General features: G+C 38.9%; 4 protein-coding genes across 6 annotated transcripts; 3 read left to right on the plus strand and 1 right to left on the minus strand.

The window, feature by feature from the left end:
• Nucleotides 1-5,553: 5,553 nt before the first annotated feature.
• Nucleotides 5,554-7,326, minus strand: LOC104602914 (uncharacterized). Its single transcript, XM_010266781.3, has 3 exons — nt 6,299-7,326; nt 6,058-6,135; nt 5,554-5,851 (listed from the first exon to the last, which is right to left on the minus strand). Exons 1-3 carry the CDS (start codon nt 7,055-7,057, stop codon nt 5,846-5,848), a joined length of 843 nt encoding a protein of 280 aa, XP_010265083.1. The 5' UTR covers nt 7,058-7,326; the 3' UTR covers nt 5,554-5,845.
• A 10,553-nt stretch (nt 7,327-17,879) lies between these two features.
• On the plus strand, nt 17,880-27,087 carry LOC104602913 (glutathione reductase, chloroplastic-like). Of its 2 annotated transcripts, none has more exons than XR_736127.3 (11): nt 17,880-18,820; nt 20,102-20,327; nt 20,438-20,716; nt 21,574-21,750; nt 21,846-21,899; nt 21,988-22,136; nt 23,823-23,886; nt 23,969-24,139; nt 24,226-24,373; nt 24,588-24,646; nt 26,771-27,087. XR_736127.3 is itself a non-coding variant. In XM_010266780.3 (11 exons), the coding sequence occupies exons 1-10, from the start codon at nt 18,447-18,449 to the stop codon at nt 24,627-24,629; spliced, it is 1,674 nt and encodes a 557-aa protein (XP_010265082.1). In that variant the 5' UTR covers nt 17,881-18,446; the 3' UTR covers nt 24,630-24,646; nt 26,771-27,087. The 2 variants fall into 2 exon arrangements, 1 of the variants encoding a protein (XP_010265082.1); XM_010266780.3 differs by having other exon boundaries at nt 17,881-18,820; nt 24,226-24,363.
• Nucleotides 27,088-30,284: 3,197 nt separating this feature from the next.
• Nucleotides 30,285-30,839, plus strand: LOC104603103 (uncharacterized). The gene has a single exon (XM_010267051.1). It carries the CDS (start codon nt 30,285-30,287, stop codon nt 30,837-30,839), a length of 555 nt encoding a protein of 184 aa, XP_010265353.1.
• Nucleotides 30,840-50,759: 19,920 nt separating this feature from the next.
• Nucleotides 50,760-58,145, plus strand: LOC104602912 (uncharacterized). 2 transcript variants are annotated; one of them, XM_010266778.3, is made up of 5 exons: nt 50,760-51,798; nt 51,927-51,994; nt 52,085-54,016; nt 56,853-56,976; nt 57,161-58,145. In XM_010266778.3, exons 1-5 carry the CDS (start codon nt 51,642-51,644, stop codon nt 57,898-57,900), a joined length of 3,021 nt encoding a protein of 1,006 aa, XP_010265080.1. In that variant the 5' UTR covers nt 50,760-51,641; the 3' UTR covers nt 57,901-58,145. The 2 variants fall into 2 exon arrangements, with proteins under 2 accessions (XP_010265080.1, XP_010265081.1); XM_010266779.2 differs by having other exon boundaries at nt 50,896-51,831.
• The last annotated feature ends 13,944 nt before the right edge of the window (nt 58,146-72,089 follow it).

A 72,089-nucleotide genomic window follows, 5' to 3' on the forward strand; every position in this document is an offset into this window, starting at 1 on the left:
ACGATAAGCCACAAGGAGCTCAACCTGCGGGGGCAGCTTTACTGACTGCAGTTTGCCAGCTTGCATGGGAACCTTGAAAGGCTCAACCCGCAAAGGCAACTGCAGTCTGTTGGCCGCCAGCATGGAGGGCTTGACTTGTAGGGGTGACCTCACGAACAGGGCTGACAAGGTTCGTCCAGACTGGTTACGTGTGTCGCTAGGTCGGCGGAGGTAGGTCGCCATCTTGGCGCGGAGGCAGATCGCTAGGTTGGTGGAAGTAGGTCGCTAGGTCGGTGGAAGCAAGTTGCTAGTTCGGAAGCAGGTCTCCAAGTCACCAGGTTGTCGGAATTTTGGCAGTCTACTTTTGCTCTCAGCACCTCGGCCTACAGACACCTTGTCACCTCAACAGGGCTAACCTGCGAGGGCAACTCCACAACCTGCTGGCCATCAACTCCCACGTAAAGCATGGAGGGCTCAATTTGCGACACGACCTCATAGTTTGTTGGCTATCAACTCCCACGGGAACCACGGAGGGCTTGACCTGTGGGGTGGCCTAATATTCTGTTGGCGGTCAACTCTCATAGAGAGCACGTAGAGCTCGACATATGGGGGTGGCCTTACAATTTAGGGAGATTCTGTCCGGGCAAGACTATGAGAACTCGTTTGGGCTAATCATTTTGCTTCTGCCCCCTAAGGGGTTCTTTCGATCAAGCGTTGTTGTTGTTGCTTGAAGATGTTATTACTTGAGGCTTAGAGAATCAGGTGAGAACATAACCTTTTGTAGCATTTCTCACAGACGACGTCAATTGATGATGTGCATTTTGGCAGCTCCTGACTGGTAGGTGACTCGGATGCCTAGTTGAATAATCCCTACCTGGAATGTGGCTTGGACGCCTAGCTGAATGGTTCCTTCCTAGAAGATGGCTTGGACGCCTAGCTGAATGGTGACGAGCTAGAAAGGTGGCTCTGATGCGACCTGCAAGGAAACAGTGTCAGAATGCTCGGGTTGCTTTACCCGGGGTGGGTACTCCAATGCTTAAGTTAGCGAATCAGAGATTTTAAGATAGCTAAATGTGAGAGAGATGGAGAGTTGCAAGAACTAAATTGCACATCTACCTGGGTTTCAGGGATTGATGCCCTTATATAGTTGGGCTGCTGTGGGTCTCGCGAAACGCTCCCAGAATCCTCGGCCCGCGACATAGGCCTATGGTTTCCCTTCGAGGATAACGTGCCAATAAATAAGGATTACCGTTTCCCTCCAATTCGGGGGGGATGAGGATAAGGACTATGGTTACACATCGTGATCCCGAAAGGTTCGGAGACAACTAGCAAGCTTCTAGAGAGGTAGGTCGCCAGGTCGGTGACAGAGGCAGATCGCCAGGTCACCAGGTCAACGGTAGAGGCAAATCGCCAGGTCGCTAGGTCGGCGACAAAGGTAGATTGCTAGGTCGGCGGCAAAGGTAGGTCGGCGACAAAGGTAGATTGCTAGGTGGGACCCCATTTTGGTTATGGCTAGTTGTCACCTAGGTGATGTTGGGATGTAGTCCAGCTATTCTGATATGCCATGTTTCATGATATCAATAGAGGGCCAAATCTGTCCTCATCGGAGAGGTGGTAAAGGGGATGGGGATAAATTATCTCTATTGTGCAGCTCCATGAAGCAAAATTAAAAAAGAAAAAGAAAAAAAAACAGCAATATATACTTTGATAGATTTTCAAACCATTTTTGATACAGCTCATTTTGGAAAGAGAATAAATACAAATACATAAAAATAATACAAAATATAAGGTTTTATATTCTACATATTTGCATTTATACTCCTTCCAAACTAAGCCTACCGAAATGTATAAACAAGATTAGAACAACGAAATTAGGAAATGTATAAACAAGATTAATACAACGAAATTAAAACCTTTTAATGTATTGATATGGCCTCACTTTTGATTAGATGAGGTAACTTAGTGATCCAGAGCAGCATGCCTGTCTCGTAGCAAAAATAAGCTCAGATCTTACACATAATTCAATGTATTGATCCTCTAGAATAAAAATAAATAAATGTTCGGATGGGTATTAATGCCTTTACTGTTTCATACAATCCATCCTCTTTTATATATTTTTTTCAGTTTGATAAATTTATTAATAGACATATTAGTATGAATATAATATTTAATTAAACCTATTACTCTTACTTTGGAAATCCAATATTTAAACCTATTAAAAGGCCCTGACTCTCAGTACTTTGCATTTTGTAAAGCTGAAAATCGACACATATGTAGCATCAATACTTTAATCATGGTTTTCAAAACCAGATCAGATCAGAAAATTTGGGAATCAGTCAAATAACCATTCACCCTAAAACCATTGACTTAATCAATGATTCGCTGTCCAGGATGGTCGAATTATCGACCTGAACAACAGTTTTTAGCTATTTTATTTTTTTAATCAAAACGGGCCATCAATTTAAACCAAATGATTGGACAGTTCGACCCATGAACTGGTCCTCAGAATGGTTCCCGGTCCGGTTTTAAAAACCTTGCTTTGAACCATGATCTCACATTTACACTAACAAGTTGTCAACCGCTTTATCTTAAAAAAGAAAAAAGTTATCAACAGCTTTACCTGTACTCGTTTTCCTCGCATACTTTCATCATGGCCGGCCAGAGGAGAGAACAGTCCGTTTGACAGCGTAGATCAATGCGCTGAACGGCATCTCTATTAATATGATAGGGCGCGTCTTATATATGATCTCCCTCTTTGTCAACGAGCTGACCTTTTGAGTAATGTCAAGTTGTCAACTGGCTGACTTCAAAAGGCCGCCTTCGCTTAGTCGTGTCGACTGTCGAAATTTTCTGATTCAAATTCCGAATCCACATCAGTAAATATGAAGATGTGGAGTTTTTTAAGGTCAAAATTTTTGGGTTAAGGTCCATTCCTTGTTTTTTGTTTTTTTATTGACATTGAAAAACCATATAGACCGGGGGAGATCGAGATCAAAACTATATAAGTCCTAAATCTAACCCAACCCACTATTTCATACTGTCTTGTTTTTGAAACACGTTGCATCCAATACCAATAGGGCAATAGGCAACAGGCGTTCTTTCACAATTCACAGGGGTGTTGTGAGTTTGTGACATGTTTTAAAACCATTTGTGGGTAATCTTGACATACAAAATATTTAAAATTTCGTCAATCAATCCAGACCCTGATAAATTGAATGATTGGATGATTATTATATGTACTGTAATAAATGACTGAACTATTTTGTTTAAAATTTTGCCAATAATACATCTCCACACCACAACTTAAAGAGTGCGATGTGGTTAACCACATCATAGTGGGGTTCAATCAATTCACACACACCACACGGCCAAACTTTCTTCTCTCTTTTTTATTATATTATGTTTCTCCGGTCTAGAAAAAAAAGGTGGTCATATTAAGGTTTGATGGGCCACAACCAACCCATGGATGAGATGACGGATCCATTCCTTCTGCTTCTGGTGATGGGATGTAGTTTGTTTAATTAGTTGCTTAAAACTGACGAGATTAACACGTAGGAATGAAATCCATCCAACGAGATGGTGGGTGTCCAAAAAAAAATGCGAATCAACCAGAAAGCGAAGGAGCCATACTGTGCATTCTCTACACAATCCTCTCTATTATCCGTACAATAGGCATTTTTGGTCAACATACACAATGTGCGCAGAATCACTAACTTAGGGTTTTCAGCAGGATTCAAGACCACAAGAAATGGGATACAGCCTGATAAGCATAAAGCCCAGAAGGATGGGTTTGAAACCATTAGAGCAATCTGTCTGGATGAATGGGTAAGAACCATGCACAGATTAAAGAGTTTGAGAGGAACAAGACTAGAGGTTAAAGAGTTATTATGACTCCAAACCAGTTTAATTCAAAATATAGGATGAAGGATCTCTATGCACATAAATCATTTAACACTAAATTTAATTAGCAGCAGCATGTATTCATCCATCCAAAGTCCAGGCTACCTGTTTGATTCAGACATTTACAGTAATATCCTGGAAATTGTACAATGACCTCAACCATCTGATGCAAATGGGGCTCTTTTTAACTTATGAAGAAAACTATCAGCAATGGATGGTCATCCCATTGGCACACATCCAAGTGGTCTCATGAATGCACATTTTGGATTGGCATGGTCCCTGGGAAAATACCTACCTACTACAAAGCCAATCAGGAGGGCACTTTGGTAGATACATGAAAAGTAGATGCACACCATTACCTTCTTGCCAAACCTTTGTAGCGTGTAGGTGTAACAATCCTCCAATTGGTGCAGAGTTGGAAACTCAGACAATGAATAGACCGTCTTTGAGAGGAAAGTTTTTAATAGAAACTAACACAGGACATCTCTATTTCTACTCTGCTCCTCTCAATCCTTCATGTTGAGAACCTTAACATTTTCAGGTTATAGTGGAGATCCAGTTATGGTGGCATTCATTTTAAGCTAAATCCAACTTGTCTCCAAGGATGAAGGATCCTACCATTGAAGTTTCTCTTCATTTTCTTTCCTTAACTGCTAAAGTCAATAAACTGGAACTACTTGTTTTAGGCCTAAAAAGATTTTAACTTGACGCTGAGATAAGCATGCAGAAAGTCTTCCACTCCATCAAGTTAAAGCTCGAACGGATCATAGAAATCAAATGCAAGAAATAGACATGAGAAGGAAGAGTCTTAATTCATGCAGATATCTAAACTCTCAAGCATGTGTTCATCTTAAGATGACTGCATGAAAAAAGATTCTCAGTAATCCACACAAGATATAAGTAGGTACCCATATTCTGTTTCTATTGAACTTGAGCTTTTTTTTTTTTTATCTGACGAGCAGAACTTTTGTATGTCTTGGTTGATACTAACTGAAAGTTGGGCCAAATTAGGATTTTTTCTTGGACTAACATCATGGAAGACCGAGAGCAGAGGCATATGAGTATATGAGAAACAGCACCGGTTAAACACCCATGAAAATGTCATCCATCAAACCAGAAAGAAGCCTGACCCACATTGAACCCAACAGCTATGGAGACAATCATCAACTGCTCAATTACAAAGTACAAACTGCGGTAGATAAGTGGGCTAGCTTTTGCTAGTTCAACAGCTGTATATTTAAGTCGAATGCAATCATGGGCTCAAGTTGCACCAATTAGAAAAAATTAGGAATTCAAAATGGAGCTGAGTACTTCTTTTCTACAAAGATAGTGTCAAAATATAACAAATTCGCCAAGAAACAGTCATCAGATCAAATTCTATCTCATAATTTGAATTTTTCTTCAAAAGATCTCAACAAGTTTTAACAATTATGAAATGAATATTTTTATGCTTATCACAGTATGGTCACGGGTCTATAGATGCAAGATCAATGATTTCCAACAAGCTAGTCCACTAACTCTAATCTCATCTCAGTTCAATGTGAAATGAACCAAAAGGCTGAAAAATTAAAAAGAAAATTATGCTCTAATATTATGCCCCTGAATGTAAATTCAATAATTTGATGCTTGCAAACGGAATAATAGGATGGCCATATAACTGATAAAAACGTATTCACTGCCATGATCATTTGTTAGCCATTATTATTCAGAAAATAAAACTCAAAGATCAATAGTCGCCTTTATGTTAAATAACCTCATATTAGAAGCAGGAATGAATGAGCACAGTAAATGAAATTAGCATCTAAAAACAAGTTAACTTGCACAACGGGTTACCAGGAAATTCAACATCTTTCTGTCGAATTCCTAATGTACAAATGGATGGTTTGCAGTACCATAACTGAGGTCACAATGCGGCAAAGGTCAGCAAACGAAAACCTTGAAACATCTAATTGCTGTCGTTGTATCTCTATCTCTGCAAAAACCATTGTTGACGGTATTAAGTTAGCAGGTAGACGAAATGCAGAGCTAGTATACTCATAAAAAATAAAGAGGAAAGTAAAGAAACCAAGGAACAAATTCCAAATGACCCAAAAAGAAAAAGAAAATGTGAGGAAATAAAGGAAAGGAAGCAGAAGCAGAAGAAGAAGAAGAAGAAGAAGAGAAATGCATACTATTTACCTTTCTGGTTTCAGGAAAATCATGAACCTTGTATGTATCTGGCGTTATTTCTGTCAACCACAGGCCAGGGAACATTATCTGCAAAATTCACCAATAACACGCTCGGATTCATTTATAAAAACTGAGATACAAAGATCTGAAAATTTTATTGTACTTGTAGTAATATTAGGACGAAGAAACAGAAATTTTTCCGGCAAAAACAAGATTAACTAAAGAAGGAATAAAAAAATAAATTTCTTACATCAAGTTGCTTCTGTACGATCCTAGGCCTTTTCTTTGGCCTTCGAGGCGGTCGTGTGCCCGTTACCCCGACAAAATCCTCCTCTATCTCCTCGCGAGAAAGAGAGATCGAGAACTTTGCACGGCCCTTCTTCTCCACACACTGAGGTGAAACTAAACCTCTCGACCTGAGCGATTTCATCGTTGAATTCTCAGCCCGCATAGGAGAAGAATTCTGCTGCTTCTCTTCATTTTTCAAATCCCCTCCAGCTTCATTAGGAGCCTTACAAGAAGCTCTTCGCGTTCTGAGATTCCACGGCCTCGCCGCCGCCGCCGCCGCCGATGATGGTTCATCTTCTTCTCCGTCCTGCTTAATCGCCAAATTCATCTTGTCTGCAGCCTCACGGAGATGAAACTCGAGTTTTAACCTGATTGCTTCAATTCTGTCTTCTCCATCCTTCTCAATCTTAGATATCCTCTCGGAAACTCCAAAAGGAGGCAACTGCCATTTCATACAGCTTTCAGAGCCATTCGAATATCTCCGCTTCAATGACTGGTACTCTTTTTTTCCACCGATGAAATCTTCCTCTTCGGCTTCCGGAGCCGGGGATCCGCGCTCAAGCGAGGGGATTTCTGCATTTGAACGTACTTTGATGCATCTAAGACGCCTTTGCCTCCCCCATTTCAAGCAAGGCAACAAGAAATTATGCAAGGGCCTCGAGCTTTCACGAGCCATGAACTCCTGCCGCATCTGTCCTTCTGCAACTCTCGGAATCACCATTAATCAGGTGGAACGACTTGCGCGGGAGAGCTCAGATCGAAGCTCTGCCTTCCTCTTCTCCAATTCTGGTGAAGCAATTTTAGATTTTCCACAGACAGCACGCGGAAGAATTGAAGAATAAATACCTCTTCTTGAGTTCGAGAGGGGTTTCAGAGACGAGAGAGAAGGAATATTTCTTTTGTTTATGAAGTCGCCGGGAAATACATACATGAGAGAGAGAGAGAGAGAAATGAGAGCAGAGAGCGGTTTTAACGTTCGGGTATACTTCAGGTTCGTGTTTTGGTTTTAGTCCCTCTTTAATACTCTAGGAGGCTAGGCCCTAAAATAATCACAAGTGCGCGGTACGCACACGTAAAGCTCTTCTGTCTTCAATTCTTGTGGGTTGTAACCTGTAGGGTTGCAAATTAGGCCGGATTAGATCATTAGATCGGGTTAGGTTCGGATTGGTTCAATTTGGATTTAGTCGTGTTTCAAAAGAAAAATGAAACTAAAATTATACATACATACACGTGTATATAAATATGCGAATGTATGCATACAAACATACATACAAGTACATGAGTATATACATATTTATATAATGATATATGCCATTATGAAGACATGTTGGATTCATTTTGGATCGGGTTACTGGATTGGGCCGGTTTGACTAAAACCTCAACTCTAACCCACCCCCAAGTCAGACTCGTATATTTTGATCATATCCCTAACCCAACTGTCAACCGGGTTCGGGTTGAACTAACCCGGCACTAGTTAAACCTTGTGGTGGTTGGACCATTTTTCCATAAAATCCAAATATCGCATGGTAACCGCCACAAAAGTACCAGGGGAACCGGGAAAAGAAATCAGGGTCCACCATGGGATGGCAAGAGGGGTGATCATGGGTGGGCCGGAGCAGGTTTTGGACCTGAAACATAAGCCCAGGCCTAAGCCTACACGGGCTTGAACCAGGCTGGGCTTATTACTTTTATAAATAAAATGTTAAATATATATAATATTTTAAATTAGGATAAATTACAAAGAACCTTCCTTACTATGGGGTCTGTGATAAAGGACCCCCTGTACTTTGTTTTGTGACAAAAACCCCCTATATTATGACTGTGAAACAAATACTCCTTTTCGTTAGTTTTGAAACCCGTGGTTGCAATATTTTTTAGGGTAAATTTTTTAAACTCATTTTATGGTTTAATTAATTGACTAACTCTATTCTTATTATTTAAAAATTGACTAAATGTACCCTTAACTGTTAAATATGAACGAAAAAGGTTAAACGCTCGTTATACCCCATGCAAAATTGCATTGTTATCCCTGTTTTTAACTTAATCCCTCTCGGCCTGTAGTAGCGACATTTCAGGGGAGCCGCAAAGGTGGCTTCTCTTCCATCGTCTAAAGATCAACACGTGTGAATCCTCGGATCGGGAGCCTGAGCCATGGTTAGGATTTCTGTCGGGAGAATCTCTCATCAGAGATCTTCGAGAACATTTCTTCGAAAAATCTTGAACCAGCGATGAAGATCTACGGGGACGGTCTTCAATCGCCGTTTGTTGCCGTAAAACGCTCAACCAGCGAAATTGCGCCTCTTAGCAAAGAATAGATCCGAAAACCGCTAGTGGACTTGATTTCAAAGCAGGGGAGCGGTTTGACGGAGAAGGTGATGGTGGTTCTGAGCAGCTTAGCTGCAATTCCAAAGGGCAGAATTACCATAGTCGAAGAAGGAGGGATTGTAGTTTTGGTTGAGGCGATCGAAGAGGGGTTGGTGAAAGGGAAAGAGTTCGCAGTACTGACGCTTCTGCAACTATGCGCGAACAGTGTACGGAACAGAGGATTATTGGTGAGAGAAGGTGGGATCCTGCCGTTTGTTGCGCTCTCTCAGACGGGCACAACTGCCGTTCGGTAGAAATCCGTAGTGGTTCTAGCACCGTTCGTCGTCGACCGGAGTCGACTTCCATCGGACCTCCGCCGTTCGGTATTTGCAGCGACCGCCGTCGGTGACGATAGCGATGGCAGCCTGTCTGACAGGGAGTTAAGTTAAAAACAGGGATAAAAATATAATTTCGCATAGGGGTATAATGGGCATTTTATTCCGTTCATATTTAACGTTAAAGGTACATTTAATCAATTGTCAGAAACAATAAAAAAACAGTAAAGGTATCAATTTTCAAACATTAAGAATAGAGTTATCATAACGATAGTTTAAGAAATTTATCCTATTTTTTAACCCCCATACTATCCTTATAATAACTACTGTTCATCTTCCCTAAACTCACGATACATGAACCTGTTGCAGCGGCGACGGACTTTCGAAGTCCTCCCTCAGTCTCTCTCTCTCCCCCTATCTCTCTTCTTCCCCTTCCCCTTTCCCTTTCTCTCATCCCCTTTCTTCTTCCCGATTTCCTCCGACATGGTGGAGCCCTTGCGCAGAAGAGAGAACGCTGATCTAAACACCCTCAAATCCGCATCTTATCACAAATATAGCCTCACCCGTGCCCCCAAGTTCGTCGAGATGATAGCGGCGGTGCCGGAATCAGAACGCGAGTCTCTGCTCTCTCGCCTCCGAGCCAAGCCCATCCGCAGCTTCTAGTATTGTCCATATCTGAGATGAATTACAGTAACCAACTATCAATTCTAAGAATCCTACGGCTAAACTAATCTCAGTGATTTTTACACCGTTTCACAAACGGTGGGGATTCAGGATGGATTGATTTGTCCTGCATAATAGAGACTGTCGGAGACTTTGAAGATTGAAGATTGGATCCACCCACCACACACACTATATTAACCCCAATGGGAGACGGTTCATCATCATAAGAATAAAAAGAAAATGAAGAAAAATAGGGAAAATCGATTTTGACGGAAAATGTTGAAACCAAATGTAGAACGATGATGAACGAACTTTTTCCCCCGTCTTCTATTGCTTTTTGTTTATCAGGATTTACGCATAAAAAAATAATGGAATTTAAAGTATATACCAGCCGTCGGGAGATGACTGGACTGCCTGGTCGAAATAAGATTGAGCTCTATCTTGGTCTCTATGCGTCTCCCATATGAGTTTTTTCGTACAGAGACAACACTTCTCCGTCTCCGAGACTCGCCAATATAGCTCTTCCGTTGTACTCTTCCACTTTAGACACATCTTTCTCCACCTGTCCATATCAGATTCCAAAAATAAAAACAACATTATGAGGTGGAGTAAAAACATCATCGGTAAATCAAACTGCCAAGTAAGTACCTCTTGCAAGAATTGGCCGTAATTCCTCAAGAGAAGTGGATTTGCTTGGTTCGATTTCAGCATCTGTTGATGGAACTACGAAGTTTTGCCAGCTCAAAACTTATGGTGATACCAAAAGCAGTGCAGACGGGCTTGGCTCGGAGGCGAGGGAGCATAGACTCATGTTCCGATTCTGGCACCGCTGCTATCATCTCGACGAGTTTGGGGCCACGAGCGAGGCCATATTTGTGACAAGCTGCGGATTTGAGGCCATTCAGATCAACGTTCTCTCTTCTGCGCGGGCACTCCACCATGCCGTTCACGATCTCCATCATGCCGAGGAAATCAGAAAGAAGAAAGGAGAGGAGAGAAAGGGGAAGGGGAAGAAGAGAGATCAGGGGAGAGACAGAGGGAGGACTTCGGAAGTCCGCGCCGCTGCAACTGGTTCGTTCGTGTATCGTGAGGTTAGAGAAGATTAACAGTGTTTTTCTCCTAAATCCTAATAGTTATTATAAGGGTAGTATGGAGATTAAAAAATATTAATTTATCCTTTAAATTATATGTCATATAACATGTGTATAAAATATGTTTTGTACATTAAATTATATATATTATATATAACGTGTCTTATTATAATATTTATATATAAAAAATATAATATAAAATAAAAAATTTCTGGACAGGCTGAAAATGATCCCACCTATTAAAAACTACCTAATAGAAAGTAAGGGTGTCAATGGACCAGTTTTGGATTGGAATCCGTCCAGTCCAAAAGTAACTTGAATGGATTGGATAGACCAATAAGACATAATGGATTGGACCAATCCGGTCTAAAATATTTATTAGATTGGATTTGACCAATTGGGTTTGGGTTGAAACCAATCTAAATCAAAATGAATTTGAACAAATTGGATGGTCCACAAATATTATATGACATATAATATTTTAAATTATGTCATATAACATGTGTATAAAATATGTTTTGTACATTAAATTATATACATTATATATAATGTGTCTTATAGGTCTCATATTATAATGTTTATATATAAAATATAAATACATAATATAATATAAGTAAGATATATACATATGTATATATTATATGTATATACATATATGTGTGTCGGGCTGAGTCCAATGTGTTAGGCCCAGTTTGAGCCTAAACACAAAGCTTAGGCCTAAGTCCGGAATTTTTGGGTAGGCTGACAATGATCCCACCTATTAAGAACTACCTAATAGAAAGTAAGGGTGTCAATGAACCGGTTTTGGATTGGACCCCCTCCAGTCCAAAATCAATTTGGATGGATTGAACAGACCAACAAGACATATTGGATTGGACTAATTCGGTCTAAAATATTTATTAGATTGGATTGGACCTGGTTTAAAATATTTATTAGATTGGATCGGACAAATCGGGTTTGGGTTGAAACCAATCTAAATCAAAACGAATTTCAACAAATTGGACGGTTCAAAAATATTATATAACATATAATATTTCAAGTTATGTCATATAACATGTGTATAAAATATGTTTTGTACATTAAATTATATATATATATTATATATAATGTATCTTATAGATCTCATATTATAATATTTATATATAAAATATAAAATACAAAATATAATATAAAATAAGATATATACGTATGTATAAATTATATGTATATACTAGACCTGTTCATGGGCCGGGCGACGGGCCGCCCGGCCCGGCCCCCAGACAGGCTTGAACAAGTATATGGGCCCGCGGGCTTAACCTCGAGCCAAAAAGCCCGGCTCGCAATAAATTCGAACCGGGCTCGGGATTTGCCAAAATAGCCCGGCCCGAGCCCAACCTATACTTAAACCTAAATAAAACCCCTAGTCGAGACATCTATGCCTCTTCCCATTCTTTTTTAGCCGACCCTTCATCTCCAATCTCTAGTTCTCCACATCCTCCACACTCCACAGTTCTCATCCTCACACTCTCAAGCAGCCACAACCAGCGAGGTGGCGAACATTCACCGGCGCAACAGCTCCGGCGGTGGCGGTGAGCTCTCTCTCTCTCTCTCTCTCTCTCTGACGCGAACTGATCAAGTGATCATTGTCAAAATCGCAGGTCAAGCTCGTAGCTCATAGACCACAGTCACCAATTCATCGTGAACTCTCCGACGAATACAATCACCGGCGGCAACGGTGAGTCCCAATAAGGTAAAAGGGAGTCCGTACTAAGGAAAGAAGAAGAAGAAGGGTCGGGCCCGAACTCGGGCTCGGGCTCGGGCTTCGGGCTTTTTGTCAGGGCCGGGCTCGGGCCCAAGTTCTAGGCCTGTTGGTCGGGCCGGGCTCGGGCTCGGGCCTATCATTTTTCCGTTAATGAAGACTAAAAGCCTGGCCCGACCCATGAACAGGTCTAGTATATACATGTATGTGTTCCAGGCTGAGTCCAATGTGTTAGTCCCATCTTGGGCCTAAACACAAAGCTTAGGCCTAAGCCCTGAATTTTTGGATAGGCTGAAAATGATACCACCTATTAAGAACTACCTAATAGAAAGTAAGGGTGTCAATGGACCGGTTTTGGATTGGACCCCGTCCAATCCAAAATCAATTTGGATGGATTGGACAAACCAACAAGACATATTGGATTGGACCAATCCGGTCTAAAATATTTATTAGACTGGATTGGACCAATTGGGGTTGAAACCAATCTAAATCAAAATGAATTTGAACAAATTAGACGGTCCAAAAATATTATATAACATATAACATTTTAAATTATGTCATATAACATGTGTATAAAATATGTTTGTATATTAAATTATATATATTATATATAATGTGTCTTATAGGTCTCATATTATAATATTTATATGTAAAAATATAAAATATAATATAAAATAAGATATATACATATGTATAAATTATACGTATAAACATATATGTGTGTTGGACCTAGTCCAATGTATTAGACCCAGCTTGGGCCTAAACACAAAGCTTTTAGGCCTAAGCCCCGAATTTCTAAACAGGCTGAAAATGATCCCACCTATTAAGAACTACTTAATAGAAAGTATCAAGGGATCGGTTTTGGATTGGACCCCATCCAGTCCAAAATAAATTTGGATGGATTGGACAGACCAACAAGACATATTGGATTGGACCAATTCAGTCTAAAATATTTATTAGATTGGATCGGGTTTAAACCAAACCCAATCTAAAAATCAAAACAAATTTGAATAAATTGGACGGTCCAGAAATTGAATTGGACCGCTCCAGCATGGTCAAAATGGTCATTGGGTTGAATTGGACATCGTCCGTTTATAATGGACTCACTCACATTGGACTGGATTGAATTGGACCAAATCCAGTACAATTGACACCCCTATTAGAAAGCAATGATAACAGAATTATCAAATTTACTAGGGTTGCAAGAGGCAAGTTTAGTGATGTCACAAATTTTCAGGGACGTTTTGCATCCTAAATGAGAGCAAAGGTTGCATCCATAAAAAGGTAGATTCCAATCTAGGAAATCATGTTTGCATCCATTCCTTACCCATTCCCGAATCCGATTATGTATCCTGATTCTAAACAGGTCTAACTTTTCCTCTCAATTTCCTAAATCTGTCATATCCCACCCGTTAAACCCCTTAACCAAAGGTTTTCTACTAAAAAATGTTTTGTAATGCTCATAGTGTGACTTTAACCTGAATCAATTATCGATAGTGTCAAATCTCTTAACACTATTTTAAGCCACTAAACCATCTCACCTTTTGTGTTATTTAATGAAATAAAATAGATTTTATTAACTTTTATGTTCATCAAAACATATATATGATTAACAATTCCAAATAAAAATTAAAAGAAATAATATTTAAAGTTAGCATTTTATAACTAAATAAAATAAATAATTTATCAAATCCAAATTTACATCAAATAATGATTTTAATCCCAAGAAATTTATACAAATAAAATGTCAATAATAGAATAATTATCTTAGTACTTAAAATTTATAAATTTGTGCATTATACAATATAATAGGTTCATATTTATGCATCTTGGGTATAGGGTATTTGTGTAGTGGTAAGGCTGTTGGTCAAGTCTTCGAAGGTCTGGAGAAGGCAACGGGAAAGAGAGAGGTTGTGGGTAAGAGAGAAGAAGAGAGGGGAGAAGGGAGGATTCTCTTTTTGAGAAACCCTAGGTCAAGATTATCTAATATGTCGTCCCCTAGGGAAGAGTTGTTCTCTCCTTTTATAGAGAGAAAGCCAAGGCCATAACAAGGACTTTAAAAGAGACATTTTCTGTTAGGAAAGTGGATATTTTCTTTATGTTGACTATTAAGGGAGCGTCGTTGGGGTTTCCCCACGTGTCAAACGAGATCTTTTGAAGACAATGTTTCCTTTCCTTTAATGATTCTCTACTTATGCTACTTTTTTTTTGTGATCCTTTTAAATTGATGTGGCGTGGGTGATGTCATTATTTACATTGCTCGCCTTTATTAGGACCATGGGACGTCCCATCACACGTGCAATTTAAAGAAGCATGTGTTTCCGATATTTATTCCCGATCTACAGTAATTTCATACCCGTCCGAAGTTCATCACGGTTCTATGCATGTCTAAAGCTCATTGCAAGTTCATGTGTGTCTAAGATTGGTTCATCGCATATCCACGTAGGCCAAAACTCATCACAACCTGTTTCGGATATGAGTTCATCGCAGATGTGCGATGAATTATGAACTCATTGCAGACGTCCGATGAATTGTGAACTCATCGCAAGTGTTCATATAGTGTTGGTTTGAAACCACCATGTATCTATATCGGGTATTAAATACCTTAAAGTCGAAACTCAAACTCGTCCCAAACCCTATAAGATTTTAATCTAAAATCCCAAACCCTATAGGGTTTTAATAAATGAGTCCTACTAGAGTGGGATACCCAAAAATTCCCACGAAATTGCCATAATGCACTTTACATATTTGTATTTACACTCTTGCCAAAAGCGTCTAATAATGAAGAAATGACAAAGTGATTGACGACCAAACCATAAGCAGATGAACTTAAAATACATCAGTTAGTTTTATTTTCGGATTTTTTTGAGGTAAACAGGCCTGTCAACATAGTGTTGAAGGCCAAATTCATTCGATGAAATTGAATGAGAGAGTAACAGAGTTCTTTTAGCTAAAACATGTGCTGCATGATTAGCAGAACGAGCAATCCATCTAACCGAGCAGTGAGAAAGGCTTGAAATGATCAATCTGCGATCAGCAATGATGTGTCTGTTTCTCCAAGGAGTGGGATGATCAGCAATGATGTGTCTGCAATGATAGATATCCCTCCAGTAAAATAGCCGAGAGGCCCGATTCTTGAGCAAAAGAGAGGGCCGAGAAAGCTGCTTGAGCTTCAATTTCTAGAGGATCAACATTTAGATTAACAGCTTTGCAAACCAGAAAGAGCCAGAGGAATTAATCTCTGAGAATACTACAGCCAGTGCCTCCTGATAAATATTAACTAATAAATAAACAGAAGCACAAAATCTGTTTGCTAGTTCTTCTTCCCAGTCTTGCTTTTAGGTGTTTCATTTCTTAATCTCCTTTGAACCATGTTGTAATGGCAATAGAATCTACTTTCGATGAGATTTCACGTCTTCTTCAACCCTCTCCGCCCAATCTTGCGGATTGAACAGGGCGAAAGAAATTTGGAATAATAATAGCGTACTTTGATGCTTCTGAATTTGAGTGAAACTACATGTTTTCTTTATCAGAAAAGAAAATTTAAAACCAAGAAAATAGAATATTATGTAATCAATTGTCAATAAACTGCAAGGAGAACACAATACATGAACTAAAAGCAATCGTGGAAATACAAATGATTTGTAACTTCAAATAACTATAAAAATAAGCCCAATTACCCTGTAATCTGGGTCTAGTGTCATTTTAGTCTCAAATTTTAAATTGTGATAATTTAGTTCCTACCGTTAATTAGTCATTAAGTGACATGTAAAAAGACACAAATGTTTTTCAGATGTCTTCTAATTTTCTTTATCAACCATCAAATAAGTGGCGAACAGCACAGCCGTGCATGCCATTCTCTTTCATATTTGCACGACTTTTTTTCTATTTACGCAATTATCCTATTTATGACAGAATGTGCTCCGGTAATGCGGGGAACTCATTCCATTGTTATATCCGATTTCATCGTGATAAATCTAATTTTCTGAGCTCTTGCAATTTAGACCGAGAAAAACCAACGAAATGACTGTGTCAAGACCGAGTTGATTCCCAATCTTCTGCAGGAGATGGTTCACTATAAGCTAGTTCTTGCAATTTAATTAGTACAATTTCCAATAGATTCTGGTATCATCCTTGATAATTGATTACTATAGAGCGACAGAGAAACAAGATCAGTCGTTTCCTACATTCGACGGGATAGACCAGTGAACCCATTACTGTAGAGATAAATCGTGTTCAAACGTGAAAGCTGGAACAAAGATTCTGCTATCTTCCCACTCAAGGAATTATCAAACAGAGATAAAAATCCGAGCTTCCTCAAGTTTGCTAATTTCCCAAGCACATCACCGGTGAAACCATTCGCCGTTAGATCCAAATATTCAAATAGACCACAATTGAACAACTCTGCCGAGATCAAACCCGAGAAATTGTTGGCATTAAGGTCAAGCATCTTGAGGGATCTCAGCTGGCCAATCTCCGGTCTCAATAAAACAGAGATTTGCAGACCCGACAGGTTCAGGGAGATCACATTCTCCATCAAAGCTCAACCCAGCAGCAGTACGGAGCAAAGCAAAGTACAAGCACAAGCACAAGCACACAGGAAGTGTCTAAAAACACTACCCATTACAAAACATAGACTTAATTTGTTCTATTGCCAAGCATTAGATTATAAGAAGGATGTACTATGAAGCTAACAACAAGAAATGCCCCAATTAGAGAAAAAGTGAGAGAGATAGAGAGCAATCAAAATCAATAAAAAAATAAGAATAAGAGCAAAAAGAATGGAACTTGCATAATAAAGAGGTGTTAATTTGATAATGTAATTTTTATAGAGGATTATAGACACCTGGTAATGTTTAGAAGATGAGGAATGTTGTTGACTCATGAAAGGCACCTGGTAATCAAAATGTTCTTTTGCAACATTCGATCCGAATTTTGAGAACTTCTCGATCGTCGGTGGCATCTGATACGTCTATCATCTACAAATTTAGGGTTTTAGACAGGATAAAAGGAGATATATTAGAGAACATATCCTACACCAAGTGGTCGGGTAATTTTCTTTTTATTGATTTTCCAGTGCTTCCTCCTCGGTTGCTCTTGTTTCGCTTGTTAAGCAATCAACTCCCCACAATTTACTTTCCATTTGTGAGTAGGCATAGAACACAAAACTCTAATTTGATGCAGGTGCTGACTGGACTGAACACAAAGAGAAAAGCTAGGTCCAAATGGAGAAGTTTGTAGGCAAATATAATGAAGAAGGGAATGGTTTAATTCAATGTTTTCTCAATTTGGAGGTGATTAGTGCCAATAAAAACATGATGTGACAGCAATATTTTCAAATAAAAAAAAAAGGATAACATCGATATCAAACATATACTATATCATCCACCTCTCCTTCAGCATCGCCTCGCCTGGGACTGAAATTAACGAAGGACAAGGAGAGGTTCCCACCGAAAGAAGTTTACTGATGTTGGCTGGTGCGAGGTTGTTGTGAATGGGTTGGGCTGGATTCAACGGTGGAATTTCAGGGCTGCATAGAGGCACAGAGAGGTGACCAATGCGAACCAGACCTTTCCTAAATTGGTAACACCCATCCCCTTTTGGAGTAGTTTTGCTGTCTCCGAAGGTGGGGAAGGGTGTGCGACTTGCCCATAATTCATGCTGATGAATGAGAGCCACTTCACCAGGGAGAGCTATTGAAAACATTCCGACATTGGAAAAGATTTTAACGATAAATCAACAATAGTAATGAAAGTATTATTGTCATTTTATCAAAAACAGAACAGTAGTCACGTGGTGTGATATGTGAGCGGATGGAATCCAAACGATAGGGAGTAATTGGTCAATTGTCAGAAATAAATAGGGGGTATTTTAAAACAATCGACTATCGACTCATCCATCAATATCCAAGTTCCAGAAGACAGAAGAGGGACGGATTTTTGTTCAAGTGCATTCCATTGAGACAGAAGACAGAAGACGATGGCCTCGTCGATTGGGGCACCGAAGGTCACCTTTTCTTCTTCAACCCTTCAACACCTCTGCAAAAAATTCCCTCCTCCTATCTCACCGAGATATCTGTCACCGAATTCCTCGCCGTGCTTTCACTTCAGGGGCATAAAGTCTCCCTCTGGTGGCTGTCGTTTCTTCATCCCGTATCGGTGCTTCACAGTCCGAGCGGAGTCCGAAAACGGTGCGGAGCCTCGACACTACGATTTTGACCTTTTCACGGTAGGTGCTGGGAGCGGTGGTGTGCGGGCTTCGCGTTTCGCTGCAAGTTATGGTTCCTCCGTTGCTATCTGTGAGCTTCCCTTTGCTACAATCTCTAGCGATAACGCTGGTGGTGTCGGTGGAACGTAAGTTGCAAGACTTTATTCGCTTCTCTTCTCTATTTGGTGATTTTGAGTTGCAGCTGGGTAGTCTGTCTTCTGTTTATTGCTTTTGATCTCTGTGGGTTCTAGCTGCATGAGGGGGAGAATTGAAAAACTGAGAAAAATTCTCTTATCTATTTATTTTATTTTGGGTGTATGGTAGCGTCTGCAACATGATAATAGGTGAACATGAGTTTTTAATTTTCCCCCTCTCTAGGCTTTGAAAAGTTGTGTTTTAATCTTAAAAGGTAAGATGGCTAGAATTGTATTTTTATCTCTTTGGCTGTGTTTGATTGCAATGCAAATGAATTTGTACTGATGCAGAACCATGGCAGTGCAAATGATTTGAGTGTAAATTCTGACCTATTTTTGTTTGAAATTTTAACTTATTTTGTTTGATTGCAGTACGAATGAAGTAAATTAAGACATGAAGCAGAATAAAGTAAAATCCAAAATAAAATTAAATATGAATTTGCATTTTTTTACTTTTGCATTCCCATGCATTTGTACTAATGCAAGTAAATTTGCCTGCAACCAAACATTGGTTTCAATGATTGAACGCTGATCAGGATTTGGTTGCAGTACATGACTTCTATACTGAATATTCATAATTAAGTTGGTAAACCACATGACGTGTTTTTCTTGTTCTCCAACCATCTTATATCAAGAGGATAGGATTGTTTGATCAAAAGCTGGAACTCCATTCATAGGATGGATGCATATTTTATCTTATATAGTAGAAAACAAGTTCAGCCAACAACCTTTTATTATATTTTACTTTAATTTCTATAGTGGTGCTTGATGAAAATCATCTTGATTACGATCAACAGTTTAAATACAGGTTGTTGAAAACAAATATGCAAAGCTAGCTTACCTATTTGTAAGAAGCTGGTTATATGGAAAAAGAACTATTCTTTTAAACTTGGACAAGTTGTGGCCTGTTTTGATCAATGGCATCCATGGTCTTTCCACTAAAGGTTGGGATGCACGTTTGAATGCTAAATCCCTCTCCTTGGGAAAGCTATATTCTCTCTCAGTTTTTTCCTGCAAAACATAAGTTATGATGTTCATTTTGGTGATAAAACTAAATTCTAGTATGATTTGTGGTGGGGACAGCCTTTGATATGTTCCATTTTCTTTATTCCATATCATCCTTTAAAATAAATTTGTGTTCCACTGTGTCCCTTTGCCTATCAAGGGATAGATTGGAAAATTGACTTTAGTAGAGGTAAAGGTAATGAATATTATTTGCTTCTAATTTTGCAGATGTGTACTTCGAGGATGTGTTCCAAAGAAATTACTTGTTTATGCGTCCAAGTACTCTCATGATTTTGAAGAGAGCTGTAACTTTGGGTGGAAATATGAGATTGACCCTGTACATGATTGGAGAACCTTGATTGCTAACAAGAATGCTGAGTTGCAGCGCCTTACTGGAATCTACAAGAATGTTCTGAAAAATGCAGGCGTGACATTAATTGAAGGTCGTGGAAAGGTTGGATGACGTTCTCAGGAAAGGTTAAATTTTAAAGATAGTTTGCTACTGAAACATGTGTTTCCAGTAATAGTGTTGCAAGATCTGGATCTTAATGATGTCATCCACAGGTTGTAGACCCGCACACTGTAGACGTAGATGGGAAACTCTATTCTGCGAGACACATACTGATAGCTGTTGGTGGACGACCCTTCATTCCTGATATTCCTGGAAGTGAGTATGCCATAGATTCTGACATGGCCCTTGATTTACCATCAAAGCCTGAGAAGATTGCAATAGTTGGGGGTGGATATATTGCTTTGGAGTTTGCTGGCATTTTCAATGGCTTGAAAAGTGAAGTGCACGTTTTTATCCGACAGAAGAAAGTTTTAAGAGGCTTTGATGAAGAGGTAATGAAGCCACAGAAAAACGATTTCTTATTTGATTAATGCTTACGAGGGTATCATATATCTACATGGTTCTGCATGAGTTCCTGTGTAATTTTATTAGATTAAGGTTTATCTAGTAAATAGGAAGACAACTACTGTTGGTTTTTCAATCCAATGTTTTATATTTTGAAAATCTAGGTCATTTTGGACCGTTGGTCCCTGAGGTAATTTTCTGAAAACTTGGAATGTTATGCAAAAGTTTACAACAAAATATTTTGTAGTATTTTTATTTATATCTGATAATATTCTGAAAATTTCAGCCAAAATAAATCTGCTCTAATAGTACCTTTTGATTTCTGTATAATGGTGCTGTATGGTGTCTGATGTCTGATACTTCAACTTGTTTTTTGATAAGTTCTGATACTTCAACTTTTGGTATAAATTTCACATCTGACAGTGTCCGGCTGTGTTATTGCTGTATCTGAGTAACATAGATCTGCTCAAATATTGATGACCCTGTTTGAGACCAAAATTTCATGAAATTTCACCAACATTCGAAATCATGCTTCAACCTGTTATTGGTAAATGGAGTCATCAACCATGACAGAAACCATGCAAATTATGAACCTGAAAGTAAGCTATATTTAACAATTTAAGATGTGTTCCAATATAATGCCATATAAGGAAAACATTTGATTAGATGCTATGGAATGCTATTATGAACCTGAAACATGTTAAAACTTCAAATTTTAAAGATGTGCTATATAACTGCAGCATTTCATGTAAAAGGGATATACCTTTCGAGCATTCCCTGAATTCAAGTTGGACATAAATATAAAATCTTTGTGCCTCATGTTCTCAAATCTCAATTTGCACAGATCAGAGATTTTGTTGCTGAACAGATGTCTGTAAGAGGAATTGAATTCCATACTGAGGAATCCCCCCAGGCAATCCTTAAATCACCAGATGGTTCACTTTCTTTGAAGACTAACAAAGGAACTATTGATGGCTTCTCACATATCATGTTTGCAACAGGACGAAGGCCAAACACAAAGGTTTGGCATATACCTTTTTCCAAAATTTTAATTTTGTGCTCAAGTGATGAGCAAACCTGTTTAAGATTGTGACTTGACGTCTTATTGCCTTCCAGAACTTGGGACTGGAGACAGTTGGGGTGAAAATGGCTGACAATGGAGCTATAGAGGTAATTTCTGATTCAGTGTTTATTTTTTTATTATTATCAGGATTGTAACTGAGAGGTACTTTTTTCTCTCTAATTATATTTTCTTCAGGTTGATGAATACTCCCAGACATCAGTTCCTTCAATTTGGGCTGTGGGTGATGCTACTGATAGAATAAATTTAACTCCAGTTGCATTGATGGAGGGTGGAGCATTTGCAAAAACTGTCTTTTGCAATGAACCCACAAAACCAAATTACAGGTACTCTTTCTGTCTTGTAACTTATTCCTTACATACCTCAAAGGAGAGAAAATTACTGGGAAATGTTGTAAAATAAACAAAACAAAACCAGCATTCATAATAAACATCCCATAAACCATGTATTATCCATCACTATCATTATCTAAGTCTTTTCCCAACTCTACGGAGTCAGCTACATGAATCCTGTTCTGCTATTCTATTTTGTTCAGTGCCATATCTATTGTTTAATCATGATCCCTTAAATCATTATCCCATAAACCATGCATTATTGGGAGAAAACATCTGTTTCTGTTTTTCCATTTTTTTTAGTTTTGTAATTTAAAGATTAATATTCATTTCAGTCAGTAGAACTACCAATTACCGTTCCTCAGAAAAACTGTGAAAGCATGAATTTTTTATACAAAGGCTTTGCTAAAGCTCCATGTGCATCAGGGTTTTAAAAGGTGGGCCTTTGTCATGTTTAAGCTTACTGGTGAGGCTCATCTTGCCTGGACTTAGGCAAGCCTCTTCTCCTAACTTGCTGCTTTGTTTGAATTTTTGATTAGTTAACCTTGGAATTTGATATTCAATTTATAATTTAAAGTATTATTGGTTATACCTCTGATTCTTAGAGTTTAAATGGTTTAGTCTAGATAGGGTTTCAACATACAAGGATACAACCTTTGTGTTAATAACACAATAATCTAACTGTTTGAGCTAACAGGCTTTTTAAAATATTTTATTTCTTTCTAAATTCAGGCTTTTTGTTTTTTGTTTGTTTAGGGGGGTATTTGCTAATAAGCATGATTTTGTTTGAAACAAAACTAACTGCCACATCAGCAAAGAAATAGATTCTTTTGCTGATATGTCAGTTGCTTTTATTTCAAAAAACAAAATCATGGGTCAAGGCAAACTGCCCCTTAATTTTCTATTTTTTTCTTTTTTCAGAATGGGGCTTAACATTGTTCAGGCATGCTTTGCCTTGTGGGATTATGCTGTTGCTTGATACTATTTAAAGTGGTGTTTTGCATTCTAAGATACCTGAGTTTCTCTTGGAGCTAGAATGAAAGGCTATCATTTTTGAGTTGGATTCCTTTAGAAAATTCAGTTTTCTTGGTTTGTACTCCCTTGTAAAATACATGCCTTTATATGCTTGGCATTTTGTATATCTTGCATCTTATGGGGCTTTGAAAGGACAAGAGAGTAGGCTGATTAACTATCTTATTGTAAATAAGAGGATGTACAAACTGCAAAAAGAGCAAGGGAAAAAACTACATCGGCATAATGCTGCTGTTAAAAGGACCTCTCAACCCTTGATTTAGCTAATCAGCAATGGGATTAAGATCCCTAGGAATCCATCTAATCTGTGCACTCAACTGAGAAAGGATTTCTTTGATCTGTAATGGTTGACCATTAGTGAAAAAAATAATGGCTGACTATTAGTTAACATACATTTTGCAACCCTCTTTAGTCTTTAATACTTCATTCTAATGAAGCCTTTTCCAGTTATCAACCTTTGAAGCTAAAATGAGGGTTTGTTTGAATTCTTTTAGTACATAGAAGCTCCTTTTAGATTACAATGCCTTATAAATCGGCTTGTAATTAACCCCTCCCCGAAAAAAACAGCTTTAGATTATTAGAGTTCAGTTAAAAGTGACAATTTTTTTTATGAACTTTTTAATTCCCAATTACTTACACTTCTGTCAGAGCTGTGCCATCTGCTGTATTTTCCCAGCCACCTATTGGACAAGTTGGCCTTACTGAAGAACAGGTGAGTTCATTAGCTGTTGTATCTGCAACAATGTTGGTTTCTTTCTCTTAATCTCTCTCTCTCTCTCTTATAATATTTGCAGGCTATCCAAGAATATGGTGATATTGATGTCTTCACAGCCAACTTCAGGCCACTGAAGTCTACTGTGTCTGGGCTTCCAGACCGGACCTTCATGAAACTTGTGGTCTGTGCAAAGACAAAAAAAGTTCTAGGGTTGCACATGTGTGGGGAAGATGCACCAGAAATTGTGCAGGTTTCTGCCTTCCACTTTTCCTAGTTTGGTGCTTTACTAAGTTTGTGTTGTATATGGTTTTCAGTTACATCTTCTTGAAATCTCAGGGGTTTGCAGTTGCTATAAAAGCTGGATTGACCAAGGCAGACTTCGATGCCACAATTGGTATTCACCCCACTGCTTCTGAGGAGTTTGTTACAATGAGGACTCCAACTAGGAGGATCCAGAAGGACCCTCCATCAGAGGTTTGTTAGGGTACATAAATGACTTGATCTTAATATTGTAGGTTAGCCTTGGTGAACATGTATTGGTTTGATTAGCATCATGATTGATGAGCTTGTTTCTGTTAATCATATCAATCTTTGTCACTTGCACTGACACGTTTTTAGACTTTACTTTCCTTTTAATTATAAGATATAATTGATTGGGCATTTGTCGAAGACCTGTTTCTTTTTAAAATTTTGTGCAGGGAAAGGCTGCTGCTGAGGTCAAAGCTGAGGCAAAGGTTTAGCATTTAATCTTTACCAGGTACTTGTATATTTAAGAATGTCTTCTTCCTATCAATTTTGATTTAAAATCCGGTAGTTGTGGTCCTTACTTTTGAACAATCTAGGCTAGCACAGCAAGTGAACTAAGTGCTTGAATTTTCTTTGGGTCTATTTCCTGACATCCTGATAAGGAATCTGGCCCTGTTCCAAGTGGTTCAGCTCAATGACACTGAACACACCCACTTTCTGATATTGGCATGCGAAGCCCTTATTTACATACATTTTTACATAGATAATTGGGGCATCTCTCAATTTCTCTCTAAAATGATTGGGACTATTTTTTAGGAGTTCAAGTCGGGCATCCAGTGTGAAGAACTTGCATCGCATCAGACTTGGGTTTTCGGGCTGAGCCCATTCAAATTTTAAGAAAATTCCAACCTGAGCCTCCTCAAGTTGCACCCCTACCGTTTCTGTTGAATACCCTTTTTCTGTGGTGTTTACATGGTGTTATGGACAAGGATTGAAAATATTTAGTCAAACTCTAATCTTTCATATGTTTCTGTTGTCTCTTTTTTTGGCATATTTTGGACTGCATCTGCATTTGGTGTTTCATCTCTTTTTTTTGGCATATTTTGTCACAAATTTCTGCTGTTAAGCTGATGGTCCAATTTGTTATGGTTCTGCTATTTTCACTCAATTGTGTTACAGATTTCTTGTCCTCTGACTCCAAGCTTTAAATTCACTTTTTTTTTTTCCAAAGTGTCTTGTTTTTATTGTTATGGTCATTAATGTCTTGTTTTCATCTACTTTTTTTTTTCTTTTTTTATCATGTAAGTTCACAACCTGGGGGTGGGATGGGATCACACAAATCATCTTTACTGTTTATAAAGCAAAACATGCGTGGAACTTTTGCAACTAGGTTCAAAATATGTAGTTGACAGGGGTACTTGGTTAATAATTTTCTTTGCTTGCCATGTTAAACTAAGTAAATATGTCTTAGCTCTTTAAGGTTTCTGCTTTGCTCATTCATTCATCCTAATAAAAGATATTCTTTTTGATAAATATCCTAATAAAAGATTTTTACAGTTATAAAATCTTTTTTTTATAGGAATTAAGAATTTAAGACCCTGATACTGATATAGACTTGTTTGGGTTTGCCTCGAAGGGCTTGTGGTACAAAGGTGTCTTGCAGAATCAGGAATGCATAATGTTTAATATCACATTAGCTATTTGAAGTAATGCAATTAAAAAAAATTAAAGTGATTAAGGGTTGCTTGCTTGAATATGTTTCATCACTACGATCTGCTACCCACAGAGTACCACTACCGCGTATTAGGAGCATCTCCCCAATGACAAAGAAGATATTCCCAATGCGTAGCTGTAATGTCTCATGGGTAGAGATGTGGGAGCAGCTCATTGGTAGCAGATCTGAGCCCATGTTTTATATGTTATGTTTGATTTTATTTTTAAAATTTCATTTTAAATATGTTTTACATTTATGTTTATGTATTTTAATTTGAGACAATAACTTTTTCAAACTATTTATTTTAAAATTTAAGTTTATATTTTTAATTAATATTGTGTTTAATAATTTTAATATTTTGCATTTTTTATTTTTATTTTTTTGGCGTTTTTAGCATTTCTTGCTTTTTTGTGCCATGCTTCAAAAAGGTGCATGCCTTGCCTTGCACCTTGGGTGCAAAATGGCCCTTGTGCTTTTTTTGCACCTTGCACTTTTAAAACACTGGTTAAAATTCAACTTCAATCAATTATGAAGAGTAGACCAGAGTCTGGGGGTGATGTTTCTAGTTGCCAATGAGGATGCAATATTCATCCATCCTTTTTTCTTCTCCTGTTTCACATTTTCTTAGGCCATACGTCTTTTAGGGGCTACTACTTGATGTAATGGTAAGAACGCTGGTTCAAGTCTGCGAGCAGTCACTTATGCAAAAGTAAAAAAAGAAAAGCTAAAGGTAGAACTTAGAACCATATTCAGTCTATCCCTCCCAAGACCCCGGATAACTGGGCCAAGAGTGGATAATTTCAAAGTTATGAGATCTATGGTTTTTGCACACATTCTATTTTAACCATTTTCTGGATATATTCTTGGTCATGGATCAAAGATACTTATAAAACAATCCTGCTTGTGGGCTTTGCACTGCAGGGCATCATCCTGGAAATTCCTAGATAAACTCCAGCAGAAGATTGGATTTGCACTTTAATGTCATCCTGTACAGGAAGGGAGCAGTCTAAGTATAAGAGGAGTGACGAGGTGCAAGTTTTGCTGCAGACTGAAACTCCACCTTCTATGTTTATTGCAGAGTAATTCCTACTTATTAGTTCTGCCTTGCCATTTCTCAACAAGTTGCTGCTTTTGATGATGTCACATGAAAGAGCAAATTAAAATACTGTAAGGAAAACTGCTCAGATATAAGGCGATCAATTGAAACTTGAAAGTAATTTACAAATCTTTATTTCCAAGGATCATGCTTTTCAGTCTTCACTGATAAACATACTCTTGAATAGAACAAATTAGTTGTTTTTAAGAGCCATGGTCACTGGGGTGCACTTATAATCTCTCTTGTTTTCTGGTAAAGCATTCTGCATCTTGTTGAATTACAGAACATGATGTTCGATTTGCTACTTTATCAAAAAAGGAAAAGAACCAAAGGTGCACCATAGGTAGGACCGCAGGAGTGACAACCAAATAAATGACCATCAGAAATTACCCATCGAAGGGAGACATAAATATCTCCAGATGGAAGACATAAATACCAGGTTTGGAGTGTCCAAACCTCCGGTAGCGCGTCCCTAGGAGTCACCAGATCAAACATGTTCCAGGCCCCAAGGGATAGAGCCCTAGCTGTTGAACTGAAACTTGAAAGACAACGAAACATTTCGCTGTTGATGTTCTATAGCTAACGCCTCACGATAAATGTGTCCATAGCTAACGCCTTACTCACGTATCACCTTCATCTCCATACAGTTGCTGATGACGTTCTTCAATCTTAATGGCGGGTCAAGAACCTGTTACAAGCAAAGGATAATGAGATTGGAGTTAACCTCAATGATGATGCGTAACCCTCTAAAATTAGGGCCAAGTTATGGGCTTCCCAAGCAGTCAAAAGTTCAGTCGTGTTGATTGTAGTGACGCCTAGATTATACACTTAATGTTTAAACTTCATCTAAATGATTTCTTGCAATAACAATTGAACATTTGCCCACGTTACAGGAAGTATCAAAATTTATTTTTATAGATCTTTTGGTTTCTGCACTTCCACAAATACCAAAGAATAAAGTGAACTTTTTCTTTCTTACTCATGGTCAGTCCAATCCATTGTTGTTACCAATATTTGACCACCAGACTTTGATCGATAAATTAAATCTTCCCAGGGGCCTAGAAATCTGGACCAATATCCATCCAAGTTTGTTTTTGCCATGATACAGTATTTAAAAATATGATCAATGCTATCCCCTCCACAGTGACTGCACGAACCATCAACATCAAACCCTTCTTAATAGATCTTTAGTAGGCAGTCTATTACTGAGAAGAAAGAACAAGAAGGTTTCAACTTTTGGGGGTACTTTTAGCTTTCACACATTGACATTCCACCTAAAATTTGATTCAACATTTAAGACTAAGTTACACCTAGCTATGCAAGCTGTTTTAGTTGAGAATTCACCATCCGGATTCAGCCTTCAAATCAATCTATGTTGTTTATCCCCAGCTGGGATGTAAATGGACTTAATTCTTGACCAAATGTTGGTGAGGACAAGGCAATACAATTTACCTTCATTCCAAACCTTCCTATCATCATCAACTATCTCACAAACTAACATATTATTGTTTTCAATCGAAACCTGATCGACAACATCATGCATAATCATCCACCCAATCCAAAAATTTATAGATTTTCCATTACCCACAAGACATCCATTACCACGTTTAAGAAGATCTCTTGACATAAGGATTCTTCTCCATGCCCACAAAACATCCTTTTTAGTTTTTGTATCCCAGAAACATTCATTTTTCAAGTGCTTACTCTTCATAGCCTTAACCTGTAGGTTTTTAAAACATTGACGTATTCTCTTCTTACTCTTATATATCATGTATATGGGAATATGGGATCACCTTTTCCTCCTTTTTATGCTTGTTGGTCTTTCCGCTTAGAGTGGTAGTATCACATTGATTTCTAATTTGCAAGAGTTAGGTGTTTTTACTATGGCTTTAAAAACTGACATGAAAATGAAACTGTTTTGACCATCCATTCCTGGGTTAAATAGTTTGACTGTCCAATCCAAAGCCCGATCAGACGGTTTTGGGGTCCAAAATTGGATTCAGAGCCATGATTGATTCTCGGGTCAACTAGTCCGGTCCAGTTTTCAAAACTATGGTTTCTACACACTTCATCTTACAGGGGTGGTAATCTCTAGCTGCGCTATGTTTCTCATATGAGACAAAAATATCTCTTGTGTTTCAGTGTTGAGTTGTTTTAGAAGGCACTTTTTATCTAAGGCTGTGTTTGATTGCAATGCAAATTTATTTGCACTGGTGCAAAATTATGATAGTGCAATGATGATTTATTTTTATTTCAAAATTTACTTAATTTGTTTGATTGCAGTACAAATGAAATAAAATAAAACCTGAAGTAAAATAAAGTAAAACCCAAAACAAAATTAAACCAGAATTTGCATTCTTTTCATTTGCATTTTCATGCATTTTGTACTAGTTAAAATAAAACTGCACTATCACCAAAAACAGCCTAAAGAAAATCTAATAAGCTCTAAAAAAATTTCATCTTGGCTCTAATGGCCTAATGGGTTAATATCATAAACTTAAGAGTCTCGTACATTAATATCATTCAATTCTACTTTCACTGTTCGTAAGATACTTTCTCCCCTGCCCATCATTCCACCGAAATTGCTTGGCTATTTGCAATGGAATTGCTCGAGCCTTTGGGATACGACACGCCTAAATTATTTGCCAGGCAGCAAACCCAGATGGCCGATGCACAGAGTAGAGAGGCGTCTCATTCATTATCTACGTAGTACGTACGTATAGTTTAAAGCAAATCTTGAGCCCCAAGCCAACGTAAGTCTTCTATACCGAAGTAGTCAATGAGTGAACTGTTTGTTGATCAGCAGACAAATAACTAATGAGAAGGAGAAGTGAGATCTATTTTTTAGGTAAAACAAAAAAGCATGGTACTTGGGTTCTGCTTGATTCATTCACCAACAAATTACTACAAAATTCACTTCATTTCCCCCTTGATCCAAGCACGAAATGAACAGATCAGAGCTGTTGTTGTCTGTATATTGAATGGCCAACGACTCGGTTCAAGCATGATCTCCAGATTGAACGGTCCTGATTAATCCAATTAGTCGTGGGACCCATCGAATGTTCTCACTTGACAAAGAAAAAAACATTAGTCCAGTTGGCTGTAACGGCTATCTGCTCCACAACTTAAAATAAAGTCTCTAAAACAATACAAAAATCCACCGACCATCTTAGCTTAGCCACCAATTCAAATTCGCAGAGCTCAGATCTCTTTTCTTTTTTTCTGTCAATAAAACCCTATCTATAGTCTCTAGTCCATCCTCATTGCACAACCCGAGAAGCCTCATGCCCTAACCTTTCTGCTACTGAAAAAAAGAGAGTGAAGCAAAGATCCCGAAAAATGCCCAAGAAAAGGCCACCCATTTTCGAGAGAGCTTTGAATCTCTTGAAGCTCTCCATTTTCATGACGAAAATGGGAAAGCCCGGCTGCCCAAGTTTCATTTTCTTGAGTAAAACCAGAAAACTCAAGAAGCACAAGTACCTCAGACACTATAATCATGCGTTTACCGAGGAATACGAGTTCTCTCCTTCAAGTACTCCTCTGTTTCCTTATTACAGACAACCATTCAAGAAGAGAGGCTGTAGAGATATCTACTCGTTGTTCTTTCTGTGTCGTTGTTCGAATAATTGGAGAGTTGATGATGGAGGAGAAGCTGAAGAATTTGAGGAAGGAAAAACGGTTTATGCATTGGAAGCGCCGCCAGCAATCGTGGATGATGCCGATGATGATTCTCTAAGGGAGTTGCCTGAGTCTCCTTTGATTCGGGGAGATGAAGAAGAATCGGTGGACGAAAGGGCAGAAGTGTTCATTCAGAGGTTCTATGAAGAGATGAGGCTGCAAAGGCAAAAATCAGTTTTGCAATACAATGAAATGCTGGATAGAGGTTGCAGTTGATGGATGCCCTGTTTATCAATTTTGGATTGAGTTTTTGGTATTTTGGTTTTCCATCTTTTATCCACAGAGTTTTTAAGAGTGTGGAGAAGTCGTTGTTTAATTTTTTCATTCTGGTCATGTTTGTGCAAATGTGCGATGCACAAGTTTGAAGCTGAGGGTGCTTTTGGTCCATTGGTAGTATGATTTTTGATTGTTGATTTCTTAAATCGTTGCAGTCTTGAAGTAATAAATGGCATTTCAGATTCTTTCGAAGTTGTTTTTCTCATGACTTCCTTAGTTGGCTTGGCTTAAACTCAAGTCTGCGTTTGAATGCGGCATAAATATAGAACTGGAGGAATTATGCACCGTTTGAATGGCTTAAACTCTAGTATTTACACAGCAAACAAATGTAAATGCAGCGCAAGTCTAAGTTCCATTTTAATCAAACTCAATTGGGTCCCACCTTGTCTTTAGGGAGAAAGAGCCTAAATTTGGCAAACTCGTTGTATACAACCGACATAGGCGCCTGTCCGACTCAATCAGCAAAACTTAACAGTTGAGAAAAGTCTCAATATTAGGGTCCGTTTGGGTTGCAAGAATAAGGATCTGGAATAGGATTGGGGCCTTTGGCCTGTCCCACTCAATCACCAAAACTTAACAGTTGAGAAAAGTCTCAATATTAGGGTCCGTTTGGGTTGCAAGAATAAGGATCTGGAATAGGATTAAACTCCCTAAGTAACTCGCTAGAATCTTTTTCTAGTGAGAATCCACTCTAATTAACCTTGATTCCGATTTCAATTCCGATCTTAAACCAAACAGACAAAAAAAATATATATATACTAATCTGATTCCGATTTTGAGGATTTTAATTCCAATTTCAACTGTAAACCGAACGAAATCTTAAGTTGGTATCATTGTTGTATTCAAACTTCCAAGTCGGCTCCAACTACATTTTAGTGTTTTACCTAGAGAAACCATAGAGAGCCATAGATTGTTTCTATCAGAATTCACTTTTTGCTATAACACATAAAACCACGGCCTTTGATTTTATATCTGTGGCCCCATCAAGATGTAAAGGTGGGCCATATCAAGGCTTTGATTTTAGTGTCTCAATGCAGCGCTACTACATTCGTAGCAAATGTGAGCTGTATAATAAAAAAGCATCAAGTTAATGCACATGGACCCATGTACCTATGACCTATCTGGACTCCATTTCATATGAATTTTTATCTGCAAATAGGAGATAAGTCCTTAAAATGAGAAATGCCAAATGCAGTCTACTATCACTTCAAACTTCAAAGAAAGCTGGCTGGTGGGCAACTTTAGACAACTGGTGTGTGATTACATCAAGATGATGTAAAGTAAAACCTAATCCGACGGTAAGTGTTGAAGGAGTGCTCTATCTGTATTCTGTAGCAAGGTTCAAAATATGGATACATTTGATATATCCAAAGGGGCGTATCAGGTGAATTGATATTTTTTTTTTCGAAATCGATTCAAGAGGATCAATTTAGGACTCCTCCACCCCCTGAATCGGTCAAACTTCCAATACACCCACCATAAGGGCATATCAGAAAAGTCCCATAATGATACCTATTAATCAACACGAGCCTATACTTTAAACCTTTCTCTGTAATGGGCTGGCTATCTCAATCCAAATACCTCAAAGAACAATGAAACCTGCCAAACGAGTTCGAAGTCCTTCGTGGAAAGCCATAGCTTTAATTTGGTAACAAAAGGATCAGATCTCAAAATTAGAGTTAATTTAGTAGGCCTGCGAGGTAAGAGGCATACTTAACATCTCAAGTGGCTGAGTCCAACCCAGGTCGCTGGATTCAGAGTCCAGAGTGCTAACCACTACATCATAGAACCTTAGAAAAGTACATGCATACTTGAGACTAAGAAAAGTTGTATAATTTCTGCTTCATACTATTTGATGTTGAAGATGAGGCAGTGAGCCAGTTTTGGAGCTGTGAAATTAACTCTTTTTCTTTCGTTCTTTCTCTAATCCTTGCTAAAATTGTTACCAAAGTATGCTTATTATTTCAATCATTCTTTGCTTCTTTGAACATGTAATATTTTTTATGCTTGTTCTCTATGATGAGTAACAAGTTTTAACCTTAAACAGATAATCTGCATAGCAAATGATCTTTGAGGAGATCCCTTACATTTAAGTAGTCAGTATTGTAATGAGCTTTATGTTTATACTAGCGGGGACCATGTGATGCATGGGAACAATCAAGGAAAGTGAAATAACCAAAACTTATAACTAATGAAAGAATACAATGTTGTTTAAAATAATTAAATATTTATTTTAATAATTTGTTATAAAAATATTTTACTAATTTAGTAATTTGAATTAATTATATTAATATTTTTAACAAAAAATAGATTATTGCTAATTACTTAATAAAATAATTATTTTTTCCATATTATTTGTTAGTTTTCTATTTTATTTATTTTATTTTATTAATAATTAAGTGTTTTAATTGTTTGTAAATATCACTTAAATATTTAAAATACTCAAATATCAATAAATATATAAAATTAGGCTATACTCATAGTTAAATTAATCTATAATAAACTATTTTAGTCATAATTAAATTAATCTAAGCCTAAACTTAAGGTATAAGACTTCAGATTAGACATGGATTGATCCTCTTCCTAACCCAACCCACCCAAGTTGCATGCATCGTAATATTCGTAATTGAATTGAACCAAGCCAATTTTTAGATAATATTGAAGCTAAAGTAGCTATGGAGGATTCACAACCCCCATTGTATAGCCTAATGAACCAAAAAAAAAATCTTAGGCTAAATTTTGATAGTGCATTAGTAGCTTTTAAGGTTGCTTGGCCTAGTCCAGCCCACACCTTAAGTGTAATAATATTTGTCTGTGCCTACAAGCTTGCCCATGTTAAATATAAAACTACGATTTTGTTATATATTTCTATATATAAATATAAATTTTTTTATCTAAATATTAAATAATAATATTTACCATATGTGGATATAACTTCCATGTTGAGCTTATTACGGGTTGTTTATTTGTTTAGTTTGTTCCCTATCCATTAGGGCCATCATTGGACTTCGAAAGTTTGATACTAAATTAGACTTCAAATCCGATTATCCTAGATTCGGATGTTAGAACTTGCATCTAGTTAATAATTCGATTGGATGTGGATTTAACCCCGTCCAATTTGATTAAAATCCATGTCTAATAAAAAATATTATTTTGTATATGTAGTATAGTTATTGTATACACATAGATGTTAATATATGTATTTATACTTTAAAATTCAAAACCCAACATAATAATAATCAGATGTGGATGCAACTAGAAATTTCATAATCGGATGTTGATGTGAATGCAACTAGATTTGATTTTAACCTGATCTGTTTATAGCCCTACTACCCACATTATGTGTGGGCTTGGTGCATGTTTGAGCTAGACCTAACTAAAAAAAAAAATTGCTTGAGCATGGAAATTTATATATCTAATCAGGTTTGGCTAAGTTATAAATGATTTATTACTTTTTATTATTAATTTTAATCATCCTCTCAACAATAATTTTTATTAATTTCTCAATTTTATTAATTTTACAATCCTACTACCTGCATTATTTTCTTGAGCCCAAGGTTGGGCTAAATTATAAATGGTCTTCCCTACGTAGGAGTCTTATGACATAATTAATTTTTATAATTTTTTTATGGAATGGAAATGGTTTATATATTTTTATTATTTTTCACAATTGTTTACTTTTTATTATTAATTTTAATTATCTTATCAATTTTAATTTATGAACTACTAGTCTTTATTAATTTCTTAACTTTTAATAGATGCTAGATAAAAACTTGTTAAATTTTAATATTTTTATTAACTTTAGTAATTTTTATTAATTACAATTATTAAGTTTCAAATTATTTATAAATTATTATTATTATTATTATTATATAGATAAACCATAGCTATTTCTGAAAATGGGTCAACATAAACCAGTTTAACTTGTCTTCTTTGTTTGAGTGATAAAATGGGTTCTACATTCATTAAAATGGGTCAATATAGGCACTATGCACAATAAAGGTCTCAACTCATTAAATTTATTAATTTTAATAATATTATTAATTAATTAATTAAAATGCAACATATCAAACCTATGTTTAAATCATAATATTATTAAAACTATCAATTAATATTTTTTGTCTTTAAATGTATTATTTTTATTAGTGTTTATTAAGTTTTAAGTGGAATTGAAATGTTTTTAATTTTTACTAAGTTTTGTTAACTTTATTAGTTTTAAGTGGAAGTTCAGTGGATTTTTAAATTAATAAATTTTTAAAATAATATTTTTATTTTTGTTGTTTTATGTTTGATTGATTAACCTCAACATACTTATATTATTTGATTTATTAATATGTTACTTTATTCTACTGTATTACTATTCTCTCTCTCTCTCTCTCTCTCTCTCTCTATATATATATATATACATATATATAATAGTGTACAACTTTATTGATCTAATAAAAATAGATAATGATTACTTTTTTTATATTTTAAAATAAAAGAAAATAGGAAAACTGCAAAAAGTTGAGAAAATAGATAAATAGATTCTCTTAAAGGAAAGACATGTTGACATGGACCATGCAATACTATTTTATAGATGAATGATCTTCAGTGTGAACCTCCTACTCATCTGCCTTGTTTTTCTGAACACATGGATCAAATAAGCGATTTGATTTCTATGGTGCTTCTTTCCTCTTTAGTTTTTATTGAATATTTATAAAGCAGCTATAGATGAAAATACACCATCATCATATCTATCTATACATCCATACAAGCACACAGAGCTAATGGGGATGATAACTATATGAACTCATTATTGCATACAATGTCCTTTTACAAAAATTTCATTATTAAGTTGTTTTCATCTCTTATTTTACACCATTTCTAAGTTATGGTTATGGAAAATACTAAATAATGAAATCATCTCACTTAGTGGTCACGTTGGAATAGTAGGCTCCAAAGTTATTACTATGCTGCTCCATGGAATGATTAAGTGGTGATAATTTTATTTCATATTTTGGGTTTTGGCTTGGATATGTATGATAAGGTGACGCACATTGTCATTTAAGTTGCTTTGCTTTTAATTAGTGAGAACACGACAGGTGAAGAAATTTATAAATTCTTTTATAGACCATGGGACTGACTTGTGATGCTTGATCAAGGTTATAGTACTAGATGACAAAATTTTGATTTAATGTTGATGGTGAGTAATTTCTTTTAGTAGCTATTTTAGGAGTTGGTCCTTGGGTTGATGATGAAGAAATAAAAGCATGGAAATAGTCCATGGGGAACTAACTCAGTTTTCTTCCTAGCTATTCCTAAACCAATTTCAGAATTTTTTAGTTTGTTGGTTTGTAGGAAAGTGCTTTTAAGTCTTCTAGAAATGTATGATTCTTAGTTATCCATGGAAAAAGCACTATTCTTAGTAAAAATCAAGATTACTGTTTATGGTAATTTACAGAATAATTCTCATTCAATTTAAGTTGTGTTTGAGTGCCACATAAATATTTATCAATGTAAAAGTATATCAATGGAATTCAACACTGATTGTTTTAAGGTTGTAAATCGTTAATAAGTGAAAAATGTGATTATCAATGTAAAACTACACTCCATCCAAATGCCAATAAATATGGACCGAAGTATTTAATTACTTAAGAATACTATACCATAAAAAGAAAGTTAAAGAAAAAAAAAACGATGGGAAGATAAACTAAAAACAAAAGCAACAAAAATATGCCATTTAAACTTCTCTTAGAATCAAATTACAACAACAATTGAATGAGTTTGTAACAGTTTGTAGCAGTTGTATATATCAGTTTATAAGAGCTGAGTAACAATTAATGCATACCATACCGAATGCCAATACTAACACAATACATACAAATAATACAAGGTAAATACAATAAAATTTTACCATGACCGTTGATTTCCTATTGTGCCACATGTAAGTATCAGCATAAAACAATACATATTGATATACTCTGAACTTTTGGGTTAACACTGGATTGGATTGTTGTAGGATCAAACTGTTAATAAACTAATCCAATCCAACAAATAACGAAGTGGTCCAATTCAATCTGATAAGTATAATGGATTATCAAAATCCAATTTAATTGGATGGGATCTGATCCATTGGCTGCCCTTATTGCCATACCACCATGTATTAAAGGGGTATTAACCAATGTAAATGGTTTTGCTTAAATCTGATCCAAAATCTGAGGCTATGGCTGCAGTTGGTTGTAGTATAATTTCCATTTGTACTCGTGTAAATGGATAGGAATGCAAAAGGGCTGAGTAAATTTTAATTTACTTTTACTTTATATTTGACTTCTCTTATTTGTATGTGATAGTGCGAGATCTGGAAGGTTTTAGCCGGAAGATGATTTGGACTTTAGTCATGTGGTGAATTAGACCAAGCTGCAAAATAAAGAATCTGAGAACCCGGGGTGGTTAACCCGGTGAGGTCGCTCCGATGCTTAAGTCAGTACTGTATTATGGATGCGAGCTGAATACTTGAGTGTTGGAGTGTTAGTGATTAAATAATCGCACGTACCTGGGTCTTGGGGGTCGATGCCCTTATATAGTTGAGTTGCGTGGGTCTCACAAAATGACTCTGGGATCCTTGGCCTGCATAGTTAGGATCTGTTCCGCTTTAGAAGGAGAATAACGTATCAGTCAATGAAGTTTATCATTACCTTCCAATCTAGGCGGAGAGAGGATAAGGCCTGCTATTACGCGGTGTAATCCCGGGAGGTTCGGATTCTATTGAGAAGCTTCTAGAACTGATTGTGTCACACTTCGATACTCGAGTGCTGAAGTGGCTTTAGTACCGAGGTGCCCAAACACCCAAACTCCTAAACTGCTAACAAGTCTCTCCTCGCTGAACTATCGTCCTATTCGCAGGTCATATCCACATGTCCTTTACTAAGTCGGGCCAAATCATCCCTTATGTGAGAAATAAAATAAAGTGACATTCACTTTTAAATGAAAGAGAATGGGGAAGGAGGGCTATTTTCCTAGGCGTAAGGTAGGATGCAAGATAGTACAAGTAGATTGAAATCAAATGCACGATAAATCCTTATATCGCATGTCTTGCCTCATATTAAAATAGAAACTCTTTTCATAGAAGCAGCGCATCCCAATAAAAAAAACTAAAATTTCTGCATGATAAATCTGATCGTACAAGTAGATCTGATAACTGCAACTCGTCAAACCACTTAAAATCTTACGGTATAAACTATCAAATATATATATATATATATATATATATATATATTTATTCATCCTTGCAACTACCCTTCCATCTAATAAAGGTAACCAAAATGATGAATTAACCCACCATCTCCTACCTAAAGAGTCGTTTTGGTCGGACTCCTCACATCTTAATTACAAGCTGCTATGGATGAGGGTAAATAGTCGTTTCGATGTGACTTTCAGATCTCAGAAGCTACTATGGATGAGGGTAAAATAGCCAGTTCAGAATCCTGAGAGTATCAAGATATTCCTTGCTGATTGGGTGGTGTCGAGCTTATAAGGACGGTGTCACGCTATGTAACTTGTGATCAAGAAAAGAAGTCAGAGGCCCGAAGAGTTATTCCCGGGTAGATACTTCAACGCTCAAATCAGTGAGAGGGCAGTGAATGGTCAGGCCGAGCAATGAGGGTTCTGGTCTGAGCAAAGTAACACTATGGGTGTTAGGAGTTAGAATCCGATCCCCTACCTTGAGCATGGAATACGTTTTTATAGCCGGGGGTCTGTCTGCTGGTCGGATTAGGGTTCCAAGATAATCGGAATAAAGCTCTCCGCCGAGGTTACTGGGGTAGAGTCCTACTCCTCGGTGGAGTTGTCTTCCCACCCTTATCCGTAGTCGGGCTTATCCGTGTGGCGTGTAGCTGATGTGGCTGGAGGGATAAGGCAGGGGACCACGAAAGTAATATAGCTCGAGTGGGCTATGCCGATGTGGCCGAGCTGAGCCGACATGGCCAAGCGGTGCCGACGTGGCTGGATGATGACTGGGCAGCCACATGTCTCTCTGGGCTAGCCCAGCCATGACCCCAACACCACTCCCCTAGTTCCGAAGTCGAGAAATGAGGTTCTCTTGGTTCGTTGCTCGGCTGAGGAACTTCCAAGCATGCAGATTGTCCGCGCAGTGATGGTCGTTGCCGATGAGTCCACCTATCATCGGCTGCAGAACTTAAATACGAACCAAAATTTTGGTTCCTGAACCACTCCCCCAGTTCTGCTGTCGAGGAGGGGGAATGCTCGGTCGGACTATTGCACGGCCGTGTAGACTTGTCTGGCATCAGGGCTCGATTGAGGTCGGTACTGGGCATTCCAGTCGTGCCGGCGTTCTTGAGTGGCCAAGCTGAGGATCCACATCGGTGGTTGGACCGGCAATAAGGGTCAAATCGAAGCAATTAATGGTTGTAACCACTGCTTGTCGGGGGCGTTGCCTCGGTTTCCGATGCTTTGCGCATACGTCATCGGTCGCATAGATTAGTCTTCCATGGTTTCCAGAGGTGCTTCATCTGTATCATTGATCTCTCCTCAGGCCATGCCCTTGGTGATTATAAAAGACAAGGGGGACCCCTCCCTCTATGTCATTCACGAGGAAGGTGGTTGGTATTGCTCGGCGGTTCTCGTTCCTCAACTCTGTGGATTGCCCGATATGTCTCTTTCATCTCGTCGGTCCTCTTCCTCTTCCAGGTCATCTAGTAGTTCCGGTTCCAACTCTTCTCATGGCTCAAACTATGAGCCTGAGCTGAGGGATTTTGTGGTTGTTGAAATCAAGGATGCTGAGGCTGGCCCCTTTGGGACGGAGGCAGAACTTCCTCTATGGGCAGGTCGCCAGTTTGGCACCACGCCCTATGTCTTGACGCCCGGGGATAAGGCTCGGATCCGAGCTATGTATGTTATCCCCACGTAGTACCAAATAAGGTGTCCGTTGCCTAGCAAGATGGAAACTGATGCTCAGTCTGGCGAGATATGCGTGTATGAGCATAGCTTGGAGGTTGGACTGAGATTCCCATTAAGTGAGGGGGTTGCCGAGGTACTGGGCTGGTATAGGGTGTATTTCTTCGGCCTTATGTCGTATTTCTTCGGCTGAAGCACCACCAGCAGGGCTACTACTATTTCTCGAGTAGGCGGGATGTTCGGTTGCTGGTCGGGGCTCCTTCTTTTGTGAAGCACTGGAAGGAGTCATTCTTCTTTATACGCATTCTTGGGGCTCCCCCTTTTCGGGCCGAGCTACGGGAGCCAACGACAAATGTGTCGCAGCCCCAATGAATGACGCTCACTTGGGAGGAGAGGTTGGCCCTGAGCATGATCCACGAAATAAATGTGATCGCGTACACATGCTCGGAGATGCTGATGCTCACCAGGTTGATAGAAAGGGTGGTCGGTGTGTTTTCTTTACTGTTTGCTTGCTAAGTTGTTTCTTCCTTGTTTGCTTTCTACTCATCTTGGGCGTTCTATGTTGCAGGTATCGGGATGTCCAGCGAGGAGGAGATTGTTCGCCGGATAAGGTCACTTCAGTAGAGGCAAGGCAGGCTGGCGCGCAGCCGGAGGCTCGGCCCAAGGCAGTGGACCAGCCGCGATCCACGGATAGGGTGGCCCATAGGTACAGGAGGGTTCGGTAGTGGGAGGCCGAGGAAGATGACATCATGGTGGTTTAACCTAAAGGGGCTCGTCGTCCTACAGGTGTATCGAGGACAGAGATGGGTAGCAGCAGCTCGGGCCTACACATGCTGCGATGGTCAGTTCGTGTTGATGGCAACCTAGAGACGCCTAGGGTTCCCGAGCAGTTGTTGCGAGGGATCATGGCTATGTCCATGGCTCGGGAGTTGGTGCGGGTCGGCAACGGAGCCTTAGAGTGTGTGCTTCTGCGGTCCGCGACCCAAGTGAATTCCTACTTACCCCTTGCGTTTGTTTTTGTTTTTTTTTTATGCTCATCACTCTTCATCTACAGAATGCTTGTGCAGCTGTCGCGTTGGTCGATCATCTTCAGAACCTTCGATCATTATACGAGTGAGAGCACTTTGAATATCTACGGTAGAAGGCGCAATTGACCGGGCTTCAGGCTACGGGAGAATGGTCGGCTGCATTAGAGAGAGAGGTGGCCGAGCTTAAGGCGCAGCTGGTTGAGCAGGCCAGCATTGTCCGTGGGTTGAGGTAGGAAATCTCTGAGCTGAAGGCAGAGCGAGAGAGGCTGCCGAGGAGGGAGTCAACTAGTATAAGGCGTCGGAGGAGATGTAACTGCATATGGATGAGTACGCTGAGGCTTCATTCGCAGCTGTACTCAATGTCTTCCGTCGAAGGATCCTTCGCCGCCACCCGGAGCTAGCCGAGCAGTCGTAGGGCTGGGGAGCTTGCGATCTGGATACTCCACAGGGTTCCGCCGAGGAAGCCAATGAAGAGGCTGGGGACGAGGTTGAAGCTATAGGCGGGGCTGCTGACTCTACTACCGAGGATTGAGCGACTGTTTCTTCCAAGTTATGCTTTTTCTGTCCTTACCGTGTTCCCTTTGTTTTTTGTATTGGCATACCGAGCCTTAAATGATGTAATGGACCATCTTAAGTTGAACATCAGCTTTTCTTTATGTTGACTATATACATGCATCTTGTTGTTGTTGCTATTTTTACTTGTGCATTTTTCTTTTTTTGGCCAAGGTGTGGTCGGCCGGGCTACTGCATGGGCAGAGCAGGGCTGTATCTCGGGCGTCCTCTTCGTACTTTTGCAATTTTAGTTTGCTGGCTGAGGCATGGCCAGCTGAGCTATTGCACGGGTCAAGCCGAGCTATGCCTCGGTGTCACCAGTCTTCTGTTGACTGAGGTGTAGTTATCCAGGATCTTTCGATTTCTTTAGCTGGATGAGGCATGGCCGACCAAGTTATTGTGCGAGCCGAGCCGGGCTATGCCTCGACATCCCCAATCTTCTGCTGACCAAGGTATAGTTGTCCGAGATCATTCGATTTTCGAGCTCTCAGCCATGGGATGCTCAGTTTCTGGTCTCATGTATCTTAAGAGAAAAAAGAAACTTTTATTGCTTGTAGATTTATTGGTAACACATCCTGAGATTTCCCAAGTTCCAACTCCTCGGTATTGGTCGGCTTCCGAGGTCTTCGAGTTTATAAGTGCCCAGTTCGAGGACGCTGGTGATTCTGTACGACCCTTCCTAGTTTAGTCTAAGCTTGCTTTCTCCGGGTGTGGGGACTATGACTCTGCGTAGGACGAAGTCACTTGTCTTGAATTCACGTCTTTTGACTTTGGAGTCATAGTGCTTTGCCATCCTCTGCTATTGTAAGACCATTCTTACATGTGCTCGGTCCCGAGCTTCTTCTACTAGGTCCAATTCCACGCACAGATCTTCATCATTCTACCCCTTGTTGAATAGCTCGGTCCGGATAGTTGGGGAACCTATCTCCACGGGGACTATGGCCTCGGCCCCGTAGGTCCGACTAAAAGGGGTCTCTACAGTGGCAGTCCATGGGGTCGTCCTGTATGCCCATAGTATGCTCGGTAGCTCCTCAACCCACCTTCCCTTGGCTTAGTCCAAGCGCATTTTTAGGCCATGTAGTAGGGTTTGGTTGGTTACCTCGGCCTGCTCGTTACTCTGGAGTTGGTGTACTGTGGTAGTCTGATGATCGATCTTTTGGTCGACATAGAGGAATTCGAACTTCTTGTCAGTGAACTATGTCCAATTGTTTGTGATGAGCATGCGAGGGATGCCGAAGTGGTAGATAATACCTTGCCAGAAGAAGTTCCGAGCATTATGGGCAGTGATGTGTGCCAAGGCTTCAGCTTCCACCCACTTCGTGAAGTAGTCTATTGCTACAAGAAGGAATTTCTTCTACGCAACCGTGGTGGAAAAGGGGCCGAGGATGTCCATTCCCCACTGGGTGAACGCCCACGGGCTGGTGATCGGCTTCAGGGGGGCTGCAGGATAGTGGAGATTGGAGCGCCGTTGGCAACTGTCGCACTTCCAAACTAATTGGGCGGCGTCTTGCTTCATCGTCGGCCAGAAGTAGCCCTACCAGAGTGCCTTATGGGCCAATGTGCATGCACCAGGGTGATCTCTGCAAATGCCCTCATGTATCTCCTTCAGGACGTAGTCTGATTCGGCTGGGGGGAGACACTTCAGGTATGGGAAAGTGTAGGAGTGGCGGTAAAGCTTGCCCTAGATAAGGCAGTACCGGGCTGCCCTGTGTTGAAGCTTCTTCGCTTCTGCTCGGTCTTCTGGGAGAGTGCCTTCTCGAAGATACTCGGTTATGGGGTCCATCCAAGATGGGTCGTGTTGTAATGGGAGGACAAGGGGTCATCGGTGCGATGCTTGGCTAGGCTAGTGTATCCAGTCGTATAGTCAAGTAATGGTCGGTCTACGGCGAGCTGACTAGTTTGGAAAGGGCGTTGGCTCGAGGGATTTGCTGAATATTGAAATGCTCAAACGGCTGAGTGAGCTCCTGCACCTTTTGTAGATAACTCACCATGGAGGGGGTCTGAACCTCGAACTGGCCATGGATTTGATTGACCACTAGTTGCGAGTCGCTGAAGGCCTCAATTCTTTAGGCCCCTGAGGTCCAAGGCAAGGCGGAGCCCAGCAATTATGGCCTCATACTCAGCCTTGTTGTTGGATGCCTTGAACTCGAACCTGAGGATGTGTTCCAACACTACATCGTCTGGGTCGAGGAGGATAAGGCTGGCGCCGCTACCCTGTTAGTTCAACGAGCCATCTACGTGCAGAGTCCATACTGGGGGTGGTGGGGCCAGTTCCTCGGTGGTGAATGTACATTCTGTGATGATGTCTGCCAGGGACTGGGCTTTGATCGCCAGTCGGGGTGTGTACTTGATGTCGAACTCACTTAGTTCTACGCTCCACTTGACTAGGCGGCTAGATACTTCCGGCCTCTATAGTATCTGCTTAAGGGGCTGGTCCATAACTACTTAGATGTTGTGGGCCTGGAAGAAGGGTCGGAGCTTTCTGGCGGCTGTGACGAAAGCTAAGGCTAATTTCTCTAGGATGGAGTACTGGGTCTCTGCGCCGCTAAGGACTTTGCCTCTTGTAGTAGATCGGCCTCTATACCCGGTCTTCTTCCTTAATCAACACTGAGCTGACGACCTCGTCTCCAGCCAAGAGGTAGAGCAATGGCTCGTTCCCTAGGTTTGGCTTAGTCAGGAGAGGCGGCGAGCTCAGGTACTGCTTCAACTCCTGGAAAGACTGCTCGCATTCTTCGGTCTAGTAGAAATCTTTTGGTCGCTTATGGGCTTTGAAGAAAGGGAGACATCGGTCCACGAATTTAGACATAAACCTTCTGAGGGCGGCTATTCTTCTAGTGAGTTGTTGCACCTCTTTATGGGTCCAGGGAGATGGCAATGTTAAGGATGGCCTTTATCTTCTCCAGGTTCGCTTCGATCCCTCTCTGTGTCACCATGAACCCCAAGAACTTGCTAGAGCCAACACAAAAAGCACACTTCGTCGATATACGCTTCTACAATTTGGCCGAGCTGTTCTTTGAATACCTCATTCACCAGCAGTTGATAAGTGGCACTGGCGTTCTTGAGGCCGAAGGGCATTACTTTGTAGTAGTACAGGCCGTAGTCGATGATAAAAGTTGTTTGCTCCTGGTCATCCGGATTTGGTTGTAACCTAAGAAGGCATCCATGAAGCTCAGTAGCTCATGCCCCGCCGTAGCGTCGATGAGTTAGTCGATCCTTGGCAGGGGAAGCTATCTTTGGGGTAGGCTTTATTTAGGCCGGTGAAGTCGATGCAGATCCTCCACTACCCATTGTCCCTCTTCACCATTACTACGTTGGCCAGCCAGTCAGGGTACTTGACTTCCCGAATAAAGCCAGCGTCAATCAGTTTCTGTACTTCGTCGGCGATCACTTGCCACCGCTCTGTGGCAAAGCTCCTCTTTTTTTGCTTCACAGGTTGGTAGCATGGGTCGACGTTCAGCCAATGTGTGATAACTTCAGGGTCGATCCCGGGCATGTCCGTTGTCAACCAAGCGAATACATTGGCGTTGTTCCTTAGTAGTTGCATAAGTTCTTCTCGAAGGTGGTCATCTAGTAGGGAGCCGACTTGGATTGTCTTTTTTGGGATCTTCTTCAGAGAGGGGGACCTGGATGAGGTCTTCCACGCGTTGTCCGTGCTATACCTTTACCTCGTCACGTAAGTCATAGGTCTCCGCTATTAGTGTCTCGGTGGTTGGACGTGGTCCTCGGTAGGAAAGCTGATAGCAGTGTTGTGTTGTTCTCTGATCTCCGTGTGCCACCCCTATGCCATACTTGGTTGGAAATTTCATGGCGAGGTAGTATGTCGAGACTACGGACTGTAGGGCATTGTGGGTTGGTTTACCGAGGATCACGTTGTAAGAGGAGGGGCAACGCACCACGATGAAGTCTACCATGGCCATTGCAGTGACGTCGCCATCTCCGATTAAGAGGGGAAGAGTATTTCTCCTAGTGGGCAGGAGGGGCTCTCCCGAGAATCCCACCAAGGGAGTGTTGACCGGCGTGAGCCACTCTATCAATGTTGAGCTTTTCGAATGCATCTTCGAATAGTACGTCGGCAGAGCTCCCTGTGTCAACTGGGATCCGCCGCAACTCAAAGTTAGCCACCTCGGCCGTGATGACCAAGGCGTCGTCGGGCGGTGTCTGGACCCCTCGAAGGTCGTCATCGGTGAAGGTGATAGGCAGGCTGCGCTTCTTCCTGTGTCCCCGGTCATCCATCTCGCACAACTGAGCATATTTCTTCGGACCTGAGTTGCACTCCCCTCCGATAGCGGTTCCTCTGATATGACGTGGATAACGCTGGCTGGGGGAACACGGGGTGGTAGTTGCCGATCATTCATTCTCTGCTTTTCTTGGGCTGGCCTCTCACTTCTATCGGTGAAGCCGCTGAGGTAACCACGCCTGATCGATCTTCAATATGGTTGCACAAGTCAAAACAGTTCTTCGTGTCATCGCTGTGGTCCTTGTGGAACTTGTAGTATTTGTCTTAGTTCCTCTTGTTACTTTGCGTATTCATCTTCTCGGTCCACCTGATGTAGTTGCAGTCACAGATTTGCATCAGAATTTCAGACCATGAAATATTGAGCGGCGTGAAATTCCGGTAGGTTGGTGGAGGGGTCCGAGATCTATGGTTTGGTCGGCGATCTCGTCTGTTGTGATCTTTGTCCAACCTCTCAGACTTCCGCTCGTTGGTGTCTCTCCTCTTCTTGTCGGGCTTCTCTTCTTCATTTTTGAGTTGTGCTTGAGCCTCTTCAACGTTGATATACTTCTATGTGTGACTCATTAGCGCAACTACCATTTGAGAAGGATTTTTGGAGATGGAGAAGTTGAACGGGGAAGGACAGAGCCTGTGTTATATGGCCGTATCTGAGGATCGATTGGTTCAAGTCCCTAACCTAGAGTGCCTCCTTGTTGAACCTTGCTAGGTAATTTCTGAGGGTCTCCGCTTTCCTCTGTTGGATTTGCATGGGGCTGGCCGAAGTTTTCTAATGCTTCTGGCTAGCAGTGAACTACGCTAGAAACTGGGTTTCCAGCTGGTCCCATGACGTTATGAAGCGCGATGGTAGAGAGAAGTGCCACGCCAAGGCTAGACCTTGCAGGGTGGCTATAAGGGCTTTGCACATCAATCCTTCCGACGCACCATGCAACATCATCTGAGCTTTGAGTGTGCGACATGGTCAAAAGGGTCGGTGTTTCCGTTGTATTTGTCGAACTAGGGGGGCTCGCCATCCAGCGGGGGGCATCTCGTCCATGATGTCCTGGACGAAGGGTGGCTCCTTGACGGTATGTGTGGCATCCCGTGCTGGCTGGTCCATGGTGAGCGCCACGCTCTTATGGGTCTGAGTGCGCTCCAGTTCTTCTAAACGTTGCCGAAGCTCTTTAATCTTGACATCTCTGCCGTCTGGGGACACTACGTGGGTGGCCTTCTCCTTCTTAGGTCGCGTAGGGCGGTCCTTCGCTGAGCTTGACTCGGCAACGGAGACCACGAAGGCGGCATCCTCTTGCTGAGCCTCTCTCTGGTGGGGATCCGAGTTGACTGGCATGTCTAGCTGTGGTGATCCTACTCGCGGGAGCAAACAGTAGAGGCGGGTCTTCGGGTCGTGTCCTGCCTCTCTCGCTTGGACCGCGCTCCCCTCACATCCGACCGATGTACTTTGTGGTCTTCGGTCCGAGGATCGTCCTTCGTGCGCATTGGGGCATGAGAGGGGACGACCTTAATGGGCGGCGCGACAGACCCCAGTGCCTGCATGAACTTGAAGATCTTGTCGACCTTCTCTTGCATAGCTCGAAACTGCGCTGGGTCCACTTTGGTCGAGGGCTACGAGGCTTCGTGATGCGAGGGGCTGTGATGTCGGTTCTCCCGAGATGGGGAATGACCTATTAATCGTTCAGACTGGTTTTTAGGCATCTTGATCGGTTTTGAGGCTGCCTGGGAAAGGATTTTTTTTTTTTTGAAGGCTTTTTGTGCGTTCCCGTAGATGGCGCCAATCTGATGCTGCTCAATCTGAGGTAGTGCACAAACTGAGGAGAGCAACCAGATATTCCTTGCTGACTGGGCGGTGCTGGGCTTACAAGGACGGTGCCGCACTATGTAACCTGTGATCAAGAGAAAAAGTCAAAGGCCCAAGGAATTGTCCCTAGGTAGACACTCTGACGCTTAAGTCAGTGAGAGGGTAGTGAATGGTCGGGCCGAGCAATGAGGGTGCTTGTCCGAGCAAAGAAACAGTATGGGTGCTAGGAGTTAGAAACTAATCCCTTACCTTGAGCATGGAGTGCCTTTTTATAGCCGGGGTCTGTCTCTTGGTCGGATTAGGGTTCTGGGATAATCGGGATAGAGCTCTCCACCGAGGTTACCAGGGTAGAGTCCTACTCCTCGACGGAGTTGTCTTCCCACCCTTATCCGTAGTCGGGCTTATCCGCATGACGTGTAGCTGACGTGGTTGGAGGGATAAGGTGGGGGACCACGATAGTAACATAGTTGCTGGGCTATGCTGATGTAGCCGAGCTGAGCCGACATGGCCGAGTTAAATCGACATGGCCAAACTATGCCGACGTGGCCGAGCTATGCCGATGTGGTTGGACGATGAGTGAGTGGCCACGTGTCTCTTTGGGCAAGCCCAGCCATGACCCCAATAGGAAATGGGAAAATAGCCGTTACTGATACCATTATATCGGTGGACGAAAGTAAACTCATTGCCTATTTTCCCTCCATGGAAGAAGAGAGTAATTTTTTACTTCGAAAAAATTGATGTAGTTTTTCACTCTCATATCGATATAAAGTCCGGGATGTTTGCAAATTTATCTGGTGTGGTTCTTCACCACTGTGCATCTCCCACCATAGCATATAAGAGTATAAGACCTCGATCGTGTCCCTGTTGTACCCCTCCCCTTCCACTGAGTGTGCACAAACACAGACCCCAAAACGGAAGAGGTTTTGATTTGATATATCTTTGTTCTTTTTTCATTGGGATGTTGTACAAGTTAATTCATATCGACCGGCGAGGCTGGGACTAAGGTTGAGCCTTTTTTTTTTTCCGATTATGGGTCAAGATGGGTAGCATTAATTCCAATCATGCCCTCCTCTTCTGTTGATCTTATTGTCTGCCGCCTTGCAAATGTATTTAGCATTTCAGTTGGCTAGGCTAGGTTTTATAACAAACTAAAACTAGAACTCTGGTTTATTATCCCATGATTTAAAGTTACAGGATATCTAAATAAATCTAAGTTGCTCACCAGTTACCACACCCTTTTGGTAGTCTGGGACTCGGGGGCCGGTAGGGCGCCCAGATTGAGATGTCTGTGGTGTAAGTGTTAACACGCGCGGGCACACACACCGATACACTCAGTTCTTTCTTTCACAGTCATACTCATACACACAGACAGTCTGTTGGCAGATTTCATTATGGAAAGGGATGTTTTCGGGAAATTCGTTTTCAATATATGCTTCAATGATTCTAACCACCCAATTGACGGGTTTCTGTCAATCTACTTGTTTAAGTTCAATGATGCACTTTGACAGATATATATTTTTTTAATCTCCATCAGCGCGTGAGGTTAAGCCGTGGAGTGGAGAGACAGAGACTCCTTCCTGTGTCATTACGATACTGTGAACCGATTGTATTTGACTACGAGGGAGGAGGAGGAGGAGGAGGAGGAGTAGAGGAGGATAGGGAAGTCGATGATGTATCCGTATCCCTGGACCTGGAGAAGGAATATTCCTGGTCCATGTTACCCCCGTGAATTTCCCTATAAAAACTGCTACAAACTCCAACCACAACCACAAGGAACTGAACCTGAGACTCGAGAGCGACTAGCCAACCTGCCAAGTGAAAACGAGATGGAAGTTCCCCAAAATCAAAATATTCCCCCAATCAGATGTTTTTTTTTCCTTTCTATCAGACTATTACCGGCCGGGGCCCGGAAACAACCAACCTGGCCTGGCCGACATTAATTTGTAGCCGGTCCCTTATCTGAATTGTGAAGCGGAGCCACAGATGAGACAATAATGATAATCCATTGAAACGTCCCCGAGGACCAGGAGAAGGGAATTGTGAATTCCTGATAACTTTGTGATGAAAGACAAAAACCAAATCGCTTTTGCAAATTGCACAGGGAGAAGGGAATTCTGCTCGGTTGGTGCGGGCTCGGATTGTTCCCATCTGATTTTTATGAAGAGGGAGGGACCCCCAGGCCCCAGGCCCCAGGCCCCAGGCCCCAGTCAGTCATCGATTATCCGTCTGCCTTCTCAGTTCTCACCTGTCCCTCTATGCTTTTTTATTATAGACAAGATGGCATGATCACTGTTTGCCAGGTGGCAAGTGATGATGTGGACAGTCTCCTTAACCCAGATGCCATCTCTTCTCAGAGGGAGAGCAAGATTCCGTGCCTCTTTGGGGTTCTTTCTTTTTTGTCACCCGGACCTGTAATTCTATTCCACCACTCACGTGTCACGTCCCACATTTATTAGAGAGAGAGAGATGTTCTCTTCTCTTCTCTCGTGTGAAAAGGCAACTTTTAACGAGACAACTCTCACGAAAGCGATATGTCACGGTCCCCTGCTGCTGTTGCTGAACGATCGTTGCGTGTTTGCCGGTCACGTCACGTTCTTCGACGGTGAAAGGTTTTTTAAGGCTTTCTTCAGCTCCGCCCAGTATCTGTATCTCTCTTTGCTCACGTGGCCTAAAAAGGGCCCCGGCAAAAGTTTTCTGGAACATGATGAATCGTCCATTATGATTCACCCAGGACCGTCGGATTGCTTTAACAAACTATGATGATAATGATAGGATCTCTTGCAAGTTCCAACCAAACCAACCAACGGCTGGTCTGCTCTGGTCTGCTCACCTGATAATTGAATGTTGATGTCACACAGTTGGCCTCAATTATACGATTCTGATACAGTGTTGACCACCGATTTTTCATTCCAAGTTACAGGATTTCATACGGGCAATCCACTGTTTATAATAGTCAAAACAATGTGGGAACTTTGACTATTGGGTCAATGATCGAAATGCACAGGTTGGCCGATCGAATCCAACGATCTTGATTCAAGAAAGATAGATCTCAACGTTAAAATCGTTAGTACTTGCTAGGGATTCACGTGCCCTTAAAATCATATTTTAATAGATCTGCTGTTTTCTAAATTGCAATTTTTTTTTTTTTGGCTTTGAAAAGAACGCTGCACGTACGAACAGGAAACAGGAGAGGGAAGGAAATGAAGTGGACAAGACGCGACAGAGAGTCTCGTCTTTCTCAATATCGACAGAAGTGCAGACTATATACGTCTTTATTTGCAAATTTTCTTCTTTGTTTGCATTCTAATTCTTACTGCCTGGATTTTTTTTTTTAATTATTTTCTTTTTACTCCAAATTTTACACCAGTTGAAGAGAATTGAGAAGAGAGGACGCTTTGTCTTTCTCAGCTTAACCTGCGCATCTAGCCCCCTTCCTATCCTACGCACTCTTTTCCTTTGTGACACTAGACTTGCAATAGTGAGGGGGGCTTGATCAGAGCTTGCCTTTTCAGTCATTGCAGGAGCTATAGATGGAGTTTTCTAGGGTTCGTGATCAAGTGAACGTGGCTTGGCATCCAAGTCAATATTGCATTTTTTCCATTTGAGTAATTTGGTCGTGAGAACAGTCCTTGATCCTTGCGTGAAGAGTTGGAAATGGTTTTCAGTAGTTGCAGGGGTAGATTATTGTGTACTGTGATCTTCGTCTTTCCAGTTCTGAAGCTGGTTTGCTTTCGACTTTCGAGGATTCTCAGGGGTTAAGAGGGTCTTTTTGGGGAGTTCATACGGAATTTCTTACGCTATGAAATGTACGGCATTTCGTTGGAGGTTGTCGTCTGGTGATGATTGGGGTATTTTCATGGGGTGATTTGAGTTATCGGAGCTGCATTTGAGAAGGTTTTGTTCGATGAGACTAGACTTCAAGTATTTTGACACTTCGAGGGCTCATGGAGGAGTTGGCAAGGAGAAAGTTCTGTTGCTCAGATTGAGGGCATTGGGGAGGGGTTGTGTATGAAGATGAAGATTCGTGTATAGTCAGTCTTTCTGGAGTTTTAGGGATCTTGCTCTATGATGCTTCAGGCGCCTTCAAGGATACTTTTAGGGATCTCAATGATATATTCTTTACCTTGGTAGATCCTCAAAGGAAGCTTTTTTATTAACTTTTTTAGTCTTTAGTTTAAGAGCAGAACTTGTGAAGAACATTTAATTCGCGCTCTATATTTTTCTTCTTTGGCGGGAGAGAAATGAACGATACCTCAGGGAAAACATGTTCAACATTAGCTATTTCAGAGAAGCGGCCTCAGAGGCCCGGTGGTTGCGTCGGTATCTTCTTTCAGCTCTTCGACTGGAACCGGAGACTAGCCAAAAAGAAGCTTTTTTCTAAAAAACTGCTTCCACCAGGTTCATTTTCTCTTCAATGATCTAAAGCTACAGGTTTTTTTTTTTTTAATACTTTTCAATCTATATTTACTTCTACGGCAACATGGCATTGCCCAAAAAAATCAACTTCTATTTTTTCGTTGTCTCAGCTCGAGCGAAACGTGCTTCCAAGAAGTTCAATGGAGATGAGAAGTTGCCAATGGCCAAGCTACTTCTGGTACGATGTTTACTTGCTTCTTTGAACTCTGATCTAAATGACATGTTTGTTATTCTTCTCATCTTTCCTCCCTTTTGATATATATATCAGATTGCTGATGAAAATCGTGGGGGTTTTCCTAATTCTAAGAAGACCGAACTTGATACCATTTATTCTGAACGAAACCATGAAATGCGACAACCGGGTTTGGTCGCCAGGTTAATGGGTCTGGAGTCCATGCCAACCGTCCGTCGAGATAAGGCAAAAAAACCTACATCCTCTGATTTTTCCCCCAACCAGGAGAAGAAGTATACGAATAATCCTAGTAATAGAAGTTCTGAGCTCTTCCGTTGTGATAATGAAGATTCGAATTTGGAGAAGTGTCAGACGAAGATGGAAGCAAGACCTCAGAAGCTTCAAAAAACAAGGTTGTTTGAGAGACGCTCAGTGAACAGGTTTGGAGCCGAGGCGCTGCAATTCAAAGGAGTTTTATCACGTTCAAAAAAGCATCAGCAGAAGCTTGTTTCTCCGGTGAAGAGCCCGAGGATTCTTTCCGGAAGAAACGCAGCTAGGTTGATGGAAGCTGCTACGAAGATTTTGGAACCTGGGCTACAATCTACTAGCAGGGCAAAATGTACTCTTACTTATACCCCTTCTCTCCATCGTCCTCCAAGGGATGAAATCATGATAGAGGGAACAACAGTTGTACCACTGGATCATTCTAAGCAATCCGAAAATTTTGTAAGCGCTGCCAAGCCTTTGAAGGGGCAGGCATCATGTAAAAGTTGTGGTAATTTGCTAGATGTTGTAGATTTTAGATCAAGCGTTGAAGAGCAAGAGCCAGGGTTTGCATCATCTTTCTCGGACTTGAGCAACTCTCCCCCTCAAGGGTCAGGGAAGAGTAAACCTAGATCACCTATATCCTCTCTTGATCAGAAGAGAGATATGGTTGTTCTGAAAAATCAGGAGCGGCAAGTATCAGTTGCTGCTCATTCCAAGGCTAACATGCACATACGGACTGAAAACATTACAGACAGGAGACCTCCCTTTCGAGAAAATCAGGACAATTCCTGCATGATGGGGCAGCGTTACAAGTCTCAAAAGGATGTACCCGCGTCTACTGTTATCAAGCAGCGGACTCAGAGGCAAAATCAGGTACTGACAATGAAGGATAGGGTACCACCCAGACCGAAAACAAACAATCTGCAGGGTAGAAGATACATGTCTGGTGGTGATGTTGTTAATAGGACCAAAGGTTTTGCTTCTTTGAACAGGAATGCTAACTGTCAAACCCGACCAAGGATGCCTTCTAGAGTATTGGATAACCGTAAGGTGGTTAACACAGAGGGGAATGCCTGTGACGGTCAAGATGGTTCACCTTCACGGCTGAAGCCCTCAATCAGGAAAAGGAGGCCTCTGAATGGTAGTGGTCAGGTTGGAAAAGCAGGTTCTGTTAGTTGTATTGTGAAGCAAAGGAATACCAATGGAAAAGGAGTTGAGCTTAATACCGGCATTGTGAATAGGAGCCATATCAAAAGTGGGTCTCCCAGCAAGGCAGGAGTTGGTACAACTGGTGGAAAGGGCAATGAAATTGTTTCTTTCATGTTTAGTTCCCCAATGAGGCAAATCATCAGCTCTTCTTCCCCTACACAAATGGAGAAGAGAAGGGGTCAAGGTGAACTTATTGGAAGCAGTGTTTCTCAGCAGAAAAAGCAAATATTGGACACAAACTATGGAAACCCGTCTCCAAGAACATCGCCATTGAAGCTAGATGCTCTAGGTGTTCTTCTGGAACAAAAATTGAAAGAACTGACTTGTCAAGAAAGGGATGAGTCCATAGGAGGTACTGCTTCAGGGAGAACTACTGCTTCCATTCTCCAAGAACTGATATCTGCCCTAACTGCAGTAGGACCAATTTCTCAGGAATGTCCAGACAACTCCATTGGAATCGACGAGGGAAGCAGCTCATGCTACAGTAGCCCAAAATCCTCTGAGCTCACATCAGCCCATGGTCAGGCATTCAAGACAAATAGAAAGCTCCAGGTTAGTTGTTATTTTCTTTAATTTCCATTCTAAGGCACAGAAGGTTGAGTTTGTGTTCTGCATAATTTATTTCATATGTTCTGAAAGACATTATAAATCAGGGGTTAATTGTTAGGTGGATCATATAGCTAAATGTCTTATATTGTCCCGGAATCTTAGGCAACCCAATTTTCATATATTTGGGACATGTCACTGTATCCATTTGGCAAGTTTCAGCCTTTTGAACCTTTGTATAGCAAGAGAAAGGCCTCTTTTCTGGTGTTTTTAAATAAAAAAATAAATTGTTAAGAGTCAAAACATTGTAGGTGATTTGGCTTATTGGATTGTGTACAGTACATGTGGCCAATCTGGAGGATGACCAATTAGTTGCACAGTTCGGAATGTTCATATCATTGTTCCACTTGGCTTAAAAGTAAGGGGGATCATTGAAGGTCGAGGGGATCCATTTAAAAGAGTCCTTTTAAAATAATTTGCATTATGTTAATATAATGTACTGTTCAATCCTCTTTAACTGTATAATACATCTTTATTTATTTATTGATTTGATAAGTAGACATCGCCATTTATTTATATCAACAAAGATGAAAAATGTAGCATATTATTGTATAAGCTTCTTAAATATTTAAGATGTAGCATAAGTGAGTAATACTTGTATTTTTTATTTTCTACGGTAAAGATTAATACAATACTTTACCTCTTTCTCAAGAAAAAGACTTGTTAAATATTAGATATTCATTGTATTGCATATTAGCAAATATCTTAAATGATTAAAAGGCCATATAAGGCCATTACCCAATGCTGGTCTTGGTTATCTGGGGTCTTGGGAGGGATAGATTGGTATGGATCTAACCTCTGGCATTTATTTATTTTTGCACAAATTGACCACTTTCTGTCTCAAAACTGTGTTCTCAGACTTTTCTGCCTGAAATAATAGCATGGCATTGGTGTAGCACCATATCTGAGAATTTACTTTGTATTCGGATCCTAGGGGAAGACGTGAAAATATAGGGTGGAACTATAATACAGAATGGCAGAAAATGTATAAAATAATCTATTCTCCACCTTTTAGCCAGAACATTTTTTGTGCCAAAGGGTGTAATGCAGAAAGTAGCACATTACCAAATCTTTTTCTGTTGTTCTCCTAATCTAAAGGTAATTTTACGTCTAAATGTGAAAGAAATTATCAAGGTGTATAAATGATGGTTGAAAACAGTTAGATCTATAATTCCTGGATACCTGTACATGCCTAAGTCCTGCTGTTGGATACTTGCCCAACAAAACATTGGATAGTGGTGGATACTGCATTGACGATTCTGAAATACACTATATGGAATTAATGCTTTCAAAATATGTAAAATGGTATGTTACACATCATACTATAAAAAAAAAACTTGTAACATGTTAGAAGCTAATTAACTTTGGCATGATTCTCATTCAAGTATTGAGAAATGTCACTTGGCTTCAAATACTAGATATGGAAGCATGATATAATCATATAAATAGGATATGTATACATATTTGGGATATTAAACATATCCCCTTCTCCCAAATATGTGAATGTATGGACCTGCTGATATCTGTATCTGGGCATCATAGATTAAGATATGCCATCTTAAAGTTTACCTTGAAGTTTAAAGCAGGCAATCTACAGGATTTGTTTCTAACTTGTAGATTTGATGATCCAAATTTGGCTTAAGCTCTATCTGTTTCACCATGAAATAGGTGGAGAACTTTTCAATCTGTAATATTTTAGTTTTATTTCTTCTGCCTCTTTATATCCAAAACATTGATTTCTACCTCCTTTTACATAGAAAATTTAGTCTTAGGTGCAAAAGATAGGCATATCTAGAAAATAGTCACTGGAACCATGATTTAGAGCATTCAAAAATTTTAAGTTTCTAAAATATTCCCTTAAATTTTTCACAAGATTTATATGCTTATTCTCACTGTAGCCTGCCATCTCATTTATAGCATGTTGTGCACACAATCATGAGGTCATTTCCTTAGACTGTGTTTGGAAAGAGTGCAAATCCCTGTTCAGTGCATATATGCACTCTGGTTTGGTTTTGCTAGTGTTTGGCAACAATGCATTTTGTGCATTGACAATGACAGAAAACACAATTTCCAAGGCATGTTTACACCTAAAATGAGAGGTGATTTTACATAGAAAAAAAGAAAGTAAACATTTTCACCCAAAGTGATCAATGTTAAAAATGTGTATTTCAATATTGGGATTCATGTTTGCATCCATTACAACTAAAACTTGTTTGACAAGAAAGTAAATTTATCAGTGCAAAACTAAACCAACTTTGCATTTGTATGGACCAAAATGCACTCTGCATAATTGCATTTACACTCTATTTGCACTGTTTCCAAATGCAGCCTTAGGAACTTCATTGATAGATTCTCTCTCTCTCTCTCTCTCTCTCTCTCTCTCTCTCTCTCTCTAGAAACAGGTGTTAGTTATGGGTTGATTTCCCTGTACAAGTAATCTTTTATTTCAGAATCTTGTCTGTGTTCTTTGTATGCACAAATTATTGCTTTTTTTCAGCCAAACGTTTTCTTTCATGTAAACATGCATGGATTATGAGTTGGTGTTTTCTGTTGGTACTTCTCCTTTGCTAACTTTTACTCAACTAAATAGGAAGGGTTACTGGACATTTGTATTTCCTTGCATGCATCTTCTGTAATTAGGTTCATATGCTGAAACCTGCATCTCTACAAGTTCATCAGTTTATTTAATTTTGCTACATTAATATATGTTTTTATTAAATGCTGGTGCACTGGTAAACATTTTCACCTGACAATTGTAGGCTGTGATTTCCAATTTCTTCAGGTAGAAGGGGGACAAGTTGGTTTACTGCATTCTAATGATACTGATCATCCCAGCCCAGGATCAGTTCTTGAAGCTTGTTTCTCTAATGACAGTTGCTATTCTGGTAGTCTTGATGACAGCTCAGGTAGGAAACTGTAATGCAAGTTCTCTGCTTCACTGAATGTTTTCAGTAGAAGATGTGCTAGGGAATAGGGATACAGTTATCAGAAATTCCAATTCCAGACATTAAAATTTATATTAAATTAGCTTTTCTGTTTGTTAAGTTTTTTTTTTTTTTCTAATTTAATTTTATGTGCTTCTGATACCAGGACATAACCTGCACTCTGAATCTATGGGTTGTTCATATGATCAATCACAGCCATCATCACTCATTGATGCAGATTTGTCAGATTCTGCCACATCTTTCAACATGAGGAGGGCTGGATATGAGGTTGCAATAGATTCCACGGGCATTCTTTCCAGGATATTTCATAGCATTGATCTTGCAAATATTGGCCTAACAGGAACCAAGCTCGACGATGCCAGGGAGGTTATCATGCATGCTGAGCTGATGTTTGGAAATATTACCTTGAGCCATGCAGATGGCATGGCAAGCTTCCTCACAGGCCCCCTGCTTGACAAGTTGGATGCTCTTGCTGATACCTTTTGGAGAAGTTACAGTTGTAATCTGAGTTTTAAGGAAGCGAAAGAAGGTTTCCTACTTAGGAGTTTTCATTTTGACTGTATTATAGAGTGCTTGGACTCCAAATATAGTCATTACTGTAAATCAGGATACAAGACATGGGCGAAACTGCCACTGCACATGAGTAGAGAGTTGCTGCTACAAGAGGTCTACGATGAGGTTAGAAGGTGGTCTGATTTTGCTGGAAAAATCCCAGATGAGATAATAGAGAGGGAGATGAGTCATGCGTTGGGGAAATGGACAGATTTTGAGATTGAAGCATTTGAGGCGGGTACTGAAGTCGAGTTGGACATACTGGACATTTTGATGGATGAAATCGTTATGGACCTTTGGCAGTGTGGAGCTACTTTCTCTTGGATACTATAGAAAATAAGAAAACCCCCTAACCGTGGTTTCTTATAAACAGCTATTCACTTTGTTTGCCTCTCTCTCTGTTGAGTTTTTTGTTTTTTCACTTTTGTGTAGGTCTCCTCTATCGAGTGTTGTAAGTTCAAGCTGCAGATTCTAGGTGCTATGTTGTAATTATGCATCCAGTGAACAGGCTACAGAATGAGGGAACCTCTGTTGTACCTCCATGTTTCTCTACGATAAGATGAATTTATTTGTACAAATAATTGGGCTTCACCTTCACAACGGATTGTGTTTCTTGGCAGGTTCAGCATTGGTTTTTGTCCATGAAGATTGTATTTCACGGCTTTATCCAAGGGAGCCAAATCATTAGACATTTTTCACTACACTAAACAATATATGAAAAGCATTTTAACAAGTAAAAAAGTAAAAACAAAACCAAGTAAAAAAAAAAAAAAGGGAAACTGAAGTGGCGTTTGGACTGTTGTTTAGGTACTTTAGGTTTCTAGATGACTTGTCCAAAAGTAATATAAGTTATTTATCAGTTTACTTATCAAATGTACTTTTTACTTGATGGTTAAAGAATATCAGTTACATTAAACACAGATTCATGTTTAACGAGGCCTATTACCTATATATCATTGAAAACTTTGGCATTAAAGTTGGGACGTTGAGCTTTGCACATTTACCTCAAATTGAAACTCCAGTCTAAAGCTAGCCAACTTCCCCAATAAAGTAGTTTCATAATTTTAGTGACCATCAAAAAAGGTCCACTAAGGTTTACACAGGTTGAGAGTGAGTTGGTAGGGCTTAGGGTTGACAAACGGAGGTAGCAAGGATAAGGATTTGGAGAGGGAGAGGCTAAAATGAAAAGCTTTTATCATGTTAGTGACTTAGCGTGTTATTATTTTTTTTCGTGGGCATTTCGTGATAAGCATTTATTAAATCACCATTAAATCAACATTTTTCTATCATATTCTTTTGTATATATTGATATTCACAAAAGTGGATTTTGATTTATTTGTGCATTAATCGTTGGGGGAAACTTCATTTTAAAGCTTCCTCTAATGGTTGAGCATCTATTCACTGTTCCACTGATGTAGCACCTAATGACACCTATTTGTTAGTTGTCCATAAATAGTTTATCAAATACTTTTCTCGGTTTTGAAGATAAATTAAGTACAATTGCTTATTTAATAAATGAAAGCTATATCAAACACATACTTAATAAGTAGTGATAACTCAAGGGAAGGGACATGATTTTTGTCTAATTGGGCTTAAACATCAGTTGGGCTGGTATCTAGGGGTGCCAATGGTATTCAAAAATCTGATTTCGAATTTGATATTTAACATAATCAAATTGAATTTGGATAATTTGAATATCTAATGAGTTGAATTCAGATATCCTATTCATACTGAATAGTCAATCGGATTCAAATTTAGATATGACACGATTCGATTCGATAAATATCAGAATTCAATTAATTATTTAATTCTTATATATAATATATAAAATATTTAAATTCTTATATAATTTATAGATATAATAATTAAATTATATAAATAATTTATATGCTTTATATAAATAAATACTTATTTTATATATTTATTAATTACCTAAAATAGTTAATTAGTCGAATTCAAATTGAATCGAATATTCAAATATTAATTTTCAATATCCGTTGGATGTCGTATCGAATTTTCTAATCGGATTTGAATTTGGATATCGCATGATCCGATTCAAATTTGATCCATTTACACCCCTATTGGTATCACCCATGACCCAGACTACAAATAGACTTGTTAATGGATCGGGTCTATTCGATGGATCTGAATTGACTGAATAAATTATAACGGTTCTGGTTTCATGATTTTGTCCAATGTTTTCAATATCGGGCCGGACCGAACGGCCAGACCAGAAAACCATGGACCGGTTCTGTTTCACCCCAAAACCGCTATTTGCCCGAAAACTGTTGATTTGGTCAGGAAGCTGCTAACCTAAGCGGTTAAACTATCAAACTGTCGACCCAACAATGGCTTTTGGTCGTTTTTTGTTTTTTTTTTTTTTATTTTTAATTTTTTTGTTAGAGTAGGTCGTCCGTTCAGTCAGAACGGTCAGAACGTTTGACCCGGAAACCAGACCGTAGAATGGTTCCTTGTTCGGTTCAATTTTAAAAATCTTGATCTTGTCCCAATTAATAATTGGGTTAGTTTAGGTTCTTATCTGTCCCAAATCGATTCAGACCTGATTTCTTATAATTTATTATCATATTATATATTTGAAATGGTAATTTAGATAGATAATAAATAGGAAAATATTAGTTACAAATGTTTAATTTATTAACATATAAATAATTTAGTATTTTCTATCATTTTTATTAAAGTTATATTATCAATATTTAAACTTTAAGTTATTATTTAAATTAACAAATATAGTTTTCGTATAAATATGGTATGGACCCAATATAACTGACTATTAATCAGGATGGACTGGTTCTACATGAACCTGATCCAGACCCGACCTATTGAGAGTAGGGATGTCAATGGGTTGGGTTTGGCATGGGTTTTCCATAACCTTTACATGGCCCTCCAGTGCCCCAACCCAAATCGGCCCGACCCAGATAAAAATACATGATTTTCGAACCTGACCTGAAACTATAGGGTCTAATCCAATACTGACCCAACTTGACCCATAGCATTTCAAATGTATTTTTAATACGTTTTAAAGACCTAAAATCCATTAATTTAAATTAGGAAATTATTTTATTGATTTTAATGTCTCACTTTTTCCATTTAAGAAAAAGAAAAAAACCAAAATCATCATATAAATAAATCATAAACTTTAAGGCTATAGAGTTAGAAGTCAAAAAATTGCAAGAATACTTGTATACATGTAGGGAATCATGAGCTCGTAGGGTGGGTCATCCAAAACCCAAACCTGATTCGGGTCAAGGAATCAAAACCCTAACCCAACACTAAAGCTGATTATACTTGACCCTAGCCCGAGGCCGACCCTTATAAGGTCAAGTCAAGCCGGATTTACCATTTAACTTGACCCATTGACATCTCTATTTGATAGTCATAACCACATAATGAGATGCATTTTCACAATAACCTAAATAATCTCTTCTCCTAAAATTTCTCCTAAACTACCTCCCTCATTATCCCCCACTTTCTCCAAAATTATCGCTGGTTCCTATTTATCTTCTAAATTATCTCTAATTCCTACTTATCTCCAAAATTATCTATAATTTAGTAGAGATTTTCTCTCCTAAATTATCTCTAATTCCTATTTATCCTCTCCCCTGCTTTTTATTTATATCTATCTAAAGAAAGTTTGGATTAAAAATTTAAGAATTATTTAAATATTCTAACAAAATTTTATAATAACTTTAAAATAGTTATTAAAAACACAAAAAATAATTTTATATTTTTACAAAATATATCACGAAATTATGTAGTAACAATTTAAATTATGTTTTTTCGAATTAGCAATTTAAATGTTTTTCAAATATTTAACAATATGTAATAGCTTTAAATAAATAAAATTCAAATAACAAAAAATTTTAAATATTTTATAGATTATTTAAATATTTATCAAAACTAGATTTTAAATAGTTAAAATAACGAAATTATGTAATAAATTTAAAAAATTTCTTCAAAGTAGAAAAATAATTATAACATAATATTGAAATTAAAAAAATAAAAATGAAATTAAAATTTAATATATTACCAAATTAAAAATGAAATTATGTAATAATAGTATAAATTCTGATTTTATGGATAAGTAAATTAAATAAAAAATAATATTTTAAAATTTAAATATTTAACATATTTTTTAAGTATTTAAATAACAGGACATTTAACATAACTAGATTTTAAATAGTTAAAATAAAGAAATCATGTAATAAATTTGAAAAAAAAATATGAAATGTAGAAAAATAATTATAACGTAATATTGAAATTAATAATAATTTAAAAATTTTACCTAATATTGTAAATAACTAATTTCATTTATATCAAGTAATTTCTCAAGAAAATAACTTTTAGAAAAAATAATTTTTATTAATAATGATTTTAAACTCTTAATCTGTATTTATTATATAATTATATATACTAAAATTAATATTTATAGTATTTTAGTAATTATTTATTGTTTTTTGTGATAAATGTATTTTCAATGATTATGTATGAATTTATTTTGTTTTGTTATTTAATAGAAAACTTTCAATAATTATTGGAGATTAAACTACTATTATTGAAATTTTTAAATTTAATTCATTGCATTTATTGTATTTTTGTTATAACTTATTGATTAATATTTAATAGAGGTTAAACTATTATTTGGGATTATATTATTTATTGACTAAGTTAATATATTTTTAGTACTTATTTATTTTTTAATTATTGTACTTTTCGCTCTAAATTTTCAATAATTATTGGAGATTAAACTATTGTTATTTATTAGAGATTAGACTATTAATTTAGTTGAAATTATGAGTGTTCATAAGTTGGTTCAGCTCGGTCGTAGGTTATTTGGCCAACCAAATTGACCTGGTCAGGTTGGGGAGTTGGTCAGTTGAAACTGACTGACCTTTTGTGAAAACGACCCACTCAAGTTGTATCAGTTAGGGTCGATTTTTGGTTTGTTTAGTTGGTTGAAAAGATTTAAACTTAAAAATTAAATTCAATTTTAAAAATTACAATGCAATTTTTAAAAAATAAATTTAAAAATTAGATTTATGATATAAAACATTTTAGACTAAGAAATATGGGAAATTTCCCGTTTTTCCATATTAGAAGTTATTATATTTAAAATATAAATATTAATACATATCCATAGTTAGGTCGTTCTATTTTGGTAGGTTTACAAATGGCCAAAGTGAAACAAATCCAACTTGGTCAAATTGGGAAATCTTTTAACCAAAGCCGACCTAAAATACTAGAAAATTGACCAATTCGAGTCGAGTTGATCAGGTTGGTGAGTTTCATCAATTTGATGAATAAACCTGATGCAGCACAATCCGGGCACTCCTAGCTGGCGGACGCTTGGCTCCTAGCTGGCGACAGACGGTACCTGAGAAGAGGAGGGTGAAGGATTCCCGGGGAGCTCGCCCGGTGGGAATACTCCGATGCTTAAGTTAGAACACTCGAGAGAGCTGTAAAGGATGCAAAGAGAGCTAAGAGTGCAGATAACGCTAGATCAGTAAAATTCAATATTAACTCCAGATACCTTTGCCCCTTCGACCATGGGGCTTTTAAATACGGGTGTTCTTGTCAAATCGGGCATAACCGCCACTGGACCTCTGTTGTAGCCGTTATTTGCCAGGGCTGCGCAGGTAACTGTTGCAGAGTACTGCCCAATCGGATGAGAGACACAACCCGGAAAGGACAGACACGCCACATCTGTCGAGAGGCGTGGGTGCAGTCTACTGGGCTGGCAGGGACTGCGCCGTCAGTCAGGAGATGTGATGTAATCTGACGGGTACGGTCTCGTCAGAAAAGAAGCTTCCTGAGAACGTCGTGTCGCTTAACAGCGAACTACTTTTTATCAAGTTATCCCATAGCGAGCTGCCCTGTAGCGAGCTATCCCATAGCGAGCTCTTGGATGTGTCCTGAGGTGATTCCACCCGAGGTTGCCTTTGGGGCATTCTTCTTGCCTAAGTATTGGAGCGAACTGATTCTCTTAGCTTGCGAGCTGGGATAGACTTGACTTGGAGCATTCCCTTTCCACATACCGGGGTCCTTGAGCTCGCGCTGTAGCGAGCTCATTCCGTGGTGAGCTATAATGTAGCGAGCTGTTCTACGAGGATCTTAACGAGCTCGTTACTTAGTCGTAGCCAGGCTGTCATGCTGAGTTGTTGCTTATGCTGAGTCACGTCCACGTGTCACCTTCTTAGGAGGTCGGGTCAAATCACCCTCCATCAAAACCAAACTGAAATTAATTATGTTATTTTTGTATTATAAAAAATTTATTAAAAGTAGTATATAAAATATGAATAATTATTAATTATTTAAAAAGTTGAAAATATAAAACAATTGTATACTCTTATGTGTTTCTATTAGGGTCATTTACTAAAATACACCTTATAGTTTTACATATTTACTTAAACCTAATTTATAGTTTTCATTTTACTAAAACATCCCATATATTTTACAACTTATTTACTTAATCAACCTTTCATTGAGTGTTTGTTTTGCCATTAGGCCCATGATTTTTTATTCCAAAAATACCCTTAACACTTTTTTTGTACAGAAAACAAAATTAACCAAATATAGCCAATAGAGTGATTGTCCGTGTCTTATTAAGGGCAAAAATGGTATTTTTAATTTTATTTGCTTTTAGTTAAATTTATTTAAATGAACATCAAGGTCAACAATGTCATTTTCCACTGTCATCTAATGGAAGATTGATTAAATCATTTGCAAATTTAGTAAATCCATGAAAATACACAATAAATGACCATTTCTATAATTTAGCTTTTGCTTAATAAATCCCGTGCATCGCACGGGTCCCCGCTAGTTTAACATACAATGTGTCTATTTTTTATTTATAGATTCTTATGTTATAATAATTAATAAATCGATTTTCATTGTGAAGTGTTGAATATGGCTCAGATGAAGAATTGATCTAGTTCGATCTTCTCGAGACTCGAATAATAGCACCCCATAACATATCCCATAAACTAGGTCTATACCCTATCATTTCCATCTACATAATAGAGGTGTAAATTGAGTCGTGCCACCCACGGGGCACAATGGTCCGTGGGCCATGCTGGGCCTAGGATTTTAGGTCCACGGGCTGGCATGACATGGCACGACCGAGTGGACCGTGCCACCCGCGACATGGCCCACATATATATATTTTATATATAAGTATATAATATTATATATAATTATAATTATATAATAATATATTAATAAAATAAATATTTTTTTTATTTTATTATACTAATTTATATAATTATTGCATATATAAGCAATTTTATATACAAAATTCATATAAAATAAAAATTTTAAGTTTTTTGTCAATTTTTTTAAATAAATAGCTTTGGCCTGATGCACAGCCCGACCTGACCCAAGGTTCAACCCAGAGCACGGCACGCTGACCCCCAAATTTTTCACCGGGAAGGGTGGCATGGCCCACTTTACAACTCTTGATATAAATCTTTGCTATTACGCTTTTTTTTTTTTTTTTTTGCTACATGGATGAATCTCGGATGTAGCCCATTCCATTATAACTTATAAGCTTCGCTATCGAAGCCAAATGGACATATAAAGACCAAATCGTATCCCGAGGGGTGGAATTACGGTGGGCTCGGGTTGGGCTTTTTATCAAACTACGAACGACCTGTTCCAAAGGCCCGAGCCCCAAATAGTGTAAAATGCTATCATGGACCAACCCGAGATGCATCCCTAAGCTAGATCACAGTTCAAGCCAAAGGCTCATGGGCATTCAGTTGGACATGGCCCACGGGTCGTGGCCCGATCGATCAAGATGATATTAGAGTAAAGGGTTCGAGTTCGACCATGATACCGGAAAAACTTCTAACCCATCAACTGATATTATAAAAGTGGTGACCAATCAGGTGGTTATTTATCAAATTCACGGGAGGATTTTGATTGATCAAAGCCGTTCGAGTATAATTTTTTTTTTTTTTTCTGGTAGCATAAATTTCATTCTTGCCAAAAAGAATGGGAAACTGATGAGGACGAGAGAGATCCATCTTTATGGCAAACATGGGCAACTGAGAAAGAAACAATGAAACTTGAAATGAATATGATGTTGTAGGGATTGGAGATGTCCATTGATCTTTCATTCCTTGTATGATCAGTTGTTTACAACGTCATCCTCCTTGGTCTCTACTCTCTGTGGTGTTGTAAAGATGGAGGTCCGGATGTTGATAAGGGAGGGACCGAGATTGGGCTACAAAGATTGGAGCAGGAGCAGCAATGAGATGTGATGATGATGAGTGATGACTTGTATTTACTAGCATTAGCAACCTGGTTGATGGTCTGGAATTTTTTTTCTACTCCCTCCCCATGGGCCACGGCTGAAAGCTGAAATAGGGGCCATCTGGGACTAAATCTAAATGACACCATTGAGGCCTTTTCCATTTGTTAATCCATAATACAAATTTAACTGTTGTTTGCTTGATAAGAGCAATCTTAGCTTAAGCCCTCTTCAGATATTGTTGGGCTAGACCAGCCTCCGAGGCCAACAAATTTCTAAGTACATATTCCAATTCCATTGAGAGTAACTTTCTAGTTTCTAGCAATTGCCATAATGAATTGTGGATTACATCCTCATAATGTGGACAGTTTGGACTTGCCACGCAAGCCCTCCATGTGGCTAAAGGAATAGTTGTTGAAAAGGGTTGTTAGACAGCCAAGCATTCAATTTTTTTTTTCTTTCTTTATAACTTAGATATCATCAGGTTTCAAATATCTTGGGATGAAAATGGGCTTGCACCGTAGTTGAAGCTAGCGCACATGCATGTAAAGAACTTGGATGGAGTGGGTTGGACCTAGGTTCTTCTGAGATGCTTCTATGGCCCAGATCTAGACCTGCTTGGAATTCTTCTCAAGTTATGCTAGGCTCTAGGCCCGGCCTTACGGCCCAGGTCGAGATCTGGTCTCAAGCTATGTTACGCTCTAGGCCCAGCCTTACGGCGGCCCATATCTAGATCTGGTTGGAATTCTTCTGAAGCTATGATAGGCTCTAGGCCCATCCTTACGGCCCATACCCACAAATTAACTTGTAATTTATGTACAAAACTGAGCTGTAGCTTGACTATGAAGTATGAATTGCAGGCACTGTAACTTCTCAATTCATTACCCAGAAACAAGTATACTTCAGTGAGGTCTGCAATTCCGCTCAATAGTCAAGTAACAAGTAGCTTAGAGATGAGAAAACAAGAGGTCTTAGATTTTTTTTTTAGTTAAAAATTGTCGACCAAATATTTTTGTTTAGTTCTATAAAAATATCTTTAATATAAAGCACTAAAGGTATGAATATTCGACAAGAATATATAATTTAAAGCAAATTTGGCTGAATGGATATCTACCCGAAGGAAAGTAATTGTAATTTTATTGACCACACACACACATTTTCTTTTGTATGAATTTTTTAGGTGGCTGCTGCTCCACCTTAGATATTATTGAAAGGAAACTATAAGAAGATTTTGGTGAGAACTTTGTATAAAGGTGCCACTTTCTTATTATATTAATAACTTTAGGAAATTTCTTTAGACTCCCCTTAGTTTGTGGGATAGAACGAGAAAAAGGGAATATATCAAGAATATTCCTTTTTCGCTCATTTGTTTCAAGGGAAATAGGGGGATGGGATGAGAAACAAGTGGAATACGAGATCTCAAAATTATGCAATCAGGGTCTCACCAAAACAGTGGGACCCCGGGGAAAAAATTTGAGAAAATTCGAGTTTCTTCATCTTCATCTTCTACCCCGCCACTGCTGCACCACCGCTGCTGGGTTTGCCCTTCTACCTTCTGCCGCCACCACTGTTGCTGATAATCACCACCACCATCATTGCTGGTAATCTCCTTTGCCCTTCTACCTTCTACCGTCACCACCATTGAAGATGTTTCTGCTATGGTAGAACCTAGATCGACGCAAACACAAATAAGAGGTTTTCTGTCATGGTAAAACTTAGATCTGGGTTCGCACAGATCGGAGGTAATTTGATATTTGTGATGGTAATTTTCCTACTATTTTCCTATATAAAATCAAACAATTAAATGTGAAATTTTTACATTTTTTCGTCTTTTCTCATCCCACTCAAATCTTCCCACAAACCAAACAGAGCCTTATAAAAAAAGTTGCTCGTTTAAATGAGAAAATTTAAGAAGTAACACATGTTCACCTTTTTCTATTTTGATTTTATTAGTCGGGTTGTTTATTAAAAGTCAACATTATTTTTCAAAAGTTAAATTCAACTCTTTTTCTTAGAGAATTTTAGACATTAAAAACTCAGAATAAAAATAGGTGTGTGTTACAGAAAGATCAGAATAGTATACATAATGCTTTTTTATCAGAGAAACCGAATATCTATTAGAAAATGAAATAAAATTAAGGTTATTGAGATGGGAAAAAATAGGTTATAGTCATATAGATAAGAGATCCCAAGTGATCCCAAATCTTAGACATGATGGCAACATCTAAAATTGCTCAACGTTTGATCGAATGTCAACTCATTTACAAAACAAACCCAATAATATATTTTTTTCTAATTATACTTGTAGCATCCATTACCACGGATTGATTTGTAGCTTTATTCTTTCCTAAATATGCTCTGAATGGATCGATCAGCGAGTTTGTTTGATTCTCCTTATTTTGCCTTAAATTGTTTCGGTTATGGTTGAGTTGTCTCCGAACCTCTGTGACCATCTTATTTCTTCGGTCACGTTGATATCATGTAGAATGGATAAGTGCAACCAAGGAGTCTCGTAAAGATAAGGAGGATAATTCCGTCGAGGTAGAGGACTTATCCCGAAGACCTCGGCGGGTAACCTCATTCCGATAACCCCAAAATCTTCATCCGAATAGGACACAAATCTTTGGCTATAAATAGATAATCCCCACTCAAGGTAAGTGACTTTTTTTTTTACTCTTCAGACTTCGTATTGTTACTGACTTTTTTTTTACTCTTCAGACTTCATATTGTTACTAACTTTTTTTTACTCTGCTTCTACTCGGATAAACATTATTCTCAACTGCTCGGCCCGACCACCCATCTCTTTCATTACAGACTTGAGAGTCGGAGAGCCTACCCGGGGAACAACTCCTCGGGCCTCTGATCTTTTTCTTGGTTTCAGATCTTACCGCGTAACTTTATCCTTCCACCTCGGTTTCGCTAGTTAGCAGGACTATTTGACTACGATCTTGATTCGGAATACCTCGAATCAAACAACATCAATTTTAACCTTGAAAATCTCGCCTAATATCTATTTATTAATCTCAAATTATTATTTTCTTTTTTTTTTCTAAATTTGACTAGATAGCTAGAATTTAGTCTCTCTCTCAACATTCTTTTTTTCTCTTGCAAAGTCAATTATGATAGTAGTAAAATAGTTATGGCTTCTCTACTCCAAAACATTAAGAGGGAAGGACCCTATCTACCCTACACTTTTAGGTGGTTTCTTCTAATAAGGAACCACCTCAAGTCAAGTATTAAACAATGAAAATCAGGTCTCCCTTATTTTCTTTCATCCTTGTCTCTTATTTAAACTTCAAATTGGAGTTAGAGAACAACTAAGAGAGACATGAGAGATTCTAAGGCCTTCCATCCTTGACTCAATCAAATGGGAGTCCTAACTATGAGACCACACTAACAGTGTTCCCTTTCATCCTTGGAATTCATTGGTCAAGCTTCAACAGCACAGCCCATGATAGGTGGATAAAATTCGTCGATGAATGGAATCAAATCCAATCCAGTTGAAGTGATTTGGAGGAACAGTTTGAGGGAGGAGATTGGAGCTTAATAGCTCTGTCGTGTCGTGTGAGGGAGGAGATTTATAGAATAGATGGCAGGATTGGGTTCGGGGTAAGCAGTCAGCAGTGCCGCGAAAGAATGGGCCTTGGTCATGGACCCGGGTAATTAAGGAAGAAAACCGAAAAATGGGCTTAAGAAGCAGCCACACTTCTTGGTAACTCAATTAGAAATCTTGGCTCATTAAGGTTGTGTTTGGTACTATTTGTTATTTTTATTTGCAAAATTTTGGGTTGATCAATATAAATTTTTTTAAAATTATCTTATCACATTATATCAGATAATCACTTCCACTCAAGGTTTAAAGTATCGATACGATATGTATTTTGGTCGTATCGTATCGGTACTTAGAAAGTTGATACACATTTTTTTTTAGTTTTTTTTTTAAAGTTTGGTTTTTTGGGAAGCTTATAAGATGCTTTTTATTATTAAAAAAAGTTGGGGGTCCGAAACACCTGAAAATAGGCGTTTCGAATCGTATCTTTTTCAAAAGATACGATGTGATACACTCCAGGCATAACGTATCGATACTTTAAACCATGCTTCTACTAAAAAAATATAGGCATTAGATTGGATATTGGCATTTATAATAGAAATAGAAATTTGATGTTTCCTCAAGAAACAATAATGATGCCAAATACTGTATTGATAAATCAAAACATTTGTGATAGAAAATATATATATCCACCAACTAATCTTCTAGAAACTAAAAAGAGTAATCAAACATTCAAAGCAAGAACCAAATTGATGGCCCATAATGAAGCAAAGTCAGTATAGAAATTAATAATCAGATATCGGGGAGTGGCGACACCCCGTTATTAGCTACGATTTCTCTGGGTTGTGTTAGTGATATTCCAGCTACAAGGCCACAAGGGTTGTTAAAGAAGGCATTATCTGAAAAGATGAAAACCCTAGTTATAGATAGCCTCCTGGCCCTCCCAATAGGAATTTACCTATGGCCTGGATCAAGGTTCAGGCCCAGAAAACTTAAGTCTTAGTTGGGAGTCGGGGGGGGGGACCAGAAGTAAAGACTAGTAGACATGAAGGTTAACATAAGATACAGAGACAGTGACAAAGAGATAAGAGAAAAAAGAGATGGTAGAGTGGGACTGAGATTCCTTAAACGGGCATTGGAAGATCGATCCAACCTATGTTATAGTGAAAAAGTGATAAGGAAGCCGTTGGCCTAGAAAATATTTTAAGGTAAAGTGCAATATTATGTTTGGTTTTCTCTCTCTCTCTCTATCTTTATCTGTTGCTGTTAAGTTGGGGACCTCATCTACCTACCACTAGTACAGTAGTACTCATCTATTAGCTCTATATTTATGAGAAGACTACATTTCTTCCCCACTAGAGTAGGTCTCGGGCGCACATGGCAATCTCAATTTCTGTTTCTTTTTGGTAGGTAGCGTTAGATGGATTCATAACATCAACACAACACTTCTACTGAGAGCTCCATTCAATTGAGAAGAAGTCTTGACCCCATTCAAATATACAATGTTTCACATGGGGTAATATTCATGCAGAAAATGTTCTCCCAAGGACGGACATGATGTTACAGCCATGTGTTTCTTCGTCTAACATGCTTTTTCTCATCTAACTTCATTTAATTACACTCTAACAATAAGAAAAAATGGCTTTCTCTCTCTCTCTCTCTTTCTCTGGTACTGAGAAAACGATTCGTAAATGCATGTACTGTCTTGTTTTAAGCCTAACTAAATGTTAATAATGGAAACCACATGCATTGTCATACATGAAAAATGATGGAAAATGAGGACCTACCTACAAATATTTATCAATGTTTTAAAAACAGATACAGAATTGGAATCGTTTTAGCTATCGGTTTCTGGATTAGTAGTTTGACTGTTCAGCCTGAATAAATGATATTGCAATTTAAATAAAACAAAAAACCATTATTCAATTGGACAGATAACGGTTGGACCACTCGGGTCAATAAATCACCTATTGAATCAACTATTTTAAACAAAGAAACGGTTCAAGAGTGAAAAGAAACCAGTTGCCTGAATGGTTTCTTGGTCAAAAGGTCTGGCTGTTTGGGTCAATAATAGTTCAAAAACCATGATATTTACTTTTAAACCTTCCTCTCTTCCTCTATGTTCAGTTAGTTATTTTATAAATAAGCAGGTCATACTTGCAACAATTCCTTTTTCATAAAATGGATCCGCTTTATCTTCTTTATTTTTCCTTTTTTGTTTTTCATTTTCTTCTCTATCGCAATCCGCAGTTTGTGATTTTGAAATAAACAAAATACATGATTCACCATCGACTGTGGCGGTGAAATACAACGATGTCACCACAATTAATGAACATGCATAATTCAAGTTGTTGATGAGTGTGAAAGGTTAGAGCTAGTCGAATTCATATTAGTTTTAATATAATGTTTTATGAAGTAAAAAGTAAGAAAATAATTTCTTTTATAAATCTATCTGTATAGTAACTGTTTTGTACTTTGCTTCCTACACCAAATTTGAGGCGACTTTCACAGTTCTCGGGATTAGGATGAAGGAAGTAATGGGGGCCTCTAGGGTATGGGGACACGTCATATACAAACAGATATGGGGCCTCCATAAATTCGCCACCTGTCCCATTAGAATATGCTACTGAATGGGTCCCAATTGTTGGAACATTTGTTATGGTTATAACAATCGGATGACTTTGAACCAGTTGATGTATGAAT

The sequence above is a fragment of the Nelumbo nucifera genome, chromosome 4 (assembly GCF_055504915.1).
Source record: "Nelumbo nucifera cultivar China Antique chromosome 4, China Antique-T2T, whole genome shotgun sequence".
NCBI lineage: Eukaryota > Viridiplantae > Streptophyta > Magnoliopsida > Proteales > Nelumbonaceae > Nelumbo > Nelumbo nucifera.

Bases quoted from the DNA above. Each gene is read 5' to 3' on its own strand.
- LOC104602914 (XM_010266781.3), bottom strand. From the start codon at position 7,057: ATGGTGATTCCGAGAGTTGCAGAAGGACAGATGCGGCAGGAGTTCATG. The intron at 6,136-6,298 runs GTAAGAAATTTA...TGAATTTTGCAG, and splicing joins TCGTACAGAAGCAACTTGAT to ATAATGTTCCCTGGCCTGTG.
- LOC104602913 (XM_010266780.3), top strand. From the start codon at position 18,447: ATGGCCTCGTCGATTGGGGCACCGAAGGTCACCTTTTCTTCTTCAACC. The intron at 18,821-20,101 runs GTAAGTTGCAAG...CTAATTTTGCAG, and splicing joins GCTGGTGGTGTCGGTGGAAC to ATGTGTACTTCGAGGATGTG. The intron at 24,364-24,587 runs GTTTGTTAGGGT...AATTTTGTGCAG, and splicing joins AGAAGGACCCTCCATCAGAG to GGAAAGGCTGCTGCTGAGGT.
- LOC104603103 (XM_010267051.1), top strand. From the start codon at position 30,285: ATGCCCAAGAAAAGGCCACCCATTTTCGAGAGAGCTTTGAATCTCTTG.
- LOC104602912 (XM_010266778.3), top strand. From the start codon at position 51,642: ATGAACGATACCTCAGGGAAAACATGTTCAACATTAGCTATTTCAGAG. The intron at 54,017-56,852 runs GTTAGTTGTTAT...CAATTTCTTCAG, and splicing joins AGACAAATAGAAAGCTCCAG to GTAGAAGGGGGACAAGTTGG. The intron at 56,977-57,160 runs GTAGGAAACTGT...TTCTGATACCAG, and splicing joins TAGTCTTGATGACAGCTCAG to GACATAACCTGCACTCTGAA.